Raw genomic sequence first — 72,089 nt, forward strand, 5'->3', positions numbered from 1 at the left:
CATAGGATATATATTGGTTAATTGGGTTGGATATCCGGGGCGGTCTCCAGTACTGATTGGACTTGAGATGCTTATTATGACAAGGCTTCGGTTTGGGTCATGTAAAGTTGGTATTTTAGCCTAGGTTTTGGTGTTAGGGGGTGTCCACAAGGCCTTGTTGAGTAGATTCTAGCTTATGGGTGTGTTGTGCACCATACTTATAATCATGAAGCTATGAGACAACTAGGAATGTTTCACTTTCTTATTATATTTTTAGGCTATGGAGTCTAAGGTCTTGAATCCTCCCTTAAATCTTCTTTGGTTCTCTGTTTAGATCATTTCCTCTCAACGATCTAAAGTTTGTGGAAAATCACCCATCCTACTCGAGGACAACATAGATGGATCTAGTCAAACTTATAGGCAAAAATCTGGTCTAGGGTCACAATTTCTGATTTTTCTCATAGAGTTCACTAGTATTTATTAAACCTACATCAAAAGGTTGAAGTCATGTTCAATTACTTCAAGGAGAGTTACCAATGCCGAGTTTTGACATTCTATTTATCTATTGACAAGGAGAGTTAACCAATGCCGAGTTACGGTGTTCTATTTATCTATTGACCCAGATAGTGACATCTCTATCATGCCAGTCTAATCCTCTTGGTACACAAGAAAACAAGGTAAGTCAAGATATAAGCAGGGTAAGAGGTCTTAATTTTTTAAATAGTAAAGGCCAATAGTATAGAGGTATGTATTCTAAGTGGTAGAGTTAGGTGGGTCCTAACTCATGTTCTATGGCTAGTGCTCCCTACCCAAAGTCATTGAGAGATGAATATTTTTAGATTTGTAATTCTTCTAGGGAACAAGGTGCCCAATCGAGCATTGATAGAGCCCAGTCCTTATCATTTTATCCTCATTGTATATTTTATGGTTGGTCACACCATGGATATTGCATGAAAGGTAAGAATTATTATTTTAATTATGGTTAGATAGGTCATATGAAATAGGAGGATCCTATAATCACTATCTTATGTAAAAATAGGATGACAGTTACTGCTTCTCTAACTCCAGCACCAAGGGATGTTTCTTTTGGCTTCGACACTAATTAGGCTCATCTCAATACTCTCACTTTCCTTCAAGAGTCTGAGGCATCTCCTAATTCTGACACTTGTATGTTGGAAACACTTTCCTTCCCTTGATGTGGATTTCTTTACTTGGCATTGGGTCTCCTTTCTATGATGTGACCCAATTTATAGGTGGGTATTTTTGTTTTGGTCCTAATGTTATTTGGACTCTTTTTTTCTACCCCGATAAGTAACTCAATAATTGCTAAAATATTTATAAGGGGGTCTGTAGTATCTTTTAGTGGTAAGGAATCTATGGTGAAATAGTTTGACTCAAATATAATAGATTTTGATATCATTCAGGGCATGAATTGGTTTCACTCTTACTATGCATCATTAGATTATCGTAACCATAAGGTTATGTTTAGATTCCTTGGTGAGTCAGTTATTGGGTGGGAGGATGATTCCCTAGCTCTTAAAGGGAAGGTTACATAATATCTTAGATCTTAGAGGTTAATCTCCAAAGGGGTGACTCTATTAGTGTTTGGTTCAAGATAAAGATACTAACTCGAAAGGTCCTTCTTTGCATTCAGTTTTGATGGTGAATGAGTTTCTTGATGGCTCTCATGGTGTCCTTCTAATAGTGATATTGAGTTGTGGATTGGTGTTGTTTCAGACACTTGTCCAATTTCTATTCTTTCTTTATAGAATGGTTCTGGTTGAGTTAGAGAAACTCAAGGAGTAATTAAATAATAAATTAGATAAAGGTTCTATCTATCCTAGTATTTCTATGTGGAGTATGTCTATTTATTTATGCATGAGGGGGGTTCTCATAGAAGACATAGGTTATTGGAGGGCGAATGTGAAATTTAGGGTGTCCTCTTTTTAGGGTGGACCATATATGTATATTTCTCCATGAGATGCTTTGTTAGGTAGTGCATGGTGGTTGATAAATGCTAGTTTTGAAGTTAGGTGTTGATTTTGATGAAGGGAGTATGTTAGCTCGGTGATACCAATATAGTAAATGTGGAGGTAGATTTGTAGGTTGGATGAGGTTTGTGGAAGGGGCGAGATTGGTGACTTGTAAATGCAATAGTGGGAAAGTTGTGACATATAGAGTAGAGGTTTAGGTTGAATTAATTGATTGGGGTTCTAGTCATTGGATGGACTAGAGCATGGAGTTTATGTAACTATATTGGGCTCTAAGCGGTATTTAGATGAATGAGGTTCTAGGTATATGAGAACCAAGCATCCCGAGTAATCAACAATGGTGACACATTTTAGAGTAGAGTATTTTTATTATAGGTGTAATAAGATGAAGGTCGATGGTTAATATTAAATTTTCTTTTAGTAGTGGACTCTAAGGGAAGGTCGGAGTGCATATTCTAATAATTCTCCCCTAGAGTTGCATGCTTTTTGGTAGCAATTATGCCTAAGATTTGTATTTTGCATTCATTTTGTTCCTTGGATATGAATCTTGGACTTACATTACATTTGTATGATGTGTGGTATGTGCAGTCTTGTCCTTTTAGTTTCCTATTCTAAGTGCACCTTCTATGGTGTGTTTTGTCTTTGTGGTTCTTCTTTTTTGACCTAGGTGGTCCTTATTTCAGAGGTCTCACTTTAAGTGACATATGTAATTTTTGTGCTTTAGTTCATTGATGAACCGTTTTATGCTAGGGTGGTATTGGCTTTGGAGGTGTAGTGATGTTTTAAAGCAGAGTAGAGGTAGAAGTCCCTAAGTAGGGGAGAGTCTGGGTGACTACTAGAGCTAAGGTTTTGGAGGGTGAGGTAAGGTTCTGGTCATAAGAGATGGTTAGGGAGAAATAGGCGGTAAGAATCTTTGTGAAAATGATAATGGTTTCTAAACATTTTGAAGGATAGATCACATCATGGGTATAAAAAAGTTAGGCTTGAATGTTGTGGTTTGTAGATATGCCTATCATTCTCTTGGGTACTTAATAAGCTTGGTAAGGCATGATTCTTGGCTATTATGATGGAAGCGGAGTAATATTTTGGATGGATGTAAGAGGAAGAGTCTTGTGGCCTGAGTTATCTTCTCTTGGATATAGGTAGGCTTGAACATTAAAGTAGTGTATAGCTAGATTTTGCCTCTCTTATTAGTGCATCTTGGGGGAATAGAAAGTTTAATTGTACTTACCCTCTAGCTTGAAGTCTATTCATTTGATATTCCATGTGGTTGTGTTAAGGTAAGGTGTGGTTGGTCCTTCGTCTATTGTTTTCTTTAGGTGGTATTGATATCTTAGACTCTTTGTTCTTTATGGAGTTTACTGGTAAGGATCTTGGGTAGGCACGTTCGCCAGTTGTGAGCAAAAAGGTGTGGTTTTGGTAAAGGTTCTGTGGTGGACCCAAAAGTCTGAGGAAGATATTTGGTGATACGGAAGAGGACGTGGAGTTCAAGTATGCACATTTGTTCTTCTTTCTTGAAACCCATGCATAAGGTATGTGTTCTTCGTCACAACTTTGTTAAAGGAAGGGTTGATTTCCTTGTGTCTTTGTTTTGTAACTTAGTTAATAGTCAGAATGGAGGACTTTGGGTGTAAATCGTGCTTAGGGAGTATGGTGATCTTCTCATTTTCTATTATCCAATGTGTCATAATTTTGTTTGAGGGAAGTTTGATATGTGTTAATGTGTTAATTCATGCTTGTGCTTGAATTTACCCTTCATTTGAGGATGAATGATCCTAAGTGGGGGAGAACGAAACACCCTAAATTGGACCCTTAGAAAAATTTCCTAAGTTTGAGACTCTGGGTAAGGTACGACTCATGGGTACTAGTCATACCCTAGAATACAGCTTCGTATCCCTTCCTCATATGCTAGACAGTGTGCTTTTGATTATTTTTTGTACCCTAAGATAGTAGTGGGGTATGTTTGGTTGTATAATGACCAGTGTTGGGGTCCTTGGTAAGGTCTAGGGTACCACTTATACCCTAGGGTAAGACTAAGGGGTGGTGGTTGTACCCTCCAGCATGCAGGTTTTTAACTTTTAAGCTGAGGTGTTTTCGGATATTTCCCATCCCAAAACCCTTAAGTCCCCACACTATATAACATGTTGTGGCCTTTCATAACACTAATTTCCTTGATCAAACATTGCAAATACTCTCTCACACTCACTCTTGATGATTGGAGGCTAGGGTTTCTACAAGTGTTCTTCAAAGGGCTCAAGAGTCAAGTTTTCTTCCATGGATCTTCTTGTATAAGGCATGTGCTCCTCCCTCATTTTTAGTTCCAATTAAAGGCATGATTTAATGTATAAAAACTTTATTATGAGTCATAAATGGTTGTTTTGGAAAATCAATGTTGATGGTTTTGATGCATATTGATGGGTATTGTATAGTCTTGGTTTAAACTATGTTTTCACATGTCTTTGGTGGTGGTTTGCACATTTGGGAGCTTGTTGGTTGTGGTTTATCATATGGGTCATGGGTAACCTATAACTTGATGGTTTATGCTTTGGCTTTTGTCTTGGTAAAGGTGTGCCCTCAACATGTTCGATAAAATGCGTATGAGAATGTTTGGTAATAGAACCCTAAATTCATTTGCATTGGTTTAAATGATTTTGAAATGGACTCAAATGGTTTTGAATGGTATGAATGGTTTTGGAATAGTTAAATGGTAAGGCCTTGGTGGCTACGAAATTGTTTTGAATGAAAACTTTGTAGGTACATGGGAATTCCCCAAGTGAACGAAATAATGATATTGGTTTGAATTATAAACGTCTTGTTGGGTACAAGGAATCCCACAAGAAAAGCTTTATAATGAAATACTTGTGAGGTATACGGGAATCCCCTAAGTAAGCCTAATAATGATGTACTTGTGGGCTATATGGGAATCCATCTAGCAATCTAACAATGTAACCTATGTGGTATATGGGAATCCCCTAAGGTTGGCTAAGGACATTTCTTGCAACCTATAGTCAGTATGATGATACCACTAGTTATAGCCTTGGTTAATAATAAATAAAATAATATAATTGGGAAATAATAGCGGTGCGTGATAGCTAGCCATTATGGTGTGAGTCCTGAGGATGGACACTAGAAACTTATGTTTGTTGACATGATTATTGGGCGACCCTATACTTGTGGGGTAAGCAGGAATCCCCTAAAATTTTTATATATGTATCATGGAGAGCGAAGGGTACACGGAAATCCCCTACTCCTATGATATATTTGGTTCGTGTGGCTACAAACATTGGGGCCCGTCCAGGAGGTGACACTGTACCTATATAGCCTATGGGTAGATTATGTTGGTTAAGCTACACATACCTAGATTAATAATTTAAAAGGCATGCTAAACCCAATTCCCTTTCTTGGCATGTTATATATATATATATATATATATATATATGTATTTATGTATGGTTGTGAATGCATTTGGTTGGTTAAATTGATTTTAATGGTTGACATTATTTTATCCTTATCCTGAGTACATGATAGTGTTCACTCACAAACCCATATTCGGGCGGCTGTATCCCCACTCAATACAGCAACCAGCCATACAACTCCACCTGCTCATTGATCGAATTTAGGAATAGTCCGTGTTGAATCAAAGTGTTGATCTTCTATAGCTCAGAAGGCATCTATTACAGGTCATGAATTACCTTTCATACTTTGTCCTTTATAGACTTTGGATTTTGTCTATTATCGGGGGCATATCCTAGCTAGATACGTTTAGATTTGGTTTAAAGGCTTTGTATGGACAACCGTGGACTTGGGTAGGGAATGGTCATTATATATTTATATTCATATACAAGGGGTTATCATTTTTTGTTCGGTTGGTTGTTTATTGGATAGTTTGACTTGGTCGGGTTGGTCTAGGATATAAACTCAAGCCAAAGACATCACATTTTAAAATGTGTTGTCTTGTTCTATGTTCGGAATTCATCCGACACGGGGTATATGATGCTTGATTAGTTTGGGTATTGAGGGTGGTTTCCAGTGCCAATTGGACTTGAGATGCCCATTACAAAAAGTCTTCTGTTCAGTTCGTGTCATTGGGGACCACCTCTATGACTATGCATACCACCTATAGCTAGCCGAAGAACTACCTGAATTGGTGGAACACTCTGAAATGAATGAACCATTGCTCCACGATTGGGGAACTCTTTCGAGAAATGGCCTATAGTCCCACAACTATAACATGATTCAGATGTTGTACCAAAACTAGAAGATCTAGGTAAACCAGAATAACAACCATGACTAGAATAACAAGAAGACAAACCCCTCGAAGGCTAACTACGACTCTAGCCGGGACAATCGGTAAGATTGAACTTATCTCAATCGCCAATAAAAATGGCGGCCTAAAAGAGCCTAGTAGACTAAACCTAATGCCGAGGGCACTTTCCCTGAAAACCATTGAATCTTAATCATGATTTAGTACGATTCCTACTGAAACTACCCTGATACCGTGCCTCTTATCTCTACCACCTTGGGCCTCACGATACATCTTATCCATACTTAAGTATGATCAAGAACCTCAATAAAAGACCTGCCCACAACAACCAAACATTGTGTAGACATACAAAGAGAAAGTCTCAATTCCCAAAAAAACCAATGAACCCTCTCAGTCTCAGTAGTCAAAATTGAAGTAGCATACCTAGGCAACTCATGAAATTGAGCCTAATACTCTATAACAGTTATGGAACCCTACTCGAACCTTAAGAACTGATCTCTCAAATGATCATTAGGCTTGGGAGCATATACTTCTCCAAAAAGATCTCGAAGAACTCAATCAATGTAAATGAGGGAGATCTAGCTGGCCTTGACTCAAGATGACCTATCTATCGATGTTGAGCTGCCAAGTCCAATAGAAAATAAGTTTCATCCACACCATAAGACTTAACTAGGCCCAAATTATAGAGCCTATCCTTCTAAGGAATCAAAAACTTGTAATCTTGAAAGAGAATTAATGTTTATTGAATGTTCTTGGATTGGGAAACACAAATCTTGATGTTTTCTTGATGGTTCTTGAACTTAAAGAACTTGAATTTTTTATCTTCTTGAAGAAGGGTTTGAACTATGTTCATGGAGAAATATCTTGAAATAAACCCTAATTTTGATGTTAAGGATGAATGAGGAGTTATGTTCTTTAATTCGATGGATTTATGGGGTTAAAAAGGGTGGAAAAAGACAAAAAAATCTCATTAAAACGTCATTACAGCGCTGTGTTGAACTTGGTTGATGGTCTAGGTGATGGAACGTCACTCAAACTGTCATTTTAAGGATAGAAAATGATATTACTATTTGATTTGCGATGGTTTTGTTGACGGGCCGTTGCTGGCTTGACAGTCCGTTAGCCTGGCCACTGCACCTCGCCAAGCTGACAACTCTCTTGTAAAATGGGCATAACTTCTTACTCCAATATCAGATTTTTGCAAAATTGGTATCGTTGGAAAGAGAATTAAATTATATATCTTTTGGTGGGTCATTAAATAAAAAATTACATGTAGAACAAAATATATGCTCATTTGAAGTTGACTATAGCAACATCTTTTACTAGAACTCAATCGGTAAGGGATATTTTTATTCGTCTAATAGCTAGGATGTATTTGAAACCTTAATACACATCAAACTTGATCATAAAACTACCAAACTACTATAATTCATTTCTTATGATCTTGAAACCTGGTTTTAATATTGGTTTGGATTGTCGGGGTATTACATGTTACGCACACATGATAAGACTCAAAATTACACTCAAATTAGGTTTAAGGCGGTTGTTTTCAATATATTTACCCATCTAAGAGTCTGAGTTGAATAAAAGAGGAGTGAATATGTAGAGTTCAAAACTTGCATGTGTTGGTAGTTAACTAAGTGTTAACCCATAGTGCGGATTTAAACAACATAAGAAATTAAATAGGGGTTTGGTTAGAATGATGTTAAACATAATAGTAATGAACACTATTATGAGATTGAAAGATCCCAGAATGTTAACAAATGGATGGGACCCTTGGGGTTATGCGATCCTGGGTGGGTGTCATGTATGGGTTGAAACATACATAAAAATTAGAATTTAATTATTCATGGAAAGAAAAATGAATATAATCCATAAGATTTATAATCAATCAAAATCCAAAATCTCTGATTGAAACACACATAAATACTATTTTACTTAATAATAGTGTATTTTGCTCTCCAAACATCAAAATAGGATGTTGCAATTATGAAGGTTTGAGCCTTTTATTTTTTTGGATCGAGCCGTATGAATTTAAAAGTTTGCCCTTAAAATTTTCTCGACCAATTGCGATCTCATTTTTCTATCGTGGTTATGACTTTGTGATCACAAGGCATTAGTTTTCAATTACAGTAATTCTTCCTACTTGGATCTATCATGATCATGACCCTCAGAGTGTGATCACAACATTTGAGGGCCATATCAGAGGCCTATATTCAACCTTTGTCCATTTTATTTCACTTTCCTTCCTTCTACCTTTGCCTTTGCTCTCTTTTCACTAGATTTCCCCATAAGATCGAAAAAATTAGAAGTTGAGCATTTTATACAGAATTAGTTTCATATATTCAATTAACTGACCATAGTGTGCAAGAAATTATATACAAATGAGTGGAAAATTTTCCACTAATCAGAACCACCAACTTAAAGACTTTGCTTGTCCTCAGGCAACACTACTTCACACTCAATGAGACTATCCAACTTATAATATCACACTTCTCAACCACATGGGCACCTTTATTTTGAACTTGCTTACCACTAACAATTAATCAACCGGCATGAGAAGTTCTAACTATATAACCCCTTCAAATTCAATGACATTTTCAAGATTGCAATGAAATTTAGAGATTAATCAAGCAACAACAACCAGTTCTCTAGAAGTGAATCTCTATCAGTAGGAAATTAAATGTTCTCTTTCACCTTATATTATAAAGATGTCAACTTTACCAATCTTTCATACTCAACATGCCTTCTCATAAAACAAAGTCCCAAAATACCAAATTTTCACCATGTAATAATGGACGAATGTGCAACCACTAACACTTACCAAAAACTTGTAAATACACACAAGTATCATACCATAATCTTGCCCTAATTTTCGATCACTACTAACTTGAAAAAACATAGTTGGAGATCCCAATGGACTATTTCAAGATTGTAAAGACGGCTCAAGGACGTGTAGGATAAGCTTTTGGGATAAAAGTGAATTTTCATTCCTTGAACTCCACATAAAACTAATTAGATCAAAATTTGATCATTAGCCACTCCATTCAATTCTAAATCTCACATGTCTTTTTAACTTTAGATCACCTATTATTTGAAAGCATTCTCTTTCATTTCGTTCATTATTGCAATCACATGCTTTTTCTTTCTTTTGTTGCTTCCACTTTTTTCCATTCATTAATTTTATTTAGGCACTTGTTTACAAGACCATGGAATCAGATCATCTCTTTTAAGATCCACCACCCCAACATAGGGTTTTAGACTCAAGTTGGCACTTTTAAGATCAAGGATGGTAGGATTTCAAATAGGCTTAAATTTATAATGGTTTGAGACTCGTAACATGGTTTCCAAAGAAAGGTCAATAGGCTCAAAAAGGTTGACTAGGGATATCGTTCACATGCAAATAGGTTTTTTAGGCTATATTATTTTCAACAGTCACAACGATGACCAAATATCATTTATCCAAGTGCGCATAGTAAAGATTATCTTTGAAAAACCAATGTGGTAAGTTCAAGATGATACATGTAAGCACAAGAATCATTTGACTCATTCTCACCACACATGGATGCAAACTATTTGAGAAAGAGCGATGGCATTTCCTACTTAAGAAAAAAAGGGATATTTGTCATATTATAACTAACTAAAGAATTTGGAGTCATAAAAAAAAGGCAAAGTTTTTAAAAAACCATTCAATTCTATGCCCTTGATTTTCACAAAAAAAAATTGACAAAGGATGATGCTCATTTTGACCTTCACCATGCAAGATTAACTGTCGGTAGCACTAAGAAAGCGATTGTCTCACATTCGGGTAATACTTATGGCTACTCATACTTCACCATAGATACCACATCAATCCCAATTTATTATTCCATGGGTACTTAGAATTCCCATGATTTATGACACAAAATCCATCTATCATACCAAAAGGATTATCCAACATCAATATCAAAAAGAATAATAAAAAGCTTCAAAAATAAAATGACTTGTTAATAAATTCACTACAAACATAGGCGCTAAGTATACCCAAAGTACAAACAAAATTATCGAATCATAAAAATAATACAAATAACCCAAATATCCATACCAAAAAAACAAATTCATCCCTATATTAAAACTAAATAATTAAAAAGAATCAAATTATCCAAATATGAAACAAATACGGAAATAAGGACACCCAACTAAAAAGTTATAGTGTCCTCACTAAACATCATGAAAGTATAAAAGAGTTAAAAGGGGCTATTTAAAACTTCATCATTGGCTTCCATCGCTCTCTATCTCCTTATCAGCATCATCAGACTCTGGCTCCTTTTCCTTAAACCATCTATCTCGTATCTCATCACCAACATCCAACCTCATGGAAGGAAGCCACTCTTTTGGATTTAGGACCGTCCATAAGCCCTTCACCCCTTTCCACATTTGGGTGAAGAACTTGTGTAGACTTTTCTACCTTCTTTTTATTTTATCATGAGACTTACTCAAATTTTGGTGTGATTAGTCTAAGGATGTGTAAGCCTACTCTATACTAGATATGGTAGGTCCTTGAACTTTCTAATTATCTAGAAGCCTATCATAGTTATTTTAAGAGATATTAGAGGAGTGATCTATTTAAGACCCACCTAGACCTATAGGTAATTTGGACACCAAGTCTCAGATGATCTGTATCTTACTTAACAACTCATTGAATTTCCCTAATGAAGATGTCCTACAAGAGTTGAGATCATCACCCACCAACTTAACCAAATCTATCTCTCTTTTAGCTATTTGAAGTTGCACATTCATTGTCCATCTTCAATGGGTATATTGGTGTCTTAGGGGATATCTATTTGTCCCTTAAATATTCCTCAACTTTGTCCATCTACCATAGTTTATTGATTAGAGATGGAATAATTAGCATGGGACCACCTTGACTCTTGTAATTCCTTAACACAACAATAACAAAGAGTTCAACATTCAAAGGAATATTTTCAAAAATATAAGCTACCACTTGGGCCCATATGACATGGATGTTTGTTACGTTTTTTCTAGGGTAGACACGACTATAGATAATTTTCAACCAAATCTATGCTTCTATCATAAACTCATTCTAGTTTATCCCAATTATCTTAGAGGCCCATGGGAATTTTCTTCTCTGGCATAATTTCGAGGCTAATAAACTCCTTTGGGTACAATATTTAACCTCAAAATCCCTCCAGTCGGCATCCGAAAACCCATATACCTCATTGATCATCTCAGATCTAAAGTTGACAACCTTTCCCTGAATTTTCATAACAAGGTTAGATATACTTACGACTTTGAGGTTTGCATAAAAACCCCACATCCATTGTTCATTGCCTTTGTATAGCTATTGGGAAAAATATCTCTATCCTATTTCCTGCAATCTCTAATGGAAGGCTAGAGGTTTTTTTGGGAAATTTCTACAAAAAAATGCCCTACTCAAAGAGTAGTTTCTTTCTAGCTAGATCCTCGTAATATACGATCTAGTAGTTGGATATGAGAAAGAGGATTTGGTTGAATTCATCCATTCTTTGCTTTTTAAGAAACTTAAAGATAATACATAATAATTAACCATCAAGATTGTCATATGAAAATAATTTTATGTGACTGGGTGAATCTAAACAAATGGATCAAGGATAGAGTTAGGGCTTAAAATGAAAGTTCATGATTTTGGGTAGACATGCAGATAGGCCTCAGGTCTCACGATTGCATTCTACTAAGTCATGATTGTGACACTCGATGTTCTTATTAGATAGGCCCCAGGTCTTGCAATCTCACTCTCCAATATTGTATTTGCGATGCCTAAGGCTTTATCATCCCAGGCTTGTTCAATTTTAAATTTGAAATTTCTATCCCAATTTGTGTTTATAAAAGATGTACAAAACTTAAAAAATGGAATAGACTTCATACTCACAAAAGAATGCCCTCTAAATCATAGAAAAATTATAAAAGAACTTATTCAAGAATTTTATCAAATACTTTGTGTGCACCTTAAATTATCACTTATTTGGAATCACAATTAGGTACTCAAGACATCCTCAATGATGCACTTACCTACAATAACATCAACTACTAGAACTATGGTTTTAAGGGGTGACATAAGGTTATGGTCATGAGTGATGGTTAGGGAGAAATAGGCGGTAAGAATCTTTGTAAAAATAATTGAGGTTGCTATACCTTTGTAAGGACAGATCGTATCATGGGTATAGAACAGGTAGGCTTGAATTTTTGGTTGGTAGATATACCTAATATTTTTTTGAGTATTTAATAAGCTTTGTGAGGAATGATTCTTGGCTATAGTAATAGAAGCAGAGTAATATTTTGGGTTGATGTAAGGGAAAGAGTCTCCTGGCCTAAGTTATATTCTCATTGCTTTTGGTGGGATTTAACATAGAAGTAGTGTATAGCTAGAAATTGACTCTCTTGGTAATGTATCTTTGGAGAATTGTAAGTTGAATTGTACTTACCCTCTAGCATGAAGTCTATTCATTCGATATTCCATGTGCTGGTGATGAGGTAAGGTGTGCATGGTCCTTCATCGGTTGTTTTCATTAAGTGGCATTGATATCTCAGACTTTTGTTGTTTAAGAAGGTTCCTGTTAAGGATCTTAGGTTGGCAATTTTGCCAGTTGCGAATAAAAAGTATGGCTTTGGTGAAGGTTTTGTGGTGGACACAAAAGTTTGAGAAAGATATTTGGGGATGCAGAAGAAGACGTGGAGTTCAAGTATCGATGTTTGTTCTTTATTCTTGAAACTCACGCTTAAGGTATGTGTTCTTCATCATAATTTTGACAAAGGAAGGGTTGATTTCCTTTTGTGTTTGTTTTCTAACTAAGTTAAAGGTCAAAATAGAGGTGTTGGGGTGTAAATCATGATTGGGGAATGTGGTGATATGATGTTTAAGCAGATACTAACATATTTGAGCCATTAACTGATATTAATTGCAAAGTCTTAAGCAACTTTTTTCATTTTTTATTGTTCTCTTTAATATTGCAGTAAAAGTCAAGATGTATGAAAATGCATAAAAGCTCCATCTGGAAGGATGATTTTTCGACAAAGATGTAAGAAATTAAGTTTTGAAGATTTCTTTAAATGACTTGGTCTGATAAGCTATCTGATCTGTGATAAGATATCAGACCATGTCGTTACACATAGGCAAAGAATAAGAAAATTGAAGATTTTCGTATGACATATCCTGATAAGCTATCAGATCTTTGATAAGCCGCCAGACATGTCGTCGCTCAGAAGCAGAAGGCAGAAATTGAAAGCAAGTTCTGACGACTAGTCTGATTAGTTGTTAGAATTATGATAAGTCATCACACAGGTCATCAGACAGATAAAGAGGACCTTACGACATTCTCTGATAACTTATCATATTTGTGATAAATTATCAAATATGTCGTCACCTAAAAGAAAATTTCTAAATTCTTAATTTTAGATTTTTCTTAAGTCAGGGATATAAATAGCATCTTTTATGGTTCATTAAGGGGCGGCATCATCTTGAGCATATTGAAATGGTTGGAACTCATTCCAAAGTCTAGTTTATCTCTTTTTGGTCTCTTAACTTAGAATTCAATTTTCAATTCTTTCATTTAGTTGTGGGATATGCTTCTTGAATTTAGGAAGAGAACCAATTTCTGACTACATCTTATGTAAGTTTAATCACATTGAATTATGAATCAGTTATTATTATCGCTTTCTCGTTCATGTGGAACTAAAACCCACAACTAGGGTTGTGGGATCTATGGTTATTCCTCCATGGATTTAATAGATGTCTTGGCTTTGAGTGATTATCGAGACATCTTTATAATTCCTTTGTTATGATTGTTATTTATTGGTTGCAAACAATAGATCCCGCCTCATGTTGATTTGCTCTAACTGAGAAATAAACTAAAGGTAGCAAATTATCAACGAGAATTTGGGAAGGTTAAGTTCTCATCTAATGATCAATGTTGTAACAAGATTGATCGTCTATAGATAAAATCAGTATGAAAAGAATACTTTCCTAAGTTCAAGAGAATTAGGGAGTTCAACATCTACGTAGGTTGAGAAACACTTAGATGGACTGCCGAAACTGATAATTTGGTATTTCCCATAAGTCACAAGAATCAAACACTACAACTATTATTCAATAGAGGATTACTAATCATAGTGATCACAAACCTAGTTCCTCTCTATCACTGATATGAACCATTGAAATTTTAGTTTTCAGCTCTGAATCAAATTAAACCTTTAACATTTGTTTGATAATTGAAAACCCCATTTTATCTTGTCTTATCATTTGTTTGAATTTAACTTGTAGCTTTAGTTTCAAACTATTTTAATTGCAACTCATATTGTTCCCTGTAGATTCAACCCCGACTCCGAATTTGGGAATATATATTGACAACGATCGCTCACATTCTCATAAGAGAGGTGTAGTTTGAGCGTCATCATGATCTTCTCTTCTTCTATTATGCCTATGTCTCCTAATTTGGTCTGAGGGAAGGTTGATATGTGTTAATGTGTTAACTCATGCTTTTTCTTGCCTTTATCCTACATTAAAGGATGAATGATCCTTTGCAAGGAAGAACGAAACACCCTAAATTAGATCCTTAGAAAAATTTTCCAAGTTTGAGAGTTTAAGCAAGGTAAGACTCACGGGTACTAGTCATACCCTAGAATACATTTTGGTATCCCTTCCTCATTTTCTAGGCAGTGTTCTTTTGGTTAGATTTTGTCAAAGATATGACTCAACAACATACAAGGCGTATGGTAGGATACGAGGTTTACGATGCCAAGTAGCATGATATTTATTGATTAGCCTTGTAGAATAAATCCAAGGTATGGTATTAAGGTACCATTCGTACCCTATGGTAGGAGTTGGGTATATTTGGTTGTATAATGACTAGTTTTGGGTTACTTGGTTATGTCTAGGGTATGAGTTAAGGTACCTCTCATACCCAAGGGTAAGACTAAGGGGTGGTGGTCGTACCCTCCTGCATGATGGTTTTTAACGTTTAAGCAAAAGGCTTTCCGAATATTTACCACCCCAAAAACCTTAATTCCCCCACACCATATAATATGTTGTGGCCCTTCATAAAACTAATTTGCTAGATCAAACATTCCAAATACTCTCTCAAAGTCACTCTTGATGATTGGAGGCTAAGGTTTCTATAAGTGTCCTCCAAAGGGCTCAAGAGTCAAGTTTCTTTCCGTGGATCTTCTGATATAAGGCATGTACTCCTTCCTTATTTTTAGTCCCAACTGAAAAGCATAATTTAATGTCTTACTAATTTATTATGATTCATAAATTATTGTTTTGAAAAATCAATTTTGAGGGTTTTGGTGCATATTTGTTGGTATTGTATATTCTTGGTTTAAACTATATTTTCACATATTTTTGTTGATGGTTTTCACATGTGGGTGCTTTTTGGTTTAGGTTTATCATATAGGTCATGAGTAACCCAAAACTTGATGGTTTATTCTTTGATTTTTGTCTTGGTAAACGTGTGCCCTCAACATATTTGATAAAATGCCTATGAGATGTTTTTACTATATTGTTGAGCCTTCGTTGAAACTATTGCCTTGTATAGTTTGGTAATGGAACACTAAATTGGTTTTCATTGGTTTAAATGATTTTTAAATGGACCTAGATGGCTTAGAATGGTATGAATGGTTTTGGAACGATTAAATGGTAATGTTTTGGTCGCTATGAAATTTTTTTGAATGAAAATCTTACGGGTACATGGGAATCCACCAAGTGAATGAAATAATGATATTGTTTTGAATGATGAACGTCTTGTTGGGTGCCAGGGAAACCCCCAAGGAAAGCTTAATAATGAAATGCTTTTGAGGTATACGGGAATCCCCCAATTAAGGCTAATAATGATATACTTATGGGTATATGTTAATCCTTCTAGCAAACTAATAATGTAACCTATGAGGTACATGGGAATCATCTAAGGTTGGCTAAGGATACTTTTTGTAACCTATAGTCGGTATGACGATACCACTACTTAGAGCCTTGGTTAATAATAAATTTAATGATGCTTTGGTTGAGTTGTAAAGATTTTAATTGGCCAATAATGGTGGGGTGTGATAGCTATCCATGAAGGTGTGAGTCCTAAGGACGAACACCAGAAACTCATGTTTTCCGACATGAGTATTGGGCATTGCAACCCTATAGATAAGGGGTACGCGGGAATCCCTTAAAATATGTATATATGTATCATGGAGAGCGAAGGGTACACGAAAATCCCCTACTCATATGGTACCTCTGGTTCATATAGCCACACGCTTTGGGGCCCGTCCAGGGGGTTCCACTTGACCCATATAGCCTGTGGGTGGATTATGTCAATTAAACCACGCATACCCAGATTAATAATTTAAAAGGCATGCTAAGTCCAATTCCCTTTATTGGCATGGTTATATATATATGTGTGTGTGTGTGTGTATAAATGTATGGTTGTGAATGCATATGGTTGGTTTACTTGATTTTAATTGTTTACATTATTTTATCCTTATCCTGAGTACATGCTAGCTTTCAATCACTAACTTTTCTTCAGGCGGTTGTATCCCCACTCGATGCACGGACCATCCATACAACTCTTCCTGCTCATTGATCAAATTTAAGAATAGTCGGTGTTGAGCTTCCATGTTCAAAAGGAATCTATTTCATGTCATGGATTACCTTTCATACTTTGTCTTTTATAGACTTTGGTTTATCTATGGTCGGGCACATGTCCCAACTAGATACTATTTGGTTTGGTTTAAAGGCTTTGTAAAGACAACTGTGGACCTGGGTAGGGAATGATCATGATATATTTATATTCATATACATTGGGTTATCATTTTTGTTTTGGTTGATTGGTTATTGGATTGGATGACTTGGTCGTATTTGTGTACGATATAAACTCAAGCCAAATACATCACATTTTTAAATATGTTATCTTGTTCTATGTTCGGAATTTATCTGACACAGGGTGTATGTTGGTTGATTGGGTTTGGTATTGGGGGTGATCTCCACTCTCGATTAGATTTCAGATGTCTATTATGAAAAGGCCTCAGTTTGGGTTATGTCACTGGGTACCACCTCTACCACTATGAATACCACCTATTGTTGCGGAAGAACTACCCGAATTGGTGGAATACTTTGAGATGAATGAACCATTTCTCCATGATTAGGGAACTCTTTTGAGAAATTCCCAATATTCCCACAACCATAACTTGATTTAGATGTTGTACAAAAACCAGAAGATCTAGGAAAACCAGAATAACCACCATGACTAGAATAATAAGAAGAAAACCCCCTCAAAGGTTGACTACTACTCTAGCCGGGAGGATTGTTATGATTGGACATACCTCAATCAACAATAAAAAAGTGGCCTAAACGAGCAGACTAGACTGAACCTGATGCAGAGGGTACTAACCCAAAAGACCATTTCATCTTAATAATGATCAACTATGGCTACTACAGAAAACACCCGTCTACCATGGCCTTTTATCACTACCACGTTTGGCCTCGCGATTCATCTTATCCATATTTAAGAATAATTAGGAAGCCCAATACAAGATCTACCCACAACAACCAAACTTTGGTAGACATACAAAGAGAGACTCTGAATCCCCAAAGAAATCAATGAACCCTCTCATTCTCAGTAGTCCAAATTGAAGTAGCATACCTAGGCAACTCGTGAAATTGAGCCCCATACTCTATAAAAGTTATGGAACTGACAGCGCCCAAATGCACACACAAGTGTACGTGGTCTTATCAAGTAGTAAAGTGGCCTAATGAAATCTAAGTATCAATCCCACAGAGACTTGATTTGGCAATGATTAGATTACAGTACATAATTTAGATTCAATTGATGTGAGAGTAACCAAAATAGAGTTTGTATATTTGTAACCTAAAGTAACCAATGCATAAAGTAATGATTTTATGACAATCAATAAGATAAAACCCATGGTCAAATCACTTGGAAAAATCATACCATGTTGTTTAATTTCATTTGTTAACTTGCTTATCTTGGTTGTATATTCGTAGTGTTATTTGCATGATTATGGTTTCCCAACTTCTAATCCTTTACCTTAATTGAACCTTACAACTACATCAATGAGAGGAGATGTAATGATCTAATTAGGTTATGTAAGCTATCATCCAGTATTTGAATCAAGTTTGGATCCTAAGTACATCCTTGTCCTAGGTGCTAAGTTCAATTCCTTATTTCATAATGGAGTAAACACCAAAACTTTGTTCATCTCCTTATTCTATCCCCTATTCCCTCTCCCTAGATCAAAAGGTAGAAAATTGATATATTCTAAGGGTCATGAATCCTTAAAATATTTAAATCAAACATGAACACACAACTAATAGTGATAAGCAAAGTTAAATGAACTTAATTCAAAACAAAAGTAATCATATTCTTCGCTTCAACCCCGGAAAAGGATGTGTAGCCATGCATAGTCATAATCGTAATCACAAGGTTGTAATTAATGAATAAAAACATGTATGAAATAAATTAAAATAATATAAACCTAATTATGAAGTTGTATCAGCCCCTTGATCTCCAAAATATGTCAAAAGATATGAATAAACGTGACACAACATGTATTTATAGCATAAGGGTAAGCCAAGTCTGTGTAGAAGTTGATTTAGCCAGAAACACCCAAGGGTGGAGTAGACCATGAATTTCACCCTATATTACTATGGAATGGTTCATGCAACACACCCTCTATTGTATATGATAGAAAATGCGACCCATGCAAATCGTATGGTGCTACTGGAAGATGTCTTTCGAATTTAAGTTAAGTGTTGGTACTTCTTCCTTTTATCCCTTGTCTTGTGGTTCCTTTCCAATGATTTTAAAGACTTTATATCATCAAAATATAATCATATTAAGATCACAAAGGTTCCTACAAGAATACACAACACGAATTAGAAGTATAAACATACAATATCCATCACAATGAATAAAAAACAAGAACTTAGACTAGGTTGAATTCCATAATATTTCACTTCAAGTTTCCCCTCTTTCCTTGACTTACTTGAACTTTATACACTCATAATATCTTTTCCCACATACTATAACACATTTAAAACCATTTGAAACACATAACACACAACAAAATCCAACAAGATAGACAAGACAAGCAACTAGCTCAATCTAGAAAGATTAGTTTTCTCTATTGAACTCAAATTGACTCTTTGAAGTACCAACTTACTTGGAGTTCACTTTGAACCTTATGAAAACATGCTTTCAAACTTTGATACACATTTATTTCATTATCAATCCATGTAGCATAGAATCATTCTCAAAACAAGGCTAAAAACCACTAGAATAGTGATGCTAGAATACATAAATACACCAAACATCACCACCCCATACTTAAAACCTTGTTCATCCTCGAACAACTCTTAACTATAATAACCATTCAATAAGGAGACTCTACAATTTTATAGAATGGAGGACACTCAAGTTAGCACTACAATGACTACATAAAATGCAAGTTACTATACTAAGCATGTAATTTACACAATTGAAAGCTCATGAACACTACTTCAAACCATTCTATAGACTCAAGAATTTACTTACCTAGTTAGAAAACTCTTGCTTATTATTCAATTAAAGATATCATAAAAATCACCCATGTTCCCTCACAATAAGGGAGTTACTCATAATCACTCATAATAAAGAAATTCACAACATGACGGGTACGAGAATCAACTAACGCTCCCCCTCATAAAGAATTCACAAGTTACACACAATTAACCACAGGTTTTCCCTTATTGTAATGCTCCACTAATATCAGAATGTATAGCTTAGGATCAATTAGGACTTTTTCGGGTTTTAATATAGGCTAATGGACGGGTAGAAACCATTTGGGAATAGTGACTATCCTCTCTAAGGACTTTAATACACTACATTATATATTTAGAATCAATCTCCAACAACCAAATTGCACTTCTTCATCCACCCATACCTTTTGTTTTTGCACCATCTCTTTTAAGCATTTTCACAAACACTTGGTGGAAGCATAGTTTACTACAACATGAATCAATTTTCTCTTTTTTCACAGTCATGGAAAATTTTTTAGCTTATATTATATCAGACCCATCCATCACATATCAATTATAAACACTAATAAGTATTTCCCTAGGGCATTAAATTCAACTTTTTTCTTTTTATTTCTCAAACTTCTTATTCAATTCAATTTTTAGTAAAGCACCTAGGATCTTTTGGATCAAATTTAGCTCCATCAGATATGGGGATTAGTCTACATATGAGGGTTACAAAGAAAAAGCTATAGGATCAATGGGGGTTAACTAGGATAAAAACACAAAGGCAAGACAAATAAAAGGTATAAAACAAGGCTATGAAAGAAATGCCTATATCATCTCATAAACTCACCTTCTATATTTTGATTTGCACACACACCGAGCAAGTTATATACATCACATGCAACAATGAATATACAAAATTCTCACACTCACATGGTATATGCTCAACTCAATAGGATCATCATAAACTATAAACCAAATAATAAAACAAATTCAATTTTAAGCCAACTACTACAAGAGTCACAAATCTGAGCCTAAAAGTTTCAAAAGTAGCAATTTGCTCATTCAACATGATTTTAACCGATCAAAACACTTTCACTATGAAACAAAAAATAGCACCAATAAGAATATCTCACTTATTCCTAACCTACAAATTTTAAATTGAGCCCAAAATTAGGAATTTCCCCTACCCCACACTAAAAAAATCTACTTTGTCCCCAAAGTCAATTTAAAAGTAAGAGATAAAAATACTCCTTGAGGCCTTTAGGACTAGCTAGTAGCATCTTTAAATATCAAGAAGGTTTGGGGACCCAACACTCAGGCTTTGCCATACTTCAAGCTCAGGTTTTCGGTACTCAGACATCCCATTAACCTGTAACTCAATCCAAAACAAAAACTACATGAAATAACAACAAAAAAATTGAAAAGAAAACATACCTACTAAACTTGGGTTTCCTCCTAAGTAGCACCTAATTTAATGTCATAGCATAACTCAAGTTAACTCAACTATATTCCTTCACCCTTTTTCTCCCTTTTAAGAGTCATTTTTTTATTCATTTCTGACCTCTTGAGTTTCCACTCTCAAGGTCAACATCTTTCTTCACTTCAACCTTCATCATATTGGGAAACAGTAAAATCCCTTTGGGCCGCTCAATCAGGTAATCCAAAGAGGTCTTTGATGGATTAACCACCCCACACTTTTCCCCTTCAATAATATTAATCACACACAAATCTTTATATTTTTGATATAAGATGGGTGAATTGTGAATATTAAATTCAACATATTTTCTCTAACATCAATCAAGGCCGCTCCAGTTGCTAAGAATGTATGGCTCAAGATGATTGGTACCTGTTCATCTTCCTTAAAAATAAGACAAATAAAGTCAGCAGGTGTAATGAATTTACTAAATTTTATGAGGAAATCCTTAATTATTCCATCCGAGTGTGTAAATAACCCATCAGCCAACTACAACACCATGGTGATCGATCTAGGCTTTCCCAAGCTCGATGTTTTAAAAAGAGATAGGGGCATCAAATTTATGCTTGCCCCTATGTCACTCAGTGCATGGACCATTTTTCTCCTAGTTTGAATAGGGATAGCAAACCTCCCCTGATCTCTCAATTTCTTCAGTATTTTTTGGGTCATTATAACGCTACACTCTTCAGTGAGTGTTATAGCTCCCACATCCTGCAATTCTACCTTATTAGCCACCACATCCCTTAAGTACTTTGAACACTTGGGCATACTTTTCAAAATATCTAGAAAAGGTAAATTAATATACAACTCTCTAAATGTATCAAAGAACTTTTTGAACATAGTATCCTTCTTTAATTTCATGTACCTCTATAGGAAAGGCACTAGAGGTATCTTCTTCAATTCTTTTGCAACAACTTTTCTTTCAATTACTTAGACTTTCTTGAATTTTCAGCAACTCTGTTACTTACGTGTTGGGTTTCCACATCAGTATCTACCTCCTTTGATGCCTTGGGAAGTTCTCCTTGTAGCTTTTTACCACTTCTTAAGGTGATTATCATAACCTGCTTTGATTTTCTGTATATGGTGGTAAACCACCTTTTGTTCTGGTATTTAATGCTTTTAATAATTATCCCAACTACAATTCTAAACTTCTTGTGGCTGTTTGCTGATTGTTCATGTCTGTAGTCAATTGTGCTTGATTAGTTAAAAATTGCTTCAACATCTCTTCCATGTTACTAATTGACTAATTAGTTTGGGCCTGTGGTTACTGAATTAGTTGTTGTTATACGTTCCAACATTGCATTTACCACTTGATGTTGTAGGAGTTACCAAAATTTGGTCTTTGTGTATTGCCCACATACATTACTAATTTGGGATTTGAAACGCATATGGCTGCCGCATGACCACTATTTTCGCATACTTTACACTAACTTGTAGCTTGTTGGACAACATTGACTATGGCTATGGGTTGTGCTTCTCCCAACTTCATGTTGCTGAACTGAGTTTTAATGAGATTTTGTAATGCAAAAACCTGAGCTGATAAGGCTGTGAATTGGTCTACCTCTAATACACTAGTAATTATTTTTGTGGCACCTCTAAAATCTTAATGCCACTCTGGATTTCCTTATTCTATATGGTTCAATATGTGTACAACTCAACATAAGTCAACTCCAATGCTTGACCACCTGCGACTGAATCTAGTAAAATCTTTGTATTGTGACCAAGTGCTTCTACAAAAGTATGAGCAAGTACCTCAAAGGACTGTTGGTGGTGTTGACAATCCCAAAAAAGAACCTTGAAGTGTTACCAAGCATGATATAGATTTTTGCCATGCTTTTGTTTGAAGCTCACTATCTCACTGCAAAGTCTCCCAGTCTTGCCAGATAGAAAGAATGGGATGGGAACTTTCTATCTAAGTCATCCCATAATGTAATTGAACTGGATAGCTCTACCTTTAACTACCTTTTAGCTTCCTCTAAAGTGAATAGGGAAAGAGTGTTATCCTCACATCATTTGTACTCACCCAATCGTTATTAATGTATCAGTAAGGTCAATGAAAGTCTGCAAGTTAACTTGTGGGTCCTCATGTGAAAGCCCTACAAACTGTCCACTGGTGATGAGAATCTAGACAATGTTGTGCTTTACCTCAAAATTCCCCCCAGCATATGGTCTTTGAATTAGGTAAGTCAAGTTCGTAGGAAGTGGGAATGCCACTTCCCTAACTATCTTGCATTCTTGTTGTTCTACAGACATTATGCAGGATCTCCATGGCCTTCTTCTACCTTCAAAAATTAGAGAAGACAGATTGATTCTCTCCTTTATTGATGGAAGAGTTGTTTGAGTTCGGAGCTTGGTTTAACCAAATCCCTATCCCTTACCAGCTTCCTAACCTTAACACCTATTTCCTAAAATCACAAAATCAAAAACAAGCATAAAAACACCAATTAAATTTAAAAGTAAGACTAAAATAAACAATTGCCAAATAACAAGTCACCGACAATGGCACCAAAAACTTGACAATGGCAAAAAGTACACACAAGTGTAAATGTCTTATCAAGTATTAAAGTGGCCTAATGAAAGCCATGTAATCCCACAGAGATCTGATTTAGCAATTATTAGATTTCAGTTCACAATTTAGATTCAATTGATGCGAGATAAACAAAAATAGAATTTGTATATTTGTAAACTGAAGTAACCAATGCGTAAAGTAATGATCTAAAGAAAATCAATAAGAGAAAAACCAAGGTCGAAGTACTTTGAACAATCATACCATGTTGTTAAATTTCATTTGTTAACTTGCTTATCTTGGTTGTAGATTTGTTGGGTTATTTGCACAATTATGGTTTCCCAACTCTAATCCTTTACCTCAGTTGAACCTTGAAACTACATCATTGAGCGGGGATGTAATGGTCCATTTTGGTTATTTAAGATATCATCCTAAGTTTGAATCAAGTTTTTTTACTAAGTAAATCCCTGTACTAGGATCTAAGTTCATTTCTTTATTTCATAAAAGAATAAAAACCCAAACTTTGTTCATTTCCTTATTAAATCCCCTATTCCCTCTCTCGGGAACAAAGGGTAGACAATTGATATATTCTAAGTGTCAAGAATCATTAAAATAGTTAAATCAAAGATGAACACACAACCAATATCGATAAATAAGGTTAAACAAACTTAATTCAAAACAAAAGTAATCATGTTCTTGGTTTCAACTCCGGAAAAGGGTGTTTAGCCACACATAGTCATAATCGTAATCACAAAGTTGTAATTAATGACTAAAAACATGTATGAAGTAAATGAAAATAATAAAAACCTAATTATGAAGTTACATCAGCCCCTTGATCTCCAAAATATGTCAAAAGCTATGAATAAATGTTATACAACATGTATTTAAAGCATAAGGATAAGCCAAAACCAAGGAGAGGTTGATTTAGCTTGAAATGCACAAGGGTGGAGTATACCATGCATCACACCCTCTATTAATATGGAATGGATCATGGAACGCAACCTTTATTTCATACGAATAGAGGATGGAACCCACGCAAATCGCATGGTGCTACTGGAAGTTGTCCTCCAAATTTTGATTAAGTGTTGGTCCTTCCTTCTTTTATCCCTTGTCTTGTGGAATCTTTCCAATGATTTTCCAGCCTTTATATAATATATATATTATAATATTATGCTCACAAAGGATCCTACAATAATACACCACACGAATTAGAAGTACAAACACATAATATCCATCACGATGAATCAAAAATAAGAGCTTCAACTAGGTTGAATTCCCTGATCTTTTACGTCCAGTTTCCATTGTTTCCTTGACACACTTGAAATTTATACACTCCTAAAAATTTGTTCCATATACAATAAAACATTTTAAACCATTCAGAACACTTAAAACACAATAGAATCCAACATGGTAGACAAATCAAACAGCTAGCTCAAGCTAGAAAGAATAGTTTTCTCTATTGAACTCAAATTGACTCTTTGAAGTACAAACTTAATTGGAATTCACTTTAAACCTTATAAAAACATAATTTCACTCTTTGATACATATTTGTTTCATTATAAATCCAAATATCATAGGATCATCCTCAAAACAAGGTTAAAAATGACTAGAATAGTGATGCTAGAATGGATAAATACACCTAATATCAGGAACCCTACTCTAACCTTGAGAACTAATCCCTAAAATGATCCTAGGATTAGGAGACATATACTTCTCCAAAATTATCTCAAAGAACTAAGTTCGTGTAAATAAGGGAGATCGAGCTCTCCTTGATTCAAGATGACCTCTCTACCGATATTGAGTTGCCAAGTCCAACAGAAAAATAGTTTCATCCATACCATAAGTCTCAGCTAGTCCAAGATTACGGAGCCTACACTTATAAGAAATCAAGAACTTATAATCATCCGATATTATTGAACCAGAAAACCTAGGTGAAGAATATCTCAAAAACCTACCCAACATCTTCTGCTTCCTAATAGACAGTAGGTTGGACAACTACCTGTTGAGCAACCACTGGCGTAAGAGAGACTACAACTCTGAGAGTCATAACTACAGTTTGTACACTCACCTTAGTACCAGTTTGATTCGTATAATGTGCACTACCAACACATATCAAAAGGTGAACCAATGGATCCCTGAGAACTAAAGAATAAATAAACCCCGACGGAGCTTGGGTTGGTCCCTAGCCTATAGCTGGCTGGGGAAAATGAATCTCTAGTGCGAGAATTAGAATAGGGTCTGTGGAAGGCCCCCCTATCATAAAGCCTATATGAGGACACATCTCTTGGTTTTCTATGACCTCTAGGAATCTATGAACAATGACATGATTCCTAGGCTTTATCTCAGGATCCTCATCTTGTGTAGTTGTAGCATGTGTCCCTGCCATCAGCAAAAGAGTGAAATCAAACAAATTCTTTAGAAACCAACTCAGAATCATAACATGATATGAGTTATAGAAGTGAACAACTCTAAAAATGTCCTATATCCTCCCAAAGATAAGAAACAAATGTCATTACTTTGATCCATAAACAATATCGGTGAACCTAGGATAACAATTGGTCATAACTCGATTTATGAGTCATGAAGGTACCTACTTTATCCTACTAGTAGGTAAGCCAAACCGTAGCCCAAACCTAGAAGAAATGGTCTTTTTTTTTTTGTGGAAAATAGCCTAAAATCTAAATTAAAAGTTTAAGACTTACTATAAAAATAAGACAATACTAAAATATATATAAAGCATCAACAACTATCCCACGACCTAGTAGTGTCGGTACAAGAGCTACTATAAAAGGAGCATAGGTATTGTGATAGTCAATTAAATATATATCAAAAAATAAAAGAGAAGACATAGGCGACTGAAACAAAAAGGGGAAAATCTAACTCTGGGAGCGCAACCTATCTCAAAAGTCAACTCAACACAATCATTATGTCATCAACGACTCCTAGTATTTTGATCTACACCCAAAAGACATAGAAATGTAGTTTGAGTACCAAAAGCATGGGTACTCAGTAGGAATCATCGATTGATATTAATAAATCATGATACAAATATGATAAAGATGCGATATAAATATGCTAAGTCAAGGTATAAAGGAAAACATGGAAATAAGCTCTAACACTGTAAATAAATTACCTAAACAGACATAATATGATAGAAGGAATAATTGATACTACAAGTCTAGCCCTTATAATCAAATAGGTGTAGAAAAATAAATACCCTAATGCAGGCCTCTATAAGCCCGGAGGGTGCAATTAAAGAAAAGTAAATATTTGAAGATACATAAATTTATGGAATATCAAGCTATAAAAAGAATCCATCTGTACTATTTCATAATATATATAAATTTTTATTATCGGACTCGAACCGAAAATTAATAGCATTATCATTAGTTGCTTGACTTGAACCAAAACTCATGTAATTAATATCAATATCACTCGGTGAATTTGAACCAGAACTCAATATCAATAAAACCACAAGGTTTTTCCCAAAATTAGCACCAACTCCCAAATACAAACTAACATAAATATCATATTTCTAAACTCCTTAAAGTCAAAAATAAACCTTTTAAAAATTATATGTAATGACCCTCTAGTTCATTTTCTATATTTCCACTTGTTTTCACTTTTAGAGCACTCCTATAGCTGGCCCAAGTCATTTATGATTTGCCTAAATTGACAATTCTATTACTGGGCAGTTCGTTTGGCCTTTAGTACCAATTCTCTATTTTGAAGCCTTCACTAGTTCAAATTGCTATCAGGTGGTAACATTTATGAAACAACCTTGTATGCCAATTCTGACAATTTCAACTACTACCGAACATCAATTTTAGGTTTGGGAGACCTTTGGTCGGGGTCCAAGGCACTCAGACTAATTTAGAGCCTTTGGCCAGAAATTAAGAGAAATGAAAAATGGGTGTGGGACCTACATTTAATCGAAATACCTCAGATGGAAATTTTAACAATGCCATTGAATCTAATGAATCAAATTTGATAGGGTAGCATAGTCCATTCGTATATATAAAATTTAAAATAAATCCTGAGGTGATGGAGAAAACTTGGAATTCTTTAAGACTCAGCTAGTGTTTTTGCATTGCTTAAGCGAGGCCTTTGATTGCTTAAGAGATCTGTCAAACCCCAACAAGTATTTCTTAAGCGACAATGTGTGTCGCTTAAGAGAATGGATTAGAAGGATGAATGTATCGTGTATGAGATGCTATTGTCTCATACACAAGATAACTCTCAAACTTACTCTCAAATTAGGTTTAAGGCAGTTGTTGTCAATATATTTACCCAACTAAGAGTCCGAGTTGAATCCACGAGGAGTGAAAAAGTAGAGTTAAAAACTTTCATATGCTAGTAGTTATCTATGTGTTACCCCATAGTACGGAATTAAACAACATAAGAAATTAAATAGGGGATTTGGTTTGAATAATGTTAAACAGAACAGTAACTGAACACTATTATGAACTTGAAAGATCGCAGAATGTTACCAAATAGAGGGGAGCCTTTGGGTTATGCAATCCTGGGTGGGTGTTATGTATGGGTTGAAACATACATACAAATTAGTATTTAATTATCCATGGAAATCCAAATGAATATAATCTACAAGATTTAAAATCAATCAAAAATCAAAAATATCTCTTTGAAATAGACATAAAAATTATTTTACATAATAATGATGCATTTTTCTCTCTGAACTTAAAAACAAGATTGTGTAATTATAAAGTATTGAGCCTTTTCTATTTTGATATTGAGATCTATGAATTCAAAAGTTCTCCCTCTAAATTTTCTTGATGTATTGCAATCTCATTCTTCTATCGTGGTTGTGACTTCACGATCACAAGACATCAGTTTGTAATGGCGGTAATTCTGTCTACTTGGATCTATCGTGATCATAGTATTTAAGGGTCATATTTGAGGCATGTCCTCAACCTTTGTCCATTTGTTTATCATTTTGTTCCCTTTATCTTTGCCTTTTGTCCTTTTTCACCAGATTTCCCCAAAAGATCACAAACACTGGAAATTAGTTCATTTTATACAGAATTAGTCTCTTATATTAAATTAACTCACCATAGTGTGCAATAAATTAGATACAAATGAGTGTAAAATTTGCCACTCATCAACACCGCCAACTTAAAGAGTTTGTTTATCTTCAGGAAATACTATTTCATACTCAATGAGACTATCCAACTTTTAATATCACACTTTTCAACCACATAGGAACCATGATTTGAACTTGATAAGTACTAACAATTAGTCAACCAGCATGAGAATTTCTAACTTTACAACCCCTTCAAATTCAATCAAATTTTCAAGATTGCAAAGAAATTTCAAGAATAATCAAGCAACAACAACCAATTCTCTAGAAGTGACTCTCCATCAATAGAAAATTAAATATGCTCCTTCACCTTATATTAGAAAGATGTCAACTTCACCAATCTTTCATAGTCAACATACCTCCATACAAAATAATGTCAAAAAATACCAAATTTTCAATATACAACAATGGAAGAATGTGTAAGCATTCACACTTTAAAAAAAATTCTAATTATACAAAATCATCACACCATACTCTTGCCCTTATTTTTGACCGCTACTAACTCAAAAACACTTAATTAGAGATCCCAAAGGACTTATTCAAGATTTTAATGTCCGATCAGGGACGGGTAAGATAAGAATTTGGGGTAAAGGTGAATAAGCCCTCCTTGAACTCCACGTAAAACTAATTAGATCACGATTTGATCATTGGCCACTCCAGTCATTTCTAAATCTCACATGTCTTTTTAACTTTAGATCACCCATCATTTGAAACATTCTCTTTCATTTATTTCCTTATTGCAATCACATGATTTTTCTTTCTTTTGTTGCTTCCTTTCCTTTTTCATCATTAATTTTATTTATTCTCTTATTTATAATACCATGGAATAAGATTACCTCTTTTAAGATCCACCACCCCCAACATAGGCTTTTAGACTCACGTTGGAACTTCTAAGATCAAGGAGGGTAGGATTTCAAAGAGGCTTAAATTTATAATGGTTAGAGGCTTGTAACACGATTTCCAAAGAAAGGTCAATTGTCTCAAAAAGGGTGACTAGGTATACCATTCTCGTGCAAGTAGGTTTTTTAGGCTATATTGGTTTTCAACAATCACAAAGATGACCAAATATCATTTATCAAACCATGCATAGTGAAGATTAGCTTTGAAAAACCAACGTGGTAAATTCTATATGACACATGTAAGGACAAGAATCATTCTAATCATTCTTACCACACATGGCATGAACATTATTCTAGAAAAAATGATGGAATTTCCTACTTAAGAAAAAAAGAAACATTTATCACATTAAAACAAATTAAAGAATTTGGAGTCACAAAAAGAATAAAAGTTTCATTACAAAACCAATCAATTCCATGCCCTTGATTTTTGCAAAAATTTGTTGACGGAGGATGATGATCATTTTGTTCTTCACCACGCAAGATTAACTTTTGGTAGAACCAAGAAAGTGACTGTGACACATTTGGTTAATACTTATGGATACTCATTCTTCAGCATAGATACCATAACAATTTGAATTCATGATTTCATGGGTACTTAGAGTTCCCCTACATTTATTACTCCAAAGCCTCAATACGAAGATTTTCCTAAAAGAACATTGTCACTCAATCTATCATAGGAAAAGGCTCATCCTACTTTAGTATAAAAAAGAACATTAAAAAGCTTGAAAAATAAAATGACTAATCAACAAAATCACAACAAAACTTTGGTGCTAAGGATGCCTAAAGTACAAGCAAAATAATAAAATTATCAAAATAATACAAATATCCTAAATATCCTTACCAAATAAAAACCAATTCATCCACATACTACAAAGAAAATAATAAACAAGAATCAAATTTTACAACTATTACAGACCAAATATGAAACAAATATGGAAACAAGGGCATGATCACCATAACTTACCCATATTTTAGCCAAGTTTTGAGAACAAAGTGCCTAATTCTTATGTTTTTACTCTACTTTGATGTAAGTGAGCTAACCTATGTGATTAGCATAATTTTTAGGTGCTAATGAGGTAGATAGAGATATTTTGGGATTATGGATTATGGAGGACAAATCAAATAAGAGGAAATGCAGCTGCTGGACTAAATGTGATGCATGGGAATTTTGTCTCAGTTTAATTTTCCATTTATTATAAGTTTGAGGACTTAGAAGAAATTATGAGAGAGAAGACTATTAAAAGTCTTATTGTTGAATTTTTAAGGATTATTCATTATTTTGTATTAGTTTTGAATAAAAAAGAAATCAAGAAGAGGTGTCTTAGCTGAGTGTGAGAGAGAGAAATGTTTTGCTCCTCTTTTTTCTTTATTTTGTGGACACCAAGATCATCTTTTAGACTGGGGTATGATGAACATTTTTATGGTGATTTTCATTTTATCATGAGTAGCTAAACTTATTTGTTAGGGTTATGGAAACCTTGTAGTATACTATCTATTTTTATGGGTTTTTGAATTAATTATGTGTTGATGCACTTGTATCATAATCTCTTAATTATGATTGAATTCTCATGATTGGAAACATAGGGAATGTGTCATTAAAACATACCTTGTTTGACAGAAAATTTAATGTTTGAAAAAGAGAGTAGTGACAAGAGAATAGGGTTTCCAATCCCTATTTTATACGTTAACGCCTTAATAGGATTAACAACTTGAAGATCTCACATGAGAATAGATAACACTTTTGATTTGAGAGAACTAGAGTGAAATAATATTGTACATAGTGTCGGATTTTAAGTGTACTATTGTGTGTGGCGCTCAATTTCACTTGAATCTTGGTACGGGCATCATTTAGCATATAGTATAGGTTCATTGCTTCATGCCAGGCAAAATGAGGGCATGTATGCATCGCACAACTTCATGTGTGTGACCAAGAGTACACCGCATATCTCATTGCATATGCTCATTGGACCAACTATGCGATGCACAATGCGCCGCACACCTTGATGTGTGTGATAGCTTATGTGTCACACATTTTAACATATGGGATATGATATGCATCGCAAACCTAGCTGCACATACCCACTGCCTTAAGTCTGCGATACCTTAGGTGACACATACCTTGATGTCTGTGATAGGTACTGCGTCACCCACTTCTCCAAATAGGCTCACTGTCCAAACTGTGCGACAACGTTTACGATGACACTTTGAGATGTGTGATAAGATGTTTATCGCATACTTTGTCTAAATAAGCCTAAAACCAGACTTTTAATTCGATTAACCCGACCAGGTATCCAACCTTTAAATAAAGGTCCATGCCCTAATTTCCTTACATTTCTTTCTTTCACCCTAAATTCTCCTTAGAAGCTTTAAAACTATCCTTTGTGCTTTATCATCTCAGTAACTCCACCTTCAAAACTTCAAACCCTCCATTGTTAAGGTAAGTTTCTCTCTTAATTCTTTGGTTTTCTAATTTTAATGGGATGTTGAATTGTTGTATGTGAAATTATTAGTGAAAAAAAAGCTATTTGATTATTGGTGAAACTCAATCATAGTTTTGTTAAATTGATTCTAAAAATGTTGGGAAAATAGGAAATATCATCATAGAAGCCACCATTCTTGTGAATTATCACTTAACCTATGAATATGATATTAGTGGGTTAATAGGAATCACGATGTATTATGAGTATTGACATGTTGAAGTTTGGAAGCACTTTTGTGTTGTATTTAGACCTTGTAGGTATGAGTGAATTACTCATAACTACGATGGTAGTTGAATAACTATTGCTTTATGACTTAGTTTGTTGATCATAAAGTTGATGATAGTATCAGAATGTGATGATGTTTTAGTACTGCGATGTGTTGAATTATTATTAAATGAGTGAAGAATTTGGGTTAGGCTATATGAAAAGTGAGTTGTTATTCTCTATGTTATATGGGTTGTGATGATTCATAGAATAAGAGTGTGAATTGCAAAAGAAAAAAATAGCCATCGTATGTGTTGCAAATGAATTAAGAATGCTTGCTCACTACCATGTGTTTATGTTGGTGAAGTCTAAGTACCCGACCACACTACTTAATTGATTTATGCTAACAAATTAAGTGTGGGGTGGTCATAATGCTGTAATTTCCTTAATTGTACTTACTGATGTTATGTGTACCTAATATGAATTTATGATGCATCTAGGTTATATGGCTCCCAAAGGAAACCAGGGCACAGAAAAAGCATCCACAACCCAGAAAGGCCAGAAAAAGCATCTACATCCTCCTCTCTTTAAGTGCCTAGGTGCACTTTTGGTATCAAATAGGTATTATAGCAGGATGGTTAGGATTGGTACCGGAACAACAAGGTGAATAGATATGTGTAAGTGGAGCTGATTCAGAAGGAGAGCTTGGCGAGGCACTATCCTCGTATTCTGGCTAGGATAATGGAACTGAAAATTGATTTTATATTCCAAGACATAGATGAGCGCAATCTAGATTAGGCTCGAGAGTTTTATGCCAATCGGTCCCCAAAAATAGTGGGAACAAAGTAAAGATTCGAGGGCAAGTCTTTCAGCTGACAGCCGATTTTTTCAACTCTTTCTTGGGCACTACGAATGTAGATCCCTCAAAACTGAGGGATCTCTATAGCAAACCTCTGTATAGATCCATCAGACATACTGTGTGTGGCTCAAGGTCTATGGCTAAGTGGATTTGTCACAAGGATAATGGTCATCACAATACCTTTCCATACGCTTTTCTAAACATAGAAGCTCTCATATGGCTAAGGATAGTGAACGCGAGCTGGATTCCTGGGAAGCAGTTCACCAAGGTCTCGCCTGAATAGGTATGCCTGGTATATGCGTTGATGACTAATGTTCCTATCAATATTGGTGTAGTTATATGTGCTTCAATGCGCGAAGCAAGGTCGCACAAAAGGATACACTTATATTTTGGAAGCTTGCTGACTGCCATTATATAGAAAGACCGTATTGAGGATGAGCCAGCGGACCACAAGTTTCCCCAAAACCCAAAGAAGGCTGATGTTACGAAAGTGAAAGATCCAGAAACCAGACAAGGCATTAATTTTACCACTGCTAAACGACACGCTCGAGATGAGAGTTCTTTTTGCAATTTTATGGCATGACAAGGTTTACTATAATGAGTGTAGGTCATGTGCCTACTGATGCAGAGCTTCGACAGCTGGATTATGACTATCCGCTTAATGATCATGCTCGAACTATGTGTGGAGTGGGAATAAATTTTGAGGAGCCATTGGATGATAACATACCAATAGATGAAGATCGCTGATTGGTAGACTCTGATATAGAGGATGACTCTAGTACTGAAGACTCTGATAATGATTCTAATGCAGGGGGCATGACCCCAGATGTGGTCGAAGAGTCCTTCTATCCAGGTTTCTCTTGTTTATGTATTTGTGCTAGGGACAGTATTCTCCTTTAAGTGTGGGGTGGTTGGCAAAAAGTTCTTCCTAAATGTTTAGTGTCTTGCCTTCTTTTTGATGCATTTATTTTATGTTGGGTAGGATAGTGAGTTTACTTCATTTCGGTGTGATTAGCTTGTTTTCTTTTAGTCATAATTAAGTAATTTTCTCAATGATGGATGGATGATGACCATCTTAAGAGATAATTAGTCATATGTTGCATGAGATTGTTCTTGTGGACCACATGGCATTATAACATGAGTGCGCAATGGGTCTTTACTTTTGAAACACCTAGGCTCTAGTTATGACTCTTGCTGTGATTGTTGGCTTTAGATGAATTTATTTCCTTGTTAGGTCGAGAATCTATAATGCTCCTAATTAAGTTAACCATATGCGATGAGTGTGTAAGACTATTGTATATTACTTGTTGCTACTGATGCCAGAACTTAACTAGTGTGTGTGTAAAGCAAAATAAAGATTATGAGTTTCGTAGATGATTTAGTCATTTCTTTGGCAAACATTGTTCATGCTTTTTTTACCTACCCTTGTACATTATCTTAGCTAGCCCCGTTGAGCCTTTAGCTTGTTGTTTGGTAGCCTCATATGTAGCCTAACCTATTTTTTTTAATAGCCCATAATTTGATCCAAAAAAAAAATCCAAAGCTCTTTAATTTAAAATAAATGTGAGTTAGGAATGTGAAAGGTAAAATTTATGCTCCAAAGTCTCATTATTGGCATGTGAAATTGGTATGGTTGGGAGTAGTGAGAATTGTCGAAAAAGTCCAAATTTTAGCCTAGATGTGTTAAATGAGCCGGTTTTGGCCCTGGTCCTTCTTGGACATTATGAAACTCAACTAAAGAAAATAGTTTAAGTTGTGGGTGACTATCATAGGGGTGCATAACGTGAAATTAATGCAATGTAAGAAGATCTGTATACTCCCATCATAGTGTATCAATTGAGTTTAATAAAATGGGTTGAAAATAAAAGATTAGGTAGAAGAAAGTGGGTAAATTGGCTGTTAGAAGTTGTTCTTAGTTGCATAATGCAGTGTATTAAAGAGCTTAGGAAAGATAGTTACTATTTCTGGCCACAATAGTCCTACCCATTCCTTTAGCCTGCACTACTACGTGTAAAAGACCTATTTGATCCTAATCTTAGCATTTTGATATTAGTGGAGCATTACACTAAGGGCAAGCATATGGTCATCAGTTGTAATTTGAGAATTCTTTGTGAGAGTGAGTGGAACTTAGTTTTTATACCCATATTATTAGAAATTGCAAAATTGTGAGTGATCACGGGTAATTTCCTTGTCGTGAGGGCACATGGTTGATGAATGTTGGGTAACTTTATGTGATTTCTTTGCCTAAATGGTATATATGAATTTTCCAACTTAATGAGTTTATTCTTGAGGGTAGGTTGTCTCTAGTAATGATCCATGAATCTACTTCTTGTTCATAATTTTTGTGTGAATCTATTTGAACATCTTGTTTTTCCTCTGTGAGTGTTAAGAATTGGGTAGGATTCGTAAGTAGATAAATTGTTTGAGGACGAACAAAGATTTAAGTATCTTGGGCGTATTTATACATCTAAGCACCATAACTTACCCATATTTTAGCCAAGTATTTAGAGCAAAGTGACTAATTCTTATGTTTTTACGCTACTTTGATGTAAGTGAGCTAACCTATGTGATTAGCATGATTTTCAGGTGCTAATGAGGTAGATAGAGACATTTTTGGACTATGGATTATGGAGAAAAAATCACACAAGAGAAAATGAAGCTTCTGGACCAAATGTGATGCATGGGAATTTTGTCTCGGTTTAATTTGCCATTTATAATAAGTTTGAGGACTTAGAATGAATTATGAGAGAGAAGACTATTAAAAGACTTGTTGATGAATGTTTAAGGATTATTCATTATTCTGTATTATTTTTAGATAAAAAATGAATGAAGAAGAGGCGGCTTAGCTGAGGGAGAGAGAGAGAAATATTTTTATCCTCTTGCTTTCTTTATTTTGTGGTCACAAAGATCATCTTCTAGGCTGGGGTATGATGAGCATTTTTATGGTGATTTTTGTTTTGTAATGAGTAGCTAAACTTATTTGTTAGGGTTATGGAAACCTTGTAGTATACTATCTATTTCTATGGGTTTTTGAATTCATTATGTGTTGATGCACTTGTATCATACTCTCTTAACTATGATTGAATTCTCGTGGTTGCAAACATAAGGAATGTGCCATCAAAACTTAACTTGTTCAAAAGAAAAGTTAATGTTTGTAAAAGAGAATAGTGACAAGAGAATAGGGTTTCCAATCCCTATTTCATACATTAATGCCTTAATAGGATTAACAACTTCGAGATCTCGCATGAGCATAGATAACACTTTTGGTTTGAGAGAACTAGAGTGAATTAATCCTTGTTGATTGAGAAACACTCAGATTATGGATTTAAATATGTTTCTCTATTAGTGCATGCATGTATGAGTTCTAAATACCTATAGTTACAAAATATTGAAAACTACGAGGTGGAAATAACCCTAACTTGTCTTTCTCAGTAATAAATATTACTACACATATCATTTCACTATTACACTGATAATATTACTCCGTACTTAAACCGAAACCCCCCTTTATTTTGGAACCTTTGATCAACAGTCTAATATCAATTGCAATAATTAGTGATTACAGTATTCCCTATGGGATTCGACACCCAACCCAGTTGGGTTCTATATTTTAAAGAGACCGCTTACATTTTCTAACGAGATTTGTAATTTAGGCGTATCAGGGCACCCCTCAACTAAAAAGTTACAGTGTCCTCACTGAACATCATGAAAGCATAAAAGAGTTAAATGGGGCTCTCTAAAACTACATCATTGGCTTCCATCACTCTTTGCCTCCTTATCAAATGAGAGTTGTAATTTGGGCGTATCAGGGCTCCCCTCCTTATCAGACTCTGGATCCTTGTCCTTAGACCATCTAGCTTGTATCTAATCATCAACTTCAAGCCTCATAGAGGGAAGTCACTCCATTGGCTATAGGACTTTCCATAAGCCCTTTACCCCTTTCCATATCTGGGTGAAGAATTTATCTAGCCTCTTTTACCTTTTCTTTATTTTATCATAAGACTCACACAACTTTTGGTGTGATTAGGCCGAGGATTTGTAGGCAGGATTCATCTTAGATATGGTGGCTCTTTGCACTTTTTGATCATCTAGAATCCCATCATAGTTATTTTAAGAGATACAGGAGGAGTTATATGTTAAAGACTCACCTTGCCCTGCAGGTAATTTTGACACCAAGTACCAAATGATCCGTAACTTACTTTACGGCTCCTTGAATGACCCTACTAAGGATGGCCTACAAGAATCAAGATCATCATCAACCGACTTACCCAAATATATCTCACTTTTAGCACTTTGAAGTTGTGCCTTCACTATCCATCTTCAATGGGTAAATCGGAGTCTTTGGGGATATCTAGTTTTCCCCCAAATATTCATTAACTTTGGCCCTCTTGCATAGTTCATCGATTAGAGATGGAAATATTAGCATGGGACCGCTTCGATTTTTATAATTCCTCAACACAACAATATCAAAGAGTCCAACATTCAAAGAAATATTTCCAAAATGTAAGCTACCTCCTAGGCCCGCATGACTAGATATTTTTCATGTTTGTGCTATGGGAGAAACAACTATAGATAATTGTCAACCAAATTTTGCTTTTAAAGTGAACTCATTGTAGGTGATCCCTATTATTTTAGAGGCCTATGGGAATTCTGTTCTCTTGCACAATTGCAAGGCTAATCAACTCCTTAGGGAACAATCTTTGGCCTCAAACTCCCTCTATTCGACATCTAAAAACTCATATAGCTCATTGATCGACTCAAGTATGAAGTTGACAATATATCTCTAAATCTTTATGACTAGGTTGGATATACTTACGGCTTTGAGGTTTGCATAAAACCCTTGCACCTATTTTTTATTTCCTTTGCATGGATATAAGTATAAACATCTCTAACCCGTTGCTTGGGATCTCTAATGGAAGGCTAGGAGTTTCTAGGGCACTTTCTCCAATGAAATACCTCACTCAAAGAGTATTTTATTTCTATCTAGATCCTATAAATGTATAGTCTATTAGTTGGCTATAAGAAAGAGGGTTTGCGCAAATTCTGCTAAAGAAATGGCTCAAGGATAAAATTAGGACTTAAAATAAAAGTTCATGATTTTGGGTAGACCTACAGATAGGCCTCAGGTCTTACGATTGCAGTTTACTAAGTCACGATTGACACACTTGATTGTCCTATTGTACAGGCCTTAGGTCTCGCAATCTCACTCTCCCATGTTATGTTTGTGACACCTGAGCATTTATCTTCCCATGATTGTTGAAGTTTAAATTTTAAATTTCTATCCTAATTTGTGTTTAGAAAATATATATGAAACTTAAAACATGGAATAGAATTCATAATTAAAAAAGAATTGTCTCTAAATCATAGAAAAATTATCAAAAAATTTATTTGGGAATTTTATCAAATACTTGTTGTGCACCTTAAATTGTCACTTGTTTGGAATCACAATTGGGTACTCAAGACATCATCAATGATATGCTGACAAACAATAACATCAACAACACAAGATAACATCAATTTATACACATATTAAGATAAGAAACCACAAAACAAAGCTTAGGCCATAAGTATGTTTCTACGGATCAAATTTAAGCATTAGGGAGGATATTTGAAAGACACCTAATGACTAGATGCAAATGAGGATGATTACTAGTTTTAAAACCATTTGGAAATGATAAAATTTGATGGATTTTGAGTCTTTAAAGAGGGTTGTGTAGTGGACCCATTTTAGAGACAGTTCCCTATTTATAACTACTGTGATCAAGATAGCGACCAGCTGGCGATTGCGATACCTGAGACTATGGTAGGAATACTTGAGCCTCTTGATCACGATCACAACTTGAGTGTCATGATTGCAATAACTAAGACCTAGTGTGATTCCCCTATTTTTCAGCTAGGACTACTTTAAACGCAATTTCGCTCTATTTTTTGTCTACTCAATTGGTCAAATCACCCTCTAAGTTCAAAGATTTTGTGGATTAATGAACAACAAAAATCCTAACCTATTGTAACAACAAAAATTCAAACGATACAAGAAAAAGTTATGGCAATAATGGCTTGCCTGTCATCTAGCACTTGATTTAATGTCATAACATGATGTACGATTAGGATCAATTTTAATCTTTGACTAGAAGTAACCCAAGATCCACTTATGTAGCATTGGTCACTTCCTCATCCACTACATTAATTACCGACACTAGTTGCAACTCTATAAGTTTCTTCTTAGTCTTGAACACAATAAACGAGACCATCTCATTATTTACTCAAAACTTCATCTTTCCATATTCCATGTCAATTAGGTCTCTACTAATGGATAAGAATGGCCTACTAAGAATTATTGGTATTTCATAACGATTTCACAGTTTAGAATGACAAAATTGGCTAGAAGGATAAATTGATCAACTTTTATCAAGTCATCATATAACACGCCCATGTGCATTCTGGTTGAATGGTCTACCATTAAAAGCCTAACGGTTACATGACATACGACATCAAGTAAATACTTTCACCAAGATAACACAACACCTTTCAAATATGTACACCCCGATAGTGAAAGGAATGGTGAATTCACCCATGTCCTTATTCTTCACCGCCTTTGTGTTTGACATTATATAACTATAACTACGAGTTACCTCACAAGTTTCAAAGTCAACAAATCAATTCTATGAGACCAAGATCTTCAGCGATTTATCATACCCCAGTATATCTTGAAGTGCTTCTAACAGTGGAATGTTTATTGATAGGTTGCTAAATTTTGCAAGGACATTCTTTAACTTGGTATTGTCTTGCTTCATCATAATCCATTGTGGGAATGGTAAAGGAATCTTGATTGGTGAAAATGGGACAATTTTAGTTTCATTTACTTTTGGTGCATTACCACTTATCACTTTAGGATTTTCTTCATTTTCCTTCTTTTCTTTAACTATTGTAGGTTTTTCAACAATCATTTTATTAGACTTTAGAGCATCATCACTTGTCTTTAATAGTAGATTTTTTTTCCTCTTGCTTGATCATTATGTGTTTTTTCATTTGGATGCTCATCGATCTCAACCATATCTTCACCTAGGATTCGACCACTTCTAGTGATGATAGCCATAATATAAGCATTGTTTTTAGATATTATTATGAAATCATTAGGCAAACCTCATTTAGCCTAGCATTGAGTTGAGGTTAGATTTTGCCTACTTATGTTTCTAATTACTTGATGGAGACTGAATAAGAGGTCAGGATTTGTGTTAGTTGAGAGACAACTCACTTTTTATAGTCTTACCATTTTGTCAGTCCCTTCTACATTCATTAGAATCTGAGCTAAGACATGTTCATTCTTTAATTTTTCTAGATCAATAAAGTTTGACTCCTTCTCCTTGGTTCTATCATAAGGAGTATGTACCATTCATAGTCTGTGTTTTTGTTTCTCCACTCCTGGTCTCTATCCCTTAAATCCTTATCTCGGTCTTGATCCTTCCAACCTTGATTTCTATTTTTCCATTGATAGGTAGGGGGAGAATCGCCCCAATGATTCAATAAGAACCGAATCTCTTCATCAAGAATCTCCGCTTATTTATCAACATAAGTCCTAGTACAATTGTAATCAACAACATTGATTTATTTATGAGGAGCCATATTACATGTTTTTACGATTGTCAAGTTGGTCCATCATCATCCCTTTCCTTATCTTTCTTATTTGTCTTATGTAATGACCCAAATTTACCTCCCAGGATGTCACACGGTGCTTAAGGCTACAAGTAGCCCCAAGCTAACCCTTTGAGCCTATTTCTATTAATAACACTTATTTCAAGATGTAATAATTCAAACACTAGCATAGTCATATCATATGAAAGGAATTACGGAGAAATGCTCAGTCCAAAAGACCATAACACTGGAAACCTCAACACAACAAAAATCTGATAACTAGTCTAAAAAGCCTCTATTAATCCATGAACTAGAGAGCCATTGGGAAAGGTCCTGAACTAACTCAAAATGAACTGGAAATAACATCATAGTCTCTCAATATATGGAAATATCTGAATATAGGTCCTCGAACCATGAGTACTCACCACTGTTAGAATGTAGATAGAGGTGCTCAAAAATCACTGACGAGGTTAGGACTGAGCACCTGAACCTACATTTTGAGACGAAGTAGCACATAGACGTATATGTGGATCAACACTTGACAATGTACTGAGTATGTGGGGGTGCATGCATTTATATAAAAACAACATCAATACTCTTTAATCAAATCATGCATTTAATAAATAACGACTCATATTGTTTGAATAAGTATAAAATGCAAAGATGATGAATCATGTAAAATGGAGCATATAACACAATTTCGTGAGTAATTATACTTTTAGCTTTGAAATTTATAATCTTCTCTCATTCTCGTTACCCATAGGCTAAAGGAAACTTTAAACAATACTTTTAACGCATTTATATGCCTCATGGAGAGTAAAACTTCTTTAATTCTTAAGAACTCATAAATCTTTTGAACTCAAATACTTGGAATACGGAGTAATATAACTTTGAAACATACTTGAAAGCATTTCATTCACATTAGGAAAATATCTCATTGGAAAGGTAAATACTTTAGTTTTCAAGGAAGTAACTGATCTCAAAGTTTAAATGTCAAGGGAAGTTCTATTAACCGACATAAACTATGCGAGCTAGATGGAGTCCAACATTTTGTCCTCCTAAGGAAGAAACCTCACGTTGGGGAGAGGCGTCATACTCTTGCCAGGGAGTATAACCTAGGTACAATGATCACTAAAATAACTCGGCCTCCGGCCCAATATCAACTTGGCCTTAGGACCAATAATAATAATAAACTCGTCCTCAGGCCCAACCGATGGTAGCACATAGTTTCAGGGTAAGAAACTAAAGTAACTTACCAGCTCGGTGATAAATACTACTCCCTTTAGATTATCTGTGTTCATCTCGTAAAAATCCACTTTTAGAAATAATCTCATGGTTCACCACGTACCCAATAATCAAATTTGTACTCTCATGTAGGAAAGTGGATTTCAAAGCTCAATGACCATTAGGTCAAAACATTTCACAACAATCTCAGAAGACTAAAATCATGGGTGCTTATCGCACAATAGTTCATAAAATTGCAAGTCTCAAGTCGGGTTTAATAACCCATAATTCAATCTCAAGTTAAAAATCATCAAAAGCATAATAGATAGCATATAGATTCATAACCCATGTAGAAATCTGGAAATTTCAGCAATTTGTCTCAAAATCTCAACTTACTTATATGCTTCAATATCTCAAACATTTCAATAATTAACTTTTCAACGATTAAAATCATGGGGTGTAGACCCAGCTGCAATTTCTCAAGAAAGCATGTAAAAATCATGCCATTAGACTCTTAATTCAAGGGAAACATCAAAATATTACAATCAATAATAATGGATGAAAAGCCCTAATTCAAATTCATATAAAATCTTATATATTGCAGAAAATTATAGTTTAAATAAGTGTTTGGGCACAAGGGTGGAAGGATTACCCTTTATTAAAGCTCCACATACCTTAGATTATGAAATTGGATGGACAAGCTTACTCTAAACTCTTCTTCTTACACTTGAGAGAGGGTTCTTATAACCCTTGAACTTGGGGAACTCAAATCTCAACTAGATTTGTTTAATCTATGGTGAGTTCTTGGATTTCTTGGAGAAGGATTTTAGATTTGATCTTGAGGGAGAATCCCTAGATCTCCTGTGTTTTGGATGATGAATGAAGCCATTTGCTTCGCGTGGAATACATTTGGTTGCTAAAATTGTAGAAAGACCAAAAATACCTTTTTAAAATAGTTAAAAACACTAAATGGGGGCTGCAACGGTCGAAGCAGTGGTCTGTCGCAAGTCCGACAAGTCATCCGTCACACGTTGGCTACGAATGGAATACACTACCTCGATGTGATGGTTAGAGCGCCGGTCTATTCCAAGTACGAAAGTCCATCGGATTGTCTGTCGCACGATGGCCAGGGTGAGGCCGCACTGCCTCAGCACGACGGTCACAGTGATTGTCCGTCGTAAACCAGATGGTCCATCCTTTTGGATGTTGCACTTGTGCCAGACAAGGGAGTTACTGCCTTGGTTGTGATGGGCTGAGCGACTGCCCGTCGCAGACTCGACGGTCCATCAGATCATCCATTATATCTGGGTGGTTCCGATAACTCTCGATAAAATGACCTTAATTTTTCACCTCGATACAGGATTTGGACGAAATTGGAATCGTTGGAAAGATAATTCAATTCTCTTCATGAAAAAAGGTCAAATTTAAGAAAATTCTATATGGTTTAAACACCAATCACTTAGGAAGTCACTTCTCAATCTTTTAGGGGCTAGAATTACACTTCATTTGAGATGCTCTAAGTCTCGAACTGCGAGGAAACTTTGTGCAGTCTTACAATATCTCCCCATTGGAAACATTCGTCCTCAAATATCGATAGTTAGACTAGAAACATAGGAAAAATAGAGTACATATAGCTGAAGCAATTTGCTAAATGGCTCAAAATCTCTCTAAACTCTTGAATATCTCAGAAATTGCAAGAACTCATGCAAAAATAGATAAATATAGCCGAACTTTAGATTAGAAGGGATGAATTAAGGAAGAACAATACCTTCAGCTTGATCTGAACTCGTGGAGAAGAGGTCCAGGTACTTGGCACGCATGTTTGCTTCTGACTCCCAAGTAGCACCCTCAACTGACTGGTTCTGCCATAAAACTTTGACTAAGGGAACCTCGTTTTTCCTCAGCCTATGTATCTGAAAATCTAGGATCTCAACAGAAATCTCATCGAATGAAAGTCGGTTCTGAATATCTGCACTCTCTGAAAGATCTACCACAACGAAATTACCAATATTCTTTTTGAGCAGGATACATGAAAAACAGGATGAACAGCTGAAAACTCTGTAGGTAACTCAACCTCATAGGCTAATTTCCCAACATGGCTCAAGACTCTATACGGGCCAACATAACGGGGACTAAGTATTCCCTTTTTACCAAACCTCTTCACCCCTTTTATGGGTGAAATCTTCAAGTACACTAAATCACACACATCAAACTCAAGATCTCATCTCCTCACATCGGCATATGACTTTTGACGACTCTGAGCGGTCTTCAACCTCTATCTAATCAACTTAAATTTCTCCATAGCCTTGAACACTACATCAGGCTGAATCACGGTAGCTTCACTGACTTCAAACAAACCTACGGGTGGCCTATATCTCCTACCATAAAAGGCCTCAAATGGTGTCATCCCGATGCTAGCATGGTAACTGTCATATAAGCAAACTCTATCAATGGCAAATGCTCATCCCAATTGCCCTTGAAATCAAGAGCACACGCCCGCAACATATCCTCTTAGGTCTGAATGGGCCTCTCAACCTGACCATCTGTCTACGGGTGAAAAGTGGAACTCAAAAGAACTTGGGTACCAAGACCCTGCTGAAACGCCCTCCTAAACTGAGAGGTAATTTGAGTTCCCCTATCCAAAATAATAGACGACGGAACTCCATACAGCCTGACTAACTCCCGGATATACAATCTAGCATAATCTTTAGTTGTATAAGATGTATACACGGGCAAGAAATGCGCGGACTTAGTCATCCTATCCACAACAACCCAAAATGAATCATGATGACGATGTGAAAGAGGAAACCTGTCACGAAGTCCATATTCACCACCTCCCACTTCCACGTGGATATACAAAACTCTTGCATTATACCACCAGGTCATTGGTGCTCTACCTTAACCTGTTGGCAAGTTGTACACTTTGCTATGAATTCGGCTACATCCTTCTTTATACCATTCCACCAATAAATTTCCCACAAGTTGCGGTACATCTTGGTAGTGCCGGGATTAATAGAATACCATGTGCCATGCACTTTGGCCATAAAACTCTACCTTAGATCATCAACACACGGAACACATAATCTACCTTGCAATCTCAACACACCATCTCTCCCTTGAAAGAAAACCTCTTCCTTTTGGTCCTTAACTTTCTCCTGCAGTCTAACCAAACAAGGATCCTTATCTTGCTTCTCCTTCACTTTTGAAACTAAAGAGGATTTGGAACTACTCTGCACCATAGTACTTCCCTCAGCTGAATCAAGCAACCTAATACCCAATATATCCATATAATGTACATCATGAGCTAACTCTTTCTTACCTTCCTCTACATGGGCAACACTACCCATAGACAACCTACTAAGTGCATCTGCCACTACATTGGCCTTGCCCGGGTGATACAGCACACTCATATCATAGTCTTTCAATAACTCCAACCACCTCCTCTACCTAAGATTCAACTTTCTCAGAGTAAACACATACTGTAGGCTCTTATGATCAGTAAACACATCAACATGGACACCATAAAGATAATGTGTCTAGATTTTCAAAGTAGAGACCACAACAGCTAACTCAAGATCATAGGTTGGGTAATTTTTCTCATGCGGCTTTAACGTCTTAAGGCATAGGCTATAACCTTACCTCTTAGCATCAACACACAACCCAAACCTATTCTAGAGACATTACAATACACCACAAAACCATCTGTACCATCAGGCAAAGTCAACATAGGGGCTGAAGTAAGTCCAGTTTTCAACTCCTGAAAACTCTTCTAACAAGAATCTAACCACTAGAACTTAACTTTCTTTTAGGTCAATCGAGTCATGGGAGACGCAATAGAAGAAAAACCCTCAACAAAACGGCGATAGTATCCCGCTAGATCCAAGAAACTTCTAATACCAGACGGAGAGATAGGTCTAGGCCAATTTCTTATAGCTTCTATGTTTTAGGGATCAAACCTAATACCTTTGGCTGAAACAACATGACCTAGAAAGGCTACAAACCATAGCCAAAATACATACTTGGCGAACAACTGGTGGTCTCTAAGAGTTTGCAAGATAATTTTAAGGTGGTTTGCATGGTCATTCTCACTACTGGAGTACACAAGGATGTCATCTATGAACACTGTGACAAACATATCAAGATATTGCTTGAATACTCAATTCATAAAGTCCATGAAGGCTGCTGGGGCATTGGTTAGCCCAAAAGAAATGACTAGAAACTCAAAGTGACCATTGCAGGATCGGAAAGCTTTCTTTGGAATATCACATTCGCTGACTTTAAGCTGGTGATAGTTGAATCTAAGGTCTATCTTAGAGAAATAACTTGAACCTTTTAACTGATCAAACAGGTCATCAATTCTTGAAAGAGGATACTTATTCTTGATGATGACCTCGTTAAGCTGACGATAGTCAATGCATATATACAAAGAACTGTCTTTCTTTTGCACGAATAAGACAGGTGCACCCCAAGAAAAAATACTAGGACTAATAAAATGATTGTCTAAAAGATCTTTAAGTTGCTCTTTCAACTTCTTAAGCTCTGCATGTGCCATATGGTATGGTGGAATAGAAATAGGATGAGTGTCGGGAAGAAGGTCAATCTCAAATTCTACATCTCTATGTAGAGGTACCCTTGGGAGGTCTTCTAGAAAAGCATCGGGAAACTCATTAATATAATCGGCTGACTGAATATTTGTAGCCTCGAACTTAGTGTCTTTGACTCTAAATAGGTGATTGATACAACCATTAGATATTAGCTTTCTACCTTTGAGATAGGAGATAAAATGACTCTTAGGAGATACCGAACTCCCAGACCACTCAAAAGCTGGTTCATCAGAAAACTGTAACTTGACCATACAGGTATGATAGTCTATAGACGCATAATAAGAATGAAGCCAATCCATAAAAAGAATAAGGTCAAAATCCACCATGTCTAACTCTATCAAATTTGTAAGTATGACTCTGTGAAGAACAGTAACATGACATTCTCTATATACTTGTTTAGCAACAACTGATGCCCCTATAGGGGCGGAGACTAGGAAAGGCTCAAAATCTTTTTTGGGACTCATATTTAAATTCACAGCCACAAGTGGGGTCACAAAAAAGATACTTGACCTAGGGTCCAACAACACATAAACATCAAAACAAAAGATGCAGAGCATACCAATAACTACATTGGGAGAGTCCTCCTGCTCCTAATGAGATGGTAAGGCATAGAATCTATTTTGGTACTGACCGCCAGCAGTGCTACATGAAGCACCATGAGTAGGGGCAGGACGGGGTACCAGAGCTGGTGCACTAGTAGCCTGTACCTAAGGTTGGGTATCTCTATTCCCCTGTCTAGCATAAGGACAATCTTTAAGTCTGTGGCCCTGCTTGCCACAAGCAAAACAACCCCTCAGATCTATGAAATACTCACCAGGATGATCCCTACCACATTTAGCATAAGGAGGATAACAAGGCCTATTACCAACATTGTTCTGCAACCTAGATATAAAAGACCTGCCCCCTTTCTCCTGCCTACCTCTAGGCACGTGAGCACTAGCTAATAAAGGCACTGGAATAGATGGATGTCTAAGAAATGAAGGGAGGTTCCATTCATGGAACCTAGGCTAGCTATACTCATGCTGCTCAGATCTAGCTCTCGTGTTACCCCTTACTTTTTCATTCTCTCTAATCTTATCTGCCTATATATGCTGGGCATGTATCATCTACTGAGTTGGATCCATATTCTAATACAGCATCGCAGTCCTATGCTCCTTCAGTACCAAACTAGAAACACCTGTCATGAACTTACTCATACTAGCCTGGGTGTTAGAAATCAAATCATAAGCATACTTAGCCAATTGATTGAACTTCAAGAAGTACTCCTTAACAGTCATGGAGCCCTGCCTCAAGTTCATAAACTCCTCAATCTTTGCCTCCCTTATCTCAAGCAGAATGAACTTGTCCATGAATGCATCTTGGAACACCTGCCAAGTCATAGAGCGATATTTTTGCCTCTACCCTTCCTCCATGATGCAACCCAGTCATAAGCAATGTCCTTTAGCCTATAGGACGCTAACTCAACACTTTTTTCCTTAGAAATATGCATTACCTGCATGATCTTTCTTACCTCCTCAAGGTACAACTGTGAGTCCTCATCTGTCTTAGACCTATAAAACTCTGGCGGATTCGTCTACATGAAATCAAGAATCATAGCCGCAACTACATTACCTCCCTATTGATTAGCAACTGTGGCCTAGTTATTAGTCTAAATATTAGCAGTGACTACTTAGGCTAACACCTAAAAGGCCACCCGAAACTTAAAATGAGACACCGTCTCATTCAAAGGACCAACAGGTAGGGGTTTTCTCATGATTGTTTCCTCAGACATTCACTCTTCAGAGAGTAATTTTCTAAAAATAGAAGAGCATAAATTATTAGATGAGAGGGACAACTGTAGGCATGATAGAATCTAAAAGAAGAAGCAGTTTTTTCCTAAAACATCTTGTAGACTCTTGCTCATAAATGTGGCGTGCTATACACCGATGATCAAGATTATACTTAATGTGTCTTATCAGACTCCCTCAGACTCTTTAAAACCTTAGGATCTGATAACAAGTTTGTAACGACCCAAAATTACATTCTGGGATGTCACACAGTGCTTAAGGCTACAAGTAACTCCAAGCTAACCCTTTGAGTCTGTTACTACCAATAACACTCATTTTAAAATGTAATAATTCAAACAATAGCATAGTCATATTATATGAAAGAAAATACAGACAAAATGCTCGATCCAAATGACCACAATACTGGAAATCTCAACACGACCACAATCTAATAACTAGTCTGACAAAGCCTATACTAATCCATAAACTAGAGAGCCATTGGGACAGGTCCCCAACTGACTCAAAATGAATAGGAAATAACAACATAGTCTCTCAAAATATAAAAATGTCTAAATATAGGTCCTCAAACCATGAGAACTCACCACTATAGGAATATAGATAGAGATACTTGGAAATCACTAATGAGGTTAGGATTGAGCACCTGAACCTACATTATAAGACAATATAGCACATAGATGTATATATGGATCAGCACTTATGAATGTACTGAGTATGTGGGGGTTCATGCATTTATATAAAAACAACATCAATACTCTTTAATCAAATCATACATGTAATAAGTAATGACTCGCATGGCCTGAATAAGTACAAAATACAAAGATCATGAATACTGTAAAATGGAACATATAACACAATCTAGTGAGTCATTATACTTTTATCCTTGAAATTTGTAATCTTCTCTCATTCTCGTTACCCATAGGCAAAAGGAGACTTTAAACAATACTTTCAACTTATTCATATGCCTCATGGATAGAAAAACTCCTTTAATGATCAAGAACTTATAACTCTTTTGAAATCAAATACTTGGAATACAGAGTCATATAACTTTGAAACATACTTGAAGGCATTTCATTCACTTTAGGAAAATATCTTATTGGAAGGTTAAATACTTTAGTTTTCAACGAAGTAACTGATCTCAAAGTTTAAATGTCAAGGGAGGTTCTCTTAACCAACATAAACCATGCGAGCTACATGATGTCCAACATTTTTTCCTCCTAAAGTAGAGACCTAACATTAGGGAGAGGCATCATACTCTCGCCAGGGAGTATAAACCAGGTCCAGTGATCACTAAACATACTTGGCCTCCCCAATATAAACTCGGCCTTAGGCATAATAATAATCATAAAATCGGCCTCAGGCCCAACCTATGGTGGCACATAGTTTTCGGGTAAGAAACTGTAGTAACTTATCCGCTCGGTGCTAAATAATACTCCCTTTAGATTATCTGCGCTCATCTCTTAAAAATTCACTTTTAGAAATAATCTCATGGTTCACCATGAACCCAATAATCACATTTATACTGTCATGTAGGAAAGTGGATTTGAAAGCTCAATGACCATTAGGTCAAAATATTTCTCAACAATCTCAGAATACTTAAGTCATGGGTGCTCATAGCATAATAGTTCATAAAATTGCAAGTCTCGAGTAGGGTTTAATAATCCATAATTCAATCTAATGATAAAACTCATCAAAAACTTAATAGATAGCATATAGATTCATGACCCATGTAGAAATCTAGAAATTTCAGCAATATGCCTCAAAATCTCAACATACTTATATGCTTGAATATCTAAAATATTTCAACTATTAACTTTTGAAGGATTAAAATCATGGGGTATAGACCCAGCTGCAATTTCTCAAGAAAATATGTAAGAATCATGCCATTAGATTCTCAATTCAAGGGAAACATCAAAATACTGCAATCAATAATAATGGGTGAAAAACCCTAATATAAATTCATGTCAAATCTCATAGATTGCAGAAAATTACACTTTAAATAAGTCTTTGGGCACAAAGGTGAAAGGATTACCCTTGTTCAAAACCCCACATACCTTAGATTATGAAATTGGTTGAACAAGCTTTCTCTAAACTCTTTTTCTTATTCTTAAGAGAGGGTTCTTGCAACCCTTGAACTTGTGGAACTCAAATCTCAACTCGATTTGTTGAATCTATGGTGAGTTCTTGGATTTCTTGGAGAAGGATTTTCGATTTGATCTTGAGTGAGAAACCCTAGCTCTATTGTGCTTTTGGTAATGAATGAAGCCATTTTCTTTGCTTGGAATATATCTACTTTATAAAAGAGTGGAAAAACTAAAAATCCCCTTTTAAAAAAACAGTTAAAAACACTGAACGAGGGCTACAATGATCCGTCGCAAGTTCGATGGTTCATCGGGTCATCTGTCACTTATTGTCCAGGAATGGGACACACTGCCTCAATGCGATGGTCGGAGCAACAATCCATTGCATATCCGACAGTTTGTTGGATCTTCCGTCGTACGATAGCCAGGGTGAGGCTACACTGCCTCAGCACGACGGTTACCACAATGGTCCGTAAATCCGATGGTCCATCATCTTAGCTGTTAGTCGTGGGCCAGAAAAGAGAGTTACTACCTTCTTTGCGATGGGCCGAGTGATGGTCTATCATAGGCTCGACGTTCCATTGGATCGTCCATCGCACCTGGGCGATTCCAATAACTCTTGGTAAAATAGCCATAAATTCTCACCTCGATATCGGATTTGGATGAAATTGATATCACTAGAAAGATAATTCAATTATCTACTTGAAAAAAGTCAAATTTAAGAAAATTCTATATCGTTTAAACACCAATCACCTGGGAAGTCACTTCTCAATCTTTTAGGACTGAAATTATACTTAACTTGACACGCTCTTAGGCTTGGACTACGAGGGAACTTTGCGGGACCTTACATCTTAGATGGTAAAATTAGTTCATCACTTTGTCCATATTCTCCTCTATTTTCTCATCCATCTTCTTTTGCTCACTGCTTATAAAAGTTGCTCGGGGGACCCCGTGTGTAACTTAGTGTCCCATGTATGACATACTTTATTTTGTTTATTCACGTGCTCTAACAAAGTCGCCCAATACCATAAGATAAATTGACAAGAGAACCCTCGACTGCTTTATCAACCACAGTTTTGTTCAATAGATCCAACGGCATATAGAAAATTTTAAGATGCATTTTCTCCGAAACATCATGATTTGGGTATTGTATTAACTTATCATTGAAATACTTCCATAGTTCATAGAATGGTTTGCCATTAAATTGGAAATAATTTATGCTTTCATCCCTTAGTTGCAACATCCAAGAAAAAGGAAAGTACTTATCCAAGAATGTATACATGAGCTCAACCCATGAAATGATATATCCCGTGGGTAAAGACCAAAACAATAATACCACTTGAGTATAGGAAAAAACAAAACTGGATTGATTCTTGAGAAATATAGGCTATGTCCAATGGAGAACACACATCAATAAAATTCTTTAAGTGTAGATTTTCATCCTTATGTGCTAGGCCTCCAAATAACCCTTTCTTTTTAAGAAAATGAAGCATTACACTAGTAACGTGAAATACTCTATTACCTTCCATTAGTGGAATACAAATAGCTTTAGCTCATCCCATATCTTTAAGATGATCCATATCCTTAAGCACTTCAAAAGAGCCATCATTACTACTGTATTTGCTTATGGTATTATGTATGCTATGATTTCACCTGAGAAAAGACAAATATAATATATAATGTAAACTAAAATACAATGGCTGACCCCAAGTACACTAGCAACACCACGATAGTGAAAACTATGTTTCACTTCCAGACAACGGCGCCATTTATTTTTTGTACACAAACATAAACTCAAATTATGTGCAAGGTAGGTTTTGACAATATATTTACCCAACTAAGAGTTGGGGTCGAATCCACATGGAGAGAAGACAGAGTGTTCAAAACTTAGAAGTGTTAGTAGTTAACTAAGTATTAACCCGTAGTGCAGAATTAAATAACATAAGAGTTAAATAAGGGTTTTGGTTTGAAGGATATTAAACATATCAATAATTAAATGCTATTGTAAGATTAAATGATAGGAGAGCATTACCTAAGTGAAAGGAGTGTTGGGTTTATGCAATCCTAGGTAGGATTCATGCATAGGTTGTTAATAATATATCTAAGTTTAGTTAAGGGTTTTGGGTAGGCTATATTTGAGGGGTATTAGTGTTAATCTTTCAATATAACACCAAATCTAACAAGTGAGTTCTTTCCAGCACCTCAAAAGTGTATCAACATTACCAATTCACTACCTCAATTAACATTTTTATTTCTAAGATGATGCTATTAAAGGAGCTAACTCAAGCTATTGTTCATATTTGTTCCTCACCCATATCCCCTCTTTTAAAAATGACATGGTTTCAAGGGAAATTGAGGTTAATTTAAGCATGGAACATAAGTAAAACCCATCAAAAGTATCTAATTATTTGGACAAATAATAAACACCTATGCATCAATCACCACCTAATCAAGCATGACCCCATGAGACAAATGTGGCTACTCATGAAAATAAAGATAATATATATACCAAGAATACCATTTAATTCATCCATGGATAGAAAAATGAATATAATCTCCATGATATAAAATCAATGAACAAGCCAAAATCTCTCTTGGAAGCACATGTATAAATTATTTTTAATCAATAATAATGTATTTTTCTAACCAAACATAAAAAAAATACTGGAATTATGAATGGTTAAGCCTTTTATATGTTGGTATCGAGCCCTACGAATTGAAAAATTTTCCTTTGAAATTTTTCCAACAAATTACGATTGCATTATTCTACCGCGGTGCTACTCAGTGATCGTGGTTCATCGTCTCGCGATTGTAGTACTTTAGCCTACTTGGAATTATTGTAATTGTGACCCTTAGAGTTTAATTGCAGCATCTAAGGGTCATATATATGGCTTGTCTTCACCCTTTGTCCAATTTTGATCACTTTCCACTCCTTACATTTTGCCTTTGCACTTTTATCATTGAATTTCCCTATAAGATGTCAAACACTAGAAATTAGTGTATTTTATATAATATTAGTCTCATATGATTTAATTAACTTACCATAGTGTTCAAGAGATGAGATAAAATGATTGACAAATTTGTTAATCATCAACACAACACTTGCATAATTAGTCAAATATTTACTAAATAATTGGTTGATCAAGTAAGTGATAGGCATATTCGATCACAAGTATCGATTAAGTTACGGAAAGTTTGATTGAGCGATACTGGTACACATAGGAAGTGTATAAATACCCACTTACACTAATTTTTCACCATTTTTCATCCATTTCCAAGATATTAGAACCCTAAAAATTAGGAAAGATTGGGGTAAACATTTGTGGGTGATTTTAAAGCTTGACAAAGTTTGTTTATGCTAAATTCCATTAAGTTGGATGTAAGATCCCATTATTTTCATGGTTGATTTATCCATACTTTTTCTAAAATTTCTAATAGGTTTGGTAAATAAATTTTAGAACCATTATATCTCAGAATCCACCCCTTTTTAAGGGGTAATGGTTCCTTGTGCATAGGGAGACGTTGTTTTAATTTTTAATTTATGATTTCCCAAATTGGCCCCATATTATATTGTTACATAATTTTGGACCCAAATAAAAATAGTACAATATGGGTATCATTATTCTCTTTTTGATGAGTTAATTATGAATTTCATAGTATGGAACATTGTGGAAGCATTTTGGAAAGAAAAATATGTGATTTACTACTTCAATCTTTTCTTCAGCGTGTAGGAAGGCTAGTTTTACCCTCCTCATAGATTAGTTATTCCATAGTATGCTTATTATATTATGTGAGATTTGGTATGGGATTTAGGTGTTGGAAATATTTGGGTTAGTTGGGCTGTTTAGGCTTTCTTGAAACCATAATTTAGGCGTAGTTGACTTAGATACTCATGCTTTAGGTAGAATTTCTATCTCAGGGATAATTAAAGATTGTTTAACATCTAAAATAAGATATACATACCTTATTCTAGTCTAGGTAGAATATGCCTTATATTAGACTTTGGGGATTAGAAAGAAGCACCATCCATATCACCTTAGGACAAGACATAAGGTAGTTTTGGTAGGCCTTTATACCCTTGTTTTTCTTTTCAAAATACTTATTATGGGTTTTTAAGGAGATGAGATAGTTAACAAATTTAAGGGTTTGATTTTGGAAATTTGATGCTAATTAAGATAAAATCCATCAATTATAACATTGATGATATGAGTTTCACTTTGATTCTAGTAATTGATTATGTTATTGATGATATAACTTCAGGTTGAGTCAGGAAATTCATTATGATATTAATGATATGAGTTTCGATAGAAGTATGGTTATTTCTGATGATACTGATAATTTAAGTTTTGGTTCAAGTCCAACAAATGATGGTAACAATAAACATGCTATTGAGTTCCAGTTTGAGTCTGGCGTTTAGAGTTGTTTATGATGTGATATGGAATAAGTGAGTTTTTGAATGGTTGGTAAATTATGGATACTCGATTATTTGCTTTTCTTGGTTATATCTTCCAGTCTTATGAGGGAATACATTGGGTTCTTTTTTTACTTTTTTGCAGTTATTATCTTATGGGGCCAATTTAGTAGATATAATTTTTCGACCCTTTTGTTATTGTTTCAAATTTATTAATTTATTTACGAATAATGGTGCTGGAAAATTTTAGAGTTTGCCCTTTTATGGTTATTTATTATATTTTATCTCGCATTTTATCATAGTTATATCATGATTTAGCTCGGTAGTCGAATGATGCCTACTAAGTACCCATCTCTATAGATTTGATGAGCTCTCCGAGTCAGAGTTACACCCTTTCCTTCTATTGTCTGTTTCTAGTTTTTCATTTTCTTAAAAAAATTGTATTCGACTATTTTAAACTTGTGAAGTATTTTTAGTAGCTCTTGTACCGAAACTACTAGGTCGTGGGATAGTTGTCTATGCTTTATCTACCCTTTGGATTATATTTATTGTCTTGGCATATTTATAAGTCTTAAGATGATAATTTCGGACTCATTGGACTTTTTCCACCAACTTAGCCCATTGCCTATAGCTTTAGTCTGTGGTGTTTCATACCCACTGATAGGATATAGTAGGTTTCATCTTGATAATAAATTGGATCATAACAAATTTGTATCAAATCCTAGGTTTCATCAGTATTATTGGTACAAAAGCAAGTGTCTAGTACTGTCCCCCATATTGAAATACTGACATTGATACAAGACATTCTTAAGAATCCTTTACTTTTTCACATATCGCATGCTAAGATTTTGATTTGGTTTCTAAAGAATTTAATTGATTTCACTCTTTGTAGATGGCTACAATACGTGCTACTAGTACATAAGATGAGGATCCCCAAATCGAGCCTAGGGATTATGTCACTACTCAGTGATGACCTAGAGGCCATGGACAACCTGGTGATGTATCCATAGCTAGGGACAAGGATAAAGGGCCTTCCCCATAACCTATTCCTATGCCTGAATCATAGATTTTTTTCCTAGATAGTAGTGGGCTAGGGACCAGTCCAGACCCAATCAGGGTTTAGTTCCTCTTTTTTTCTTAGATAAACATTGGTTTATATTTTGGAATTAGTTGGTGGTACACTATCTAATAGTGGATAGTCTATAGATCAGATTGGTACTAAGGTCGAGGTGTAACCTTTCACAGTGGCTCCTAGAGTTAAGGTCCTTCCTACACCGATAGTTTCTCAACTGATGTTTTCCCAACTTGATATATCCATTGAGGAGCATAAGTTGTTGGGTAGATTTTACATATTAGCTTCCATTAGATTTTTGGGTGCACATGGCGAGGATCCTTATGAGTTTCTAATTTCTTATAAGGATAGACTCTAAAATTTAGGCCTAATTGAGACTCGTGGTAAGGACTTTATTGGACTTTGTAGCTTTAAATTGGTGTAAAGGTTATCTTAGTCCAGGCCATCATGATCACCTTTTTTGAAATAGGCTTTGTTCTTAGAGATATTCTTAGAGAATGATATACCTCATAGTCTTAGGGATCTCCTGAAGAATTAATTTTCATGCTTAGAGTAGGGATCCATGATTTTTGTGGATTATAAGGCTTGATTTCATTGTTGGCTATGCATGCTACTTCTATTCTGGCATCAGAGTATGGGAAGGTTCATTGATTTGTTTGGGGATTAAGACTTTTTATTTATATGTCTACTCAAAGTTTTGTTATTGTAGGTAGGCCTTTTGCTGAGGTTTCTGATCATTCTCAAATTATGAAGGAGATGTATTATGAGACTAAGGGGGTACGAATAAGTGTCTTCTATATAAGGGTAGTTTCAATAGGAGTCGTAGTGACACTTAGTTCAAAGGTAGTGGTTCTCAGGATAGGTACCCTCTACGTCAACTGTATCAGCATTAGGGTAGTCTAGTAGAACTATGCAGGTCCTTTAGAGTACCAACAAAGGCCAGTCTAGTGTCACTAGTCATCCTGACCAAAGTGGTGGTCAGTCATTGAGGGGTTTATCGTGTGGTTATTCTAATTGTGGTGGTTATTTTGGATCAAACAGATCTTCTAATTTTGGTACAACTCATGGGGAATGTTATATTTATGGGACTTTTGGTCATTTCTTGGGAGAGTGTATTTCTCATAGAGTGATTGTTTCTTTTTCTTAGAGTATTCCTCATTGGGCAGTTTATCTCTTAACTAGAGATGGTATTTATATTTATAGAGGTAGTTCCTAAGGTACTCCTAGAGTCTCTTAGGAATGTAGGATGGGAGATTGGTAAGGATCCCAATTAGGTGGTAGGCGTGGTAAGGTGTATGCACTACCTGCTAGGACCGAGGATGAGTCTTCGGATGTTGTTTTCACAGGTATGATCTTTATATGATAGCAGTCTCTCTTTGTTTTGTTTGATCTGGGTTCCACTTATTCATATGTGTTTTCTTGTTATGCCCTATGGTTAGTGTTATCCTAGGATTCATTGTTGGTATCATTATATGGATCTACTCCCCTGGATGATTCTATAGTAGTGGATTAGGTTTTTGATCATGTGTTGTGACTATTAGCAATATTGATACTTATGTTGATCTTATTACACTAGACATGGTAGATTTTTATGAGATTCTTGTTATGGACTGGTTATCCCTCTATCATGTGGTCATGGACTATTTCACTAATGGAATTACCTCGGCCATGCTTTGTATACCCCTAGTTGTATGTAAGGGAGAAGTTAGTTGTGAGCAGATAGGGCTTATTTCTTATGTTTTTGTTAGGAGGATTAAGTCCATGGGTAATGAGTATTATCTCATTTATATTCGTGATGTTAGTGTGGAGAATCTATCGCTTGACTCTATCCCTATATTTTATGAGTTCTCTAATATTTTTCCGATTAATATACCTAGTATTTCTCCCACCCGTGATTTTGAGTTTGTTATTTATCCTTAGCTGGGAACCTGACCTATTTCAGTAGCACCTTATCATATGGATCCTGCCAAGATTAAGGAAATAACTTCTCAGTTTTAGGATCTTCATAGTAAGGGTTTTATTAGACCGAGTACATCTCTTTTGGTAGCTCCTGTATTGTTCGTGAAGAAAAAGAATGTCTTCATTCATATGTGTATTGGTCATAGGTTTCTTAATATGGTGATAGTGAATAACCATTATTCTATGCCTTGCATTGATTACTTGTTTGACCAGCATCAAGGTACAACAATGCTTTCTATGATTAATTTGTGGTCTGATCACCATCAGTTGAGGATTCGGGCCGAGGATATCCCAAAGATAGTCTTTAGGACCCGTTATTGTCACTAAGAGTTCCTAGTGTTGTCTTTTGGGTTGACTAATGCCCTAACCACATTAATACATTTGATGAACTGAGTGTTCAAGCCTTATTTAGATTTCTTCAGTATTGTGTTCATCATGACATCCTTGTGTATTTGTGGAGTATAGAGCGGCATGCTCAATATTTGAGGATTGTGGCCCTGACTTTGAAAGATCATTTCCTTTTTTCCAAATTCTGTAAGTGTGTCTTTTGTCATGAGTATATGGAATTCCTTGGGCATGTGGTGTCTAAGGACAGGATTATGGTATACCCAACAAAGCTTGAGGCTATTCATGATTAGGTCAGGTTTACATCTCTAACTGAGGTTCATCTCTTCATTGGTTTGGCTTATTATTATAGATGGTTTATTGAGAGTTCTGCTACTATTTCAACACCTATTACCAAATTGACTCACAAAGAGGTTCCTTTCCGATTGTCGAGAAGTATGTATCAAGCTTTTGAAAGCTTAAGAGATTTCTCACATCAACTTCTATTTTAGATCTTTCTATTGAGGGTGAGGGTATCACCATGTATTGTAATTCTTCTAGTATTAGTTTAGAATATGTATTGATGTCGCAGGATTGTTTAATTTCTTATGTATCATGGTAACTAAAGGTTTACGAGTACAACTACCTCACTGATGATTTAGAGTTGGCAGTGGTAGTTTTCCCATTTAAGATTTGGTGGCCCCATCTTTATGGTGTTCATTGTGAGATCTTTATAGATTATCATAGTTTTTAGCATCTTATAACTAGAGAGAGCTCAACTCTAGGAAACATAGATGGACATAGTTGCTCAAGGATTATTACCTCTCTATCTTGTAACATCTATGAAAGAAAAACGTGGTTGCAGATGCCTTGAGTTGAAAGGCAGTGAGTCAGGGTAGCTTGGCTTGTATTACAGTTTCTCAGAGGGCATTGGAATGCGACATTAGTCCTTAGAAAAATTAATGGTAATAAATGATATGTCAGATCCAAGGAGGATTTATGCTAGATTTGAGGCAAGGTCTGATAGAAGTCATATGGCCACCCTAATTTTTGAAGACATGATTGGAGGGCATCACTTAAAGGCTCAAGACTTGGTCACCCCGAGGGCACAAGAATATTCAAGGAAGTTCCATTTTGAGCACAAGCAAGGCCATGTGTGGAAGATTGCTTGGAGCATCAAGAACTTGAGGACTCATGGTTTTGGACAACATATAATGGGTAACGGTTTGATCATCTTCATTAAGAGTATTTTAGTCACTTCAATGGGTCCAACTACAGTCTATGGCCACCCCTCTCTTTAACTTCATTGTTGTGATTTTTTCTTATCTTGTTATAGAATATAAATAGAACATTTTAGGTCTTTTCTCTTTGGTTGTTCATTGATGTAAGACTTGAAACATGAAACACCTTTAGTTGTAGGGCTTGGAATAGCCACCACACCGAAATAAGGGCAACAAGTATGGATATCACTTATGTTGCATTATTTGCTTGAGACGTTGGTGTTTAGAGAAGGTAAAGTTCCTCTTATGATAACGTAGAAGATAGGTTTATTATTCTTTGTAGTGTTAAGGGTCCAAGAGTTTTCATTCTTAGGTTCTTCAGATTATACCTTTAATGGTCCATTTATCTTTCCTTTTACCTTCTTGTAATCTTGTTTAGCATTGCGTTGTAATCTTGTGTTCTTTTTGTTATTGTTAAATCCGAATCTTGTGTCTTCTTGTTCATCATCTTATGTTGTTAATCTAGTTTATTGTACGCTGATTTTGGTTTAATAAATAACTTGTTATCTTCTTGTTATTGTGTTCTTGATAAGCCGAGACTTGGTCTCCAAAAGGGGTCATACACTTCTTTCTTTTTGCGGACTATTTTTTGGACTAAATTTTGTGTTCCCTTGTTTGTCTCGTATCATTTGGTATCAAATCCATCTTTGATTTTGTTCTAGAAAGATAAATCTTGGGCTTGAAAGTTGGAAAATCAAATAAAAAAGAGAAAAGAAAAAGAAGTGAAAAAGAAGTGTTCTTGTGTTTAGTGTTCTTGGTCGAGGACTTGTTGCTCATTGTTGTTGTTGTTGTTTTGGCCAAGAGTTTGTGACTAGATCTAGTAGAAAATTAGTTTGTCTAGTGTGTTTCTTGTGTTGATTTCTTTCTCACTAGTACAAAAGTTTCTAGATCTAATGTTGGGCTTATAATATTGAGCTTGTTGTTGTGAACTTGAAGTGGCCGTATGTTGTAGTTTAAGGTTGGCCATGTGTTGTGACATGTTATTGATGATTGGAGGAAGTTGTTGATGTGTTCTGGAAAAAAAAGTTGTTGTTCATTTGGTTCTTCATCTCATCTCATATCTTGATCACTAAAAAAAGGTCTAAACTAGATCCAAAAAGGTGCAAGACAAAATATAAAGTTTGTTTGTGAGAAGACTTGAGCACATCACCTCCTAGACATGACATCTACTTTCCACCCACTTTTCCTTAAATCAAGGGCCTTGTTTTGTGGAACTAGTACAAGTCAAGTCTCATATTTTTGAGATTAAACTTACAAAGGACTCAAGATTTATAATTTCTCTCTAAATACAATTGTCTTCCATTCATAATTGTGTGAAAATTGAAATTTCAAATTTGTGATTAAAGCTGTGTGGGCCCAAGACCAATTACATGTTGCCACATCACTCGAATTACTGTTCACCATCAGTATTGAGCTCAAATTTGGATTTTCCTAGTTTCTAATTGTTGATTCTTGGGTTCATTAGTTGATCCTAGAACTAATTAACAAACTAGTAAACTCCTACTAGATTGTCAATTAGTCCTTTTCATCCATTATTCGTGTCTACATTTCTTTTGTGATTTTGTCATTTTTATAAATCATAGTACTTCTTGGTTCAAGTTACAAAATTATTTCTATGAGTCTTCAAACAAAGAATCCATTCCAACCAAGGAGTAGACTCACCCCTCGATGCATCATGAACTACAAGCCGACTTGTAACACTTGTTAATCCAAGTGTGAGATGATCAAGTGTGTGAGAGTGTGTGAGGTTGTTTCGAACTAACTAGTGTTTTGCTTAGTCGTCTTGTTCTTTTTTTTTTAGGTGCAATTAAAATGGAACCCGCATCTGCAAGTACTATTTTGGCTAAATTTGATGCCATTACCCATCAATAGGAAGTGATAAATTAAAGGTTGGATCACATGGGAGTTCCAAGGGAGCAAGTGGGCTGTCCGAACACACATCAAGATGAAGACCGTAGCTCATGTGAGCTTCAAGGTAAAAATGCTATCCTCTACACTCTTATAAATGTAGCTACGGTTTTGCCTAGTGTAGGAGTGTATGAGTCTTCATTTTGTGATACTCTTACTATTGTTAGGTTGGATGAGGACCAAACTCTTATTGTAGGTATGCAAGCACTAGCTGATCCTTTAGTTAACGAAATTGATTCTCCTCGTGAGAATGATTTGTGTCCATCTAGTGCTAGAACTTACAACTTGACAAAGGTTCTATTACCAAGTGACAAGAGTATTCAAACACTAGTTGTCGTTTGTGTAAAACAATGTGAGTCTACATTGGTATGTGAATTGCTAATAACTAGTAAGGGTGAGCAAAATGATCAACCGGTCGTAGATGATCTTAACTTGCTTGAATGTTTAGAAAACCTGAGTTGCAATTGTACTTTTGAAGACGATTTTGATTGTGGTTCTTTAGCATCCTGTGATGGTTTGTATGTATGTGAGAACTACTCTTGTGAAAGGGAAGGTGATATGTTCTTAGAAATGCCATCTACTTCTTCTTTATATGTTTCTTATGTTGGACATATTCCTAGTGGAGATTTTGAAACTAGTAGTAAATGCATACATGAGAACCCTTTATTTGAAGTTGACTCATGGAACACCTTTCTAAACCCTCTTTTTGTTCATGATATTTCTAATAATGATAAAGAGGGATTGCTTAATTTAAAGGATGACACCCTTGGGGAAAGTGAGAATGACCGAGACCTAAGTCCTTGGTTACGTCTCTCATTTCACCCCGGTAACTTATTATGGTGGGAAGGACCGATAGTTATTGGTAAGTCCACTTGTTTAAGTGACATTGTTTTATGTGTTGCGTGGACTTTACTTTTAATTAGAGCATCACCCCTTGATGGTGATTCCTTTCACCCACTCCTTTGTAATATTTTTTCTAAGTTCCTTATGATTACAACAAAGGATGTGTGGTTATACCTTAAGTGTGTACCTCCTTCGCATGTTGATGTTGTTTTTTGTACTAACTTTAACCCTTATAGCATGAGGATATGGTGCTTGTTTGTCTTCTCTTTGTTCTTTCAAGGTTTCGATTTGAGGTCAAATGCTTTTCAAGAAGGGGAGAATGTTAGAAGTCATATGGCCACCTTAATTTTTGAAGACATAATTGTAGGACATCACTTAAAGGCTTAAGACTTGGTCACCCCGATGGCACAAGAATATGCAAGGAAGACCCGTTTTGAGCACAAGCAAAGTCGTGTGTGGAAGATTCCTTGGAGCATCGAATACTTGAGGACTCATAATTTTGGACAACACTTAATGGGTCACGATTTGATCATCTTCATTAAGGGTATTTTGGTCACTTCATTGGTCCAAATACAATACATAGCCACCCCTCCCTTTAATGTCATTGTTGTCATTTTGTCTTATCTTGTAATAGGATATAAATAGAATATTTTAGGTCTTTTATCTTTGGTTGTTCATTGATTAAAGACTTGAAACATGAAACACCTTTAGTTGCAGGGCTCGAAATAGCCACCACACCGAAATGATGGCAACAAGTATAGATATCACTTGTGTTGAAATGTTGGCTTGAGACATTGGTGTTTAGAGGAGTTAAAGCTCCTCTTATGTCAACGTAGGAGATAGGTTTATTATTATGTGTAGTGTTAAGGCTCCAAGTGTTTCCATTCTTGGGTTCTTAAGATTATACCTTCAATGGTCTATCTATCTATCCTTTTACCTTCTTGTAATCTTGTTTAGTGTTGTGTTGTAATCTAGTATTCTTGTTGTTATTGTTAAATACGAATCTTGTGTCTTCTTGTTCATCATCTTATGTTGTTAATCTAGTTTGTTGTCCTCTGATTTTGGTGTAATAAAAACCTTGTTATGTTCTTGTTATTGTGTTCTTGGGAAATCGAGACTTGGTCTCCAAAAGGGGTCATGAATTTCTTTTATTTTGTGGACTATTTCTTGGGCTGATTTTGGTATTCTCTTGTTTGTCCCGTATCAAGGTCCTTATGATTTAAGCAGATTTAAGATTGCCAGTTTGAGGATAAGTTACATTGCATCATCAGTGACCAGGTGTTGAGTGGTGAGTCAAAGAGTGATACCCTAGATTATAAGGGTGTCTAGAGAATTTATAGTTGCGTCGAATGTTGATTGGTTGATTAAGTTTAGTTTGCATGAGGTTTAAAACTCAAGCTATTATATTCACGTTGGCATAACTAAGATGTATAGGGATTTGAGGCAGCATCATTTGTGGAGTGAGATGAATAATTATTGGGTAGATATTGTAGCTCATTTACTATGTTATCAATAGGTAAAGGTTGAGCATCAAAGACCTGGTGGATTTATTCAGAGGTTGCCCTTTGTCAAGTGGAAGTAGGAGCAAACTGGTTAGCCTTGTACTTCCCGGGGTTCCAATGGCATTTGGTTCATTTTTTATTGGTTGACCAAGTTAGCATATTTCATTCCCATTTAGATTTGCTTCAGTGATGAGAGGTTCACCCAAGTCTATATTAGGGAGATAATTCATTTGCATGGTGTGCTGATATATATCACTTTAGACTGAGGTTCAGTGTTCACTTCTATATTTTGGAGAGCTTTTTAGGAGGAGTAGAGTACTTAGGTTGATCTTAGTACAACCTTCCATCTACAGAAAAATAGACTGAAGTTGGGTACTCATATGGATCTTACTATACAACTTTCCATCCTCAAATGGATAGGTAGTCAGAACGGATTATTTAGGTTATCAAGGATATGACGAGCCTATGTTATGGGTTTTTAAGGTCAATAGGAGTAGCACAACCTTAATAGAGTTTGCATGTAATAATAATTATCATTCAAGTATTGAGATGGAGCCCTTTAAGGCTTTATATAGTAGGAGATGTCATTCTCCGATTGGTTAGTTTGAGACCTCTGATATTATACCTCATGTTATTGACTTACTTCAGGATTCCTTGGATAGTGTCGGAGTGATTTGGGATAAGTTGAGGGCAGCTCATAGCTGGAAGAAGGCTTATCTAGATCATAGACTTCGTGACTTGATATTTGGAGTTAGTGATTAGGTGTTCCACTGAGTATCACCCATGAAGGTTGTTATGAGGTTATGAAGGAAAAAAATGGTCAACCCTAAATAAATTGGACAATCTAAGAATATTAAGAATTGGTGATGTGTCTTATAAGTTAGACTAACCCCTAGATTTTTTTGATTTTCAGATAGTTTTCCATGTTTCAATGTTGCGGCAATACATTCCTGACTCATCTTATGAGCTTACGGGACTCAATTTTGTTAAAGGAGTGGTTGACCTTCGTGGAGGAGGTTGTTGTTTTTTGTGCGGGTGATGTCAGATTGTTGTGCACTAGAGAGATTCAAGTAGTTAAGATTCAGTGGAGGCACCACCTAGTAGAGAAGGCTGCATGGCGATCGAGAGTGAGATGTGGACCCAGTATCCTCTCCCATTCAAGGCTTCAGGTACATCTTAATATTTTACTTTTGCAGATGACAGTTCTTTTAGTAGTGGATATTATAATGACCCTCTAGGTCATTTTCTGTATTTGCTCTCATTTTTGCCATCTAGGCCTTTCCTACAGCTTCCCCATGTCATTTATGTCTTTTTAGAATTCATAGTTTGATTACCGAACAGTACATTACGATTTAAGAGCCAATTGCCTATTTTGAAGCCTTTGTTGGTTTATATTCGATACCGAGAAAAAACATTAGTCAAATGACCTCCTATGCCAATTATAAATGTTCTAACACCTCCAAAGTGTTGAATTTAGGTTAGGAAGACCTTTGGTATGGGTCTCAAGGCTCCTAGACTAATATTGAATCTTTGAGAAAAAATTAAGAAAAATGACAAATGAATGTGGGACCCACTTTTCCTTGAAACAACCTCAGATTATAATTTCAACTGAGCAATTGAGTTTGAAACATTAAATTTAATAGGGTAGCATATCCCATTTGGGTATATGGAATTTTGGAAGAATACTTATCGGTTGGTAAAGAGTTGGAATTTATCTAAGTCTCAGCTAGTGTTGGTGCATTGCTTAAGTGATCTGTAAACCCTAGAAAGTATCGCTAATGAGACAATATGTGTCGCTTAAGTGAATGGCTTGGCAGCGGGGAAAGTATTGCATAATTACATATGTGACATTTGCACAAACATACAAATATCACAAAAGCGATAGGCAACCTAGAGCACAAGGATTGCCTAAGAGACCCAAATTTTGCTTAAACGATACCCGTACATTTGGGAAGGGTATAAATACCTACTTAGCCCATTTTTTCAGCATTTTTCATCCATTCCTGTGATATTGGTACACAAAAAATTGTAAAAACTATGAGAAAACATTTATGTGTGATTTTGGAGCTTAGATAAAGTTTATTTGTGGGATTTTCCATTAAATTGGAGGTAATATTTCATTATTTCAATGATGATTTGCCCAAACTTTTTCTTTAATCGCTAAAATCTTGGTAACTCAATTTTAGCACCGTTATTGCACGAAACCCACCCAATCTTAAGTGTGACAGTTCCTTGAGCATTAAAAAACATTGTGTTGGTTTCGAATTTCCAGTTCCACGAGTGGGACCTATATAGGAGTTTTATGTAATTTTAAACCCAAATTACAATAGTGTAATATGGGTATCATTGTTATTATTTTGATTAATAGATTGTGATTCTGATATCGTGGTACCTTGCAGAAGCTTGTCGCAAAGGGAAATTGGTAATTTAGCGAATTCTTTGGGCTTTTCATTGGTGTCCAAGTAGACTAGGTTTACCCTTCTCATAGATTTAGCTATTTCATCATATGATTATGATATTATGCTATATATCGGATTGGATTGAGGTGTTACCAATAGGGGTGTACAGACCAAACCATCAAGTCAAACCGAACTAACGAACCAAACCAAACTGAGAAAAAAAACTGACTTATGGTTTTGTTTGATTAGTTTGCCGTTAGAAAAAAAATTGACCATTCTTGGTTTGGTTTGTTTTTAATCAAAAAAAAGTCAAACTGAACCCTAATCAAACCAATATAATATATATATATATATATATAATATTCAAAAATTTTTATACATAAAATATTAATTATAATCTACTTTTTTAAAACTTTTTCAGCTAGTTTTAGTAATTTTCAATAATTTGAAAGTAGATCTAGATATATATTTAGATTTGAGTCTTTAAATTGTAATATTTATCCATTAATTGATAATTAAATGATCAAAAACCCAATATAAACTTAAAACCTAAACAATTCACTCTTTATCTAACTTTTTAGTTACAAGAGAGTTTTCTGCTCCTCATTTTTTAATAATTATTTTTTTTCATTAGCACATGAGTGAAAATATATTTGATCTAGTTTTTGATCACAATATAATTTCATAAACTAAAGATTATAAAAAAACTGAAAAAATAAAAAAACTCAAAAAACCAACTAAAATCTCAACCGAAAAACCAATTTTATGTTGGTTTGATTTGGTTTATAGTTTTAATAAATCAATATGATTGGTTTATTTTTTTTATGAATATAAACCAAACCATCTAGACCTACGTACACCCCTAGTTAGAAATATCATTGCCAAATATTTGAGCTAGTTAGATTGTTTAGGCTATCTTGAAATCATAATTTAGGCGTAAATGAATATGTTGCTCATGCTTTAGATAGAATCTCTATGTTAGATCTAATTATGTCTTGTTTAACATCAAAAAGTTGATTTAGATACCTTAATCTAGTTCGAGGTAGAATTTACCTTATAATGGACTTTAGGGATTAGAAGTTGGCCCCTCCGACCAACCATAGGCCAAGACTTAAGCAAGTTTTTGTAGACCTTTATACATTTATTTTGCTTTTTAAAATACTTGTTATAGGATCTTTAAGATAATAGATACTTAATGGATATGAGGGTTTGATTTTAGGAAGTTCATGCTAATTACTGTAAAACACAATAGTTATTAATATTGATGATATAAGTTCCAATTTGAGTCCAACAATTAATTATGCTAGAGATGATATGAGTTCCGGTTTGAGTCTGACAATTGATTATGAAACTAATGATATGAGCTTCAATTCAAGCCCGACTATTTATGATGATACTGATAATTTGCGTTATGGTTTGTGTCCAACAAATGATAGTAATAATGATGATTCTATTTTGTTTTGGTTTGAGTCCTTCATTGATAGTTGTTTTGTGATGTCATACGACACAAATGTATTTTGGTTATGTAATAATGGTTGGTCAATTATGGCTACTCGATTATTTACTTTTCTTTATTATATCCTCCAGGCTTATGGGGCCCGCATTAGGTTATTTACTTTTCAACACTTATTGGCTTATGGGGGCTAATTTGGCGATATAATTGTATGACCCTTTCATTATTCTTTTGAATTTATTAATTTATTTATGTATAACGGTGTTGGAGTAAATTTCTAGGTCTACCTTTTTATGTTATCTTATTTTATCTCACATTTTATCGTAATTATATAAAAATTTAGCTCAGTTGGTCGACGATGCCTACTGAGTATTCCTAGGTTTGGTACTTGATGACTAGTGAATTTACCACTAATTTGCAATCAAAATTCATGCAGATTACCATGATTTAAATGTAAAAATGATACATATGTATGATTAAATGCACTAATATCCACATTTAGAGCTGTAGAGTCTAAGGTCCTAAATTCTTCTCTAATTGTTGTTTGTTTTATTTTCAGATCATGCCTCCCCAAAAATATGAAGCTCATGGAAACTCCTCTATCCTACCTGAGGCTAATATTTATGGGACCTATTCGACTTATGGAGTCCAAACTCGATATAGGGGTCTAGTTCATGATTTCCCTTTTGGCGTTCCACTTGTTCCCTCCAGTCCTCCTTAAGTTCTTCATGCTGATATGCCTAAAGCCTAGTTTTATTTGTCTATTAAGACGTTGACACAGTTTGTAGCTTCTCAAACTTAGCATGTTACATCTATTACACAATTTCCTGAGGCCACAAAGGTTGGCCAGTTCATGATATTAAACCCTCCAAACTTTACTGTTGTTAAAGTGGAGGAGGATACTTAAGATTTTATTGATGAAGTGGAAAAGATATTTTCTTTCATGCATGCCACAAATGTGGAAGCCCTGGATTTTGCCACCTACCAGCTGAACGATGTGGCATACCAGTGGTACGAGGAATGGGATCGATCAAGGGGTTAGTGTGATGAGTCAGTTCTATGGGTGGATTTCTCTACTACTTTCCCAGACTGCTTCATTCCTCAGGAGTTGCTGGAGGTAAAAGCAGAAGTATTTGTTAATTTGAAGCAAAGTAAGATGTCTGTCAAGGATTATGACTTGAAGTTTCACCAATTATCTTATTATGCTCTGGAGATAGTTTCTAGCATAAGGGATACAATGAGGAAGTTTTCTTCTGGGTTGTCTGGAGACATGATAATTGGAAAGTAAGGCTACCTTTTTTATCAAGGACATGGATATCTCCAGGTTGGTTGTGTACATGCAGGGCAAGGAGTTTAGGTTCTCTAAGAAGGGTGATGGCTAATAGAAAAATTGCAGGGATGGGGGAAAGTCACCCAAGAAGAAGTGGGGCAATTCTGTGTCTTACTCGATGGCTAGTTCTCCCAACCCAAAGTTGTCGGGATACAAGAATTTTCATTGTGGTGACAACTTCAGGGCATAGGAGTTGGTCCTAATAGGCTCTATTATATCCTTTCTACAGGTTGTGGTAGATTACATCAAGAATTCTGTGATGAGGTAAGGTATAGGTGCTTAAACTATGGTCAGCCAGGGCATATACTTAGAAACTATCCTGTTGGTGAAGTTGCCTCTGAGGTAAATAAGGTTGTAGTTGCCTCTTCATAAGATCTGATACAAAAGGGTGCACCATCTAGTTCTGGTACAGGTCAGAACTACCTTATTAGCACACTACCCAATAGGAATCTAGTGTATCTCCTAATGTTATGACTGGTATATTAAAACTCTTTTCCCATGTTGTGTACTTCTTACTTGATCTATGGTCCACACTCTCTTATGTGACCCCATTTATGGTTGTGAATTTTTGTTTTGGTCCCGAATGTATTTCAAACCCTTTGTCTATTTCAACCATAATGAGTGACTGTGTCGTTGCTAGAAGAGTCTATAGGGGTTGTGTGGTATCTGTGGGTGGTCGGGAGACTTTGGTAGATCTGTTTGAGTTAGACATGGTTTATTTAGATTTCAAATTAGGGATGGATTAGTTGCGCACATGCTATTCTTTTCTAAATCGTCAGACTCGTAAGGTCATCTATAAATTCCCTAATGATTAGGTTATTGAGTGGGAGGGTGGTTTCCTAACTCCTAGGGGAAAGTTCATATCTTATTTTAGATCTTAGAGGTTGATCTCTAAGAGGTGTATCTATCATCCGATCTGGGTTAAAAATTCTAACGCGAAGGGCCCTTCTTTACATTCTGTCTCGATGAAGATTGAATTTCCTGAGGACTTCCTCAATGACCTTCCTGGTGTTTCCCCTGATACAAAAATTGAGTTTGGGATTGATCTTGTTCCAAACACTCATCCAATTTCTATTCATCCATATAGAATTGATACATCTGAGTTAAAGGAGCTTAAGGAGCAACTAAAGGATCTGTTAGACAAGGGTTTCATCTATCCTAGTGTATCCCCGTGGGGTTCACGAGTGTTATTCATATGTAAGAAGGATGATTCCCTACAAATATACATTGATTACCAAGAGTTGAATAAGGTGATAGTAAAGAATAAGTACCCACTTCCAAGAAAAGATGATTTGTTTGATCAGTTGCAGAGCACTAAGTTTTTCTCCAAAATTGACCAGCGATCTGGGTATCATTAGTTAGAGATTAGGGAGGTGGACATCCCAAAGAATATTTTCTATACCCGATATGGTCACTTTGAGTTTCTTGTTTTGTCTTTAGGGTTGAATGATTCCCCGACGACATTCATGGATTTGATGACTATGGTCTTCAGTCAGTTCCTATATCTGTTCATTATTGTTTTCATAGAAGATATTCTGGTTTACTCAAAGAGCGAGGCATATTTTGTGAATTACCTTTACATTGTTTTGCAGACCTTGAAAGAGCAGAAGTTATATGCCAAATTTTTGAAATGTGAATTCTGCTTGAACACTTTCACTTATCTGTGTCATATAATTTTTACTGAAGAGATCACAGTTGATCCATAGAATGTTGCAGTGGTGAAGAAGTGGCCTAGACCCATGACTCCAACATATATTCGGAGATTCTTGGGTTTAACTGGCTACTACAGGAGGTTTATGGAGAGATTTTTTTACTATAGAAGCTTTGTTAAGTAAGTTAACTTAGAAGTAGGTAAAGTTCCTATGGTCTAATACTTGTGAGGGTAGTTTCAAAAAGTTGAAGGATAAGCTAACTTCGGCTCCTATATTGACTTTGTCGGAAGGCACTGGTGGGTTTGTGGTCTATTATGATATGTCCCATGTGTGAATTGGTGGCATTCTGATTCAACATAGCAAGGTGATAGCTTATGTCTCTTGACAGTTGAAGGTGCATGAGAAGAATTATCTGCCTTAAGACTTGGAATTGTTAGTTGTGGTATTTACGTTAAAAAATTAGTGGCATTATTTGTATAGAGTACATGTGGATATCTTTTCTGATCATAAGGGCCGGTAATTTGTGTTTACTCATAAAGAGCTTAACCTTAGACAAAGGAGATGGCTTGAGCTTCTCAAGGATTATAATATGAGTCTTCACTACCACCCGGGTAAATCTAACTTGGTTGCTAATGCTCTTAGCAGGTTATCCATGGGGTGTCTAGCTCATGTAGAAAAGAAGAAGCGGGAGTTGGTGAATGATATTCACCGTGTGTATAACCTTGGAGTTTGCCTTTTCGACTCCAAGAATGATTGTGTATTTATGCAGGAAGTGGCACGATTATCTATTAATGCCCAAATCAAGGAGAAGCAAATATTGGATCCTATCTTGTTGAGGATCAAGGATGATGTAGGCGGGCAGAAAGTGATCGCCTTCAAGATTGATGGTGATGGTACCTTGTAGTTCCAAAAGAGATTATGTGTTCCTGATGTGGAAGGTTTGTTAAAGAGGATCTTGGTTGAGGCGCATGAGTCAAGCTATGTGGTTATCCTGGTTTGGCAAAAATGTTTCATGACCTCAAGGAGATGTTTTAGTGGAAAAATATGAAGTGGGATATAGCGAATTTTATTGCCAAGTGCATGGTTTGTCAGCAACTAAAAATTAAGCTCATGAGTTCCAGTGGATTGTATCAAGAAATTGAGTTTCTTGAACGAATGTGGGAGGTAATCAACATGGATTTCATTACAAGTCTTCGTCGGTCTTGGAATTAATTTAATTCAATTTAGCTCATCAGGGATTGGATGACAAAGTTAGCTCACTATTTCCAAGTAAAGACAAATTTCTCGGCTGAGGATTATGCAAGGTTGTACCTTTAAGAAATTATGAAGTTGCATGGGGT

This window comes from Capsicum annuum, chromosome 4 (assembly GCF_002878395.1).
Source record: "Capsicum annuum cultivar UCD-10X-F1 chromosome 4, UCD10Xv1.1, whole genome shotgun sequence".
NCBI lineage: Eukaryota > Viridiplantae > Streptophyta > Magnoliopsida > Solanales > Solanaceae > Capsicum > Capsicum annuum.